The sequence below is a fragment of the Miscanthus floridulus genome, chromosome 19 (genome assembly GCF_019320115.1).
Source record: "Miscanthus floridulus cultivar M001 chromosome 19, ASM1932011v1, whole genome shotgun sequence".
Lineage (NCBI taxonomy): Eukaryota > Viridiplantae > Streptophyta > Magnoliopsida > Poales > Poaceae > Miscanthus > Miscanthus floridulus.
In genome coordinates, this window is record NC_089598.1 from 26,950,571 (window position 1) to 27,022,659 (window position 72,089).

The window sequence follows — 72,089 nt, forward strand, 5'->3', positions numbered from 1 at the left end:
CAGGCACGTGAATATCTATTTTCCAAGCACTCCTATCTAAGGCTAAGTCTTTGGGTATATTTCATCATTTTCAAGTCTTCTTTTATTGCTTCTACCTAAGTCAACTTCGGTCTTCCTCTGCCTCTCTTCACGTTACTATCCTGACTTAAGATTCCACTACGCACCGGTGTCTCTAGAGGTCTCCGTTGGACATGTCCAAACCATCTCAACCGGTGTTGGATAAGCTTTTCTTCAATTAGTGCTACCCCTCACTACATAGAAAAACATTTCCAGGGGCGGCTGGTAAACATCTGTAGGGACGGTTTTGCCAGCCGCCCTATGAAAGGGTGGCTACAAATCGATTTGTAGGGGCAGTTGGTACTGTAGCCGCCCCTACAAATCGATTTATAGGGGCGATCTGGGAACACCAGCCGTCCCTACAAATCGATTTGTAGGGGTGGCTATAGTACCAACCGCCCCTACAAATTATTTTTCTGGCAAAAAAAATTTAAATTTACAATTCAAATTCGATCAGAACATATATTTCTCATACACAACTCCATCATGACTTGTCTGTGTTTGAACTACATGTAGGATGGGCGTTGGTCAGGCTTGATAAGCAAATCTGAGACAAGTTTTTAGATGCTTTGCGAAGACTAAAAATGAATGTAGTCAAGTACTTAACTAGATCTAATAGCTACACATCAGGAAAAAATAATACTATGAGCTCTTATTCTTCTCCAGACACACCTGCTACCCGACCACAGACAGCTCTATCGACATTATAGATTTGAAACGCCTTGGAAACTTCCTTCTCATTCTCAATCGCATCAGCTATCTGCAAATTAGATAATATAAATAATGGTGCTCCAAGCAGATAAAACTTGGGTTCCTAGCAACCGCACTTCATTTTAGATAGGTTAGGACTATGCATGGACCATAAATACAGTTCTAGTTTCATGAACATGGAATGATGAGTTGCTTTGATTGATGATACTGGAAAATCAGGTTTAGTGGACAGCCATAAGTACACATAAAACTCTAATTCACCCAATACAGCAGACCATCATGACATGCAGTTTTTTTACTTGCAAGGCTGTAACTCGAATGGGCACAATGCAATACATCAACCACTGAATGGATGGACGTGCTCCAACTAATGTTTCAGCTACTTGTTGTACTAGCACAAGATTAATGATATCTCTATTTTGCTATCCAGGAATAAATTTAGTAGAAAAATAAGAATAGAAAAAAAAACTATAAAGAAATGTTAAATTGAAACAGGTGAGATCGCAAGCATAAACATGCTAATTGTTCCAAATCCATGCAGTACACATACCCTGACTGGATTGATGTTGCTGCATGTTGGGCACCCGACTGTTGTCGCTCCCGGTGGGTATGCCAGAGTTGTCCGGCATTGCCCGCATGACAGGTGCCCCATTTGGTTTCCTGCTTCAGTTTAGGATCAGGAAACTTGTGTTAGCTGGAGGATGAAACTTGCAGGAGAATGCAGTTGTAGCCTGTTTGTTGCAGGCAGACTAAAGGGAATTGGACACGAGGTTTCACCTGATCTTGTGGAGTTGAGCCTTCTACAGTGCGGGCAGCGTATGTTGGTGGCGCTGCGGGAGTGCACCAGCATGGTGAAGCAGCCGCCACATACGAGTTCAGACATCTCTGGTCCTGCAAGAAAGCAGAGATTTAGCTGAAAAAACCGAACAGGCAATTGCATCTTTAGACTGTAGCATCATGTCAACTCTGTTTGCGAATAACAATAAGCTGTTTCAGACAAGGAAAAAGGCTTTGTGCTTTATGCATATATGTATGTACCTGATGGGTTAGCGACGGTGAAAGTGTTGCAGGTTGGGCAGCAGACACCGGTGGCTCCCCTGCGGTACTGAAGAAGGCGCTTGCAGCCGCTGCAGACCAACTGGCTATGCATGCCTGCAATTGGAAATTGGTGCGGTTAGAATTCCAAATCGTAGTTCAGCTGCAAGAGGATGCAACACTTTGATCTGACAGTTTTTTTTCGCGAACTTGGCTTTGCACGTATTTCATTAAGAGGGAATTGATCTGACAGTTACAAAACAGGCTACGTGTCTGCGTGTATCATCATCCCTTTCTCTATGGACTCAAGAAAAAAGAAAAGGGGGATGGACTACAGCGTGTATATATATGCAGCTGTCAGCAGAGAGTGAGCACGCCAATGCAACGGTGAGCTATCTGCTACATTCTACTGCATTTGCGACCAATGCAGGAATAATTTCAGTATGTATAAAGAAGAACCTCCTGTTATAGAGTCAGGAATGGTTTAATAATTCTTGCAACCTGCAGGATTTAGTAGAAGTATAATTAAAACAACTAGCATAAGAAAATCAACCATCACAGGATTTAGTAGACATAAATATTTCTAAGTCTGCAGTTTGTCTCAAGAATCCATGAAAGTATGTTTATAATGAAAGTATGTTTATAATGAGAGGAGCTGGAGAAGAAAGAAAAAAAGGAGCCCCTGCAACCGGATCTGGTCGGATCCGCACATGGATGCGCCCGTCAGTGGAGCCCCTGTAGCCGGATCTCGCCAGATTGCACGGAGGAGGCCACCGAGGCGACAGCCATGATTCACCGCCGCTACCTCTGCGGAAGAAGCCCCACCAGGATCGATCTGTGAGGGAGAGGGAGAGGGAGAGTTAGGAAGAGGGAGACAGGGTCCGCCAGCCACTCACCTAGGAGATGAAGCTCCACCTTCAGAGCTGCGGCTATGGGCAGATTTGGGCCGTCGTCGAGCAAGGGGAGGAGATCCGGAGGCCAGAGATCCAGAGCGCTGTCTCCGGCGGCGGGGTCGGCGTCTGAGGCCACGACGTCGGAGAACGAGGTGGCATCTGGGGAGCGGGAGCGGGAGCGGGAGCGGGAGCGTGGCCTGGGGCTCCTGGGCTTGCGCGAGGGCGACGATGCTGCCGCCGCCTTCTGGGACACGGGGCGGTGGTCCGCGTCAGAGTCGTAGGCGGCCTCGGAGTCAGATCCGGCTGCGGTGGAGTCCTCCGCCACCGAGGTGGGGCCAGCGGCGGCGGACTTAGGGTTAGGGTTGGGCGGCGGCGTCTTGGACGGGGACGGGGAGGACGGCTGGTGGTGGCCCGCGTCCACCTCCGCGTCAGATGTCTCGGATGCCGACCTCGAGGCCGCCGCCACCGGGCGCTTCGGTGACATGGGGGCGGCGGGGGAAGCAAGCGCGCCTAGGGCCTCGGCGCCGGGTGGTTCGGCGGCTGCAGCTGAGAAACTCGTTGCGCTGGTGGTGAATTGCGATGCTCTCTGTGCTCGAGCGAGCGACTCGTGGGTTTGGTTGGGTCCTACCTATACTGGCCAATTTTTTAGGGCGGGTGGAGCAGATATTTGTTGTACGTAGGGCATTTGTAGGGGCGGCTCAATCGCCAGCCGCCCCCTACAAATAACAATACCAGGGGCGGTTGGTGAGTGAGCCACCCCTACAAATCTGACCCATTTGTAGGGGCGGCTCATATCACCAGCCGCCCCTACTGTTTCATTTGTAGGGGCGGCTGGTCTCGTGGGTCTCCAGCACTCCACTGTAGGGGCGGCTCCATCATCAGCCGCCTCTACAAAAAATTTGTGTCGTTGCTGCAAACCGTTTTTCACATAGTGCCTAATCTATCACGTATATCATTGTTCCGAACTCGATCACTTCTTGTATGACCTCAAATCCAACACAACATATGTATTTTCGTGACACTTATCTGTTGAACATGTCGTCTTTTCGTAGGCCAACATTCTGCATCATACAATATAGCAGGTCTAATCGTCATCCTATAAAACTTGTATTTTAGCTTTTGTGGTACCCTTTTGTCACATAGGACACCAGATGCTTGGCGCCACTTCATCCACCCTGCTTTGATTCTATGGCAAACATCTTCATCAATATCCTCGTCTCTCTGTAGCATTGATCCTAAATATTAAAAGATATCCTTCCTAGACACTACTTGACCTTCCAAACTAATATCTTCCTCCTCCCGAGTAGTAGTGTCGAAGTCATATCTCATATACTCAGTTTTAGTTCTACTGGGTCTAAAACCTTTGGACTCCAAAGTCTCCCGCCATAACTCCAGTTTCTGACTCACTCCTGTCCGATTTTCATCAACTAGCACTACATCGTCCGCGAAAAGCATACACCAAAGGGATGTCCCCTTGTATGTCCCTTGTGACCTCATCCATCACTAAGGCAAATAGATAAGGGCTCAAAGCTGATCCTTGATGTAGTCATATCCTAATCGGAAAGTCATCCGTGTATCCATCACTTGTTCGAACACTAGTCACAACATTGTTGTACATGTCCTTAATGAGCCCAACGTACTTCGTTGTGACTTTATGTTTGTCCAAAGCCCACCACATAATATTTCTTGGTATTTTATCATAAGCCTTCTTCAAGTCAATAAAAACCATGTGTAGGTCCTTCTTCTCCCTAAACCGCTCCATAACTTGTCTTATTAAGGAAATGGCTTCCATGGTTGACCTTCCAGGCATGAAACCAAATTGGTTCATAGAGACCCGCGTTATTTCTCTCAAGCGATGCTCGATAACTCTTTCCCATAGCTTCATAGTATGACTCATCAACTTAATTCCCTGGTAATTAGTACTACTTTGAATATCCCCTTTTATTCTTGTAGATCGGTACCAATATACTTCTCCTCCACTCGTCAGGCATCTTGTTCAATCGAAAAAATATGGTTAAACAGCTTGGTTAGCCATACTATAGCTATGTCCCCAAGCCATCTCCACAACTTGATTGAGATACCATTCAGTCCCATCGCCTTACCTCCTTTCATCCTTTTCAACGCCTCTCTGACCTCAGATTCTTGGATTCTCCGCACAAAGCGCCTATTGATGTTATCAAAAGAGTCATCCAACTAAAAGGTTGTGTCCGTATTCTCACCATTGAACAATTTGTCAAAATACTCTTGCCATCGATGTCAGATCTCACCCTCCTTTACCAAGAGATGTTCCCTTTTATCCTTAATGCACTTAACTTGGTTGAAGTCCCTTGTCTTTCTCTCATGAACTCTAGCCATCCTATAAATGTCCTTATCTCCTTTCTTCGTATACAAATGTTGGTAAAGATCCTCCTATGCTCTACTCTTTGCCATACTTACAGCTCACTTTGTAGTCTTCTTTGCCACCTTGTACTTCTCTATGTTGTCCACACTCCGGTCATGGTACAAGCGTCTATAGCATTCTTTCTTCTCCTTAATAGCCCTTTGGACTTTCTCGTTCCACCACCAAGTATCTTTAGCCTCGTCTCCACTTCCTTTGGTTACTCCACACACCTCTGAGGCCACCTTCTGAATGTTGGTTGCCATCTTCTCCCACATATTGTTTATGTCCTCTTCTTCCTTCCAAGAGCCCTCTTTGATAATCATTTCCCTGAATACCTCTAACGTCTCCTATTTCAGTTTCCACCACTTTGTTCTTTCAATCTTAGCTTGTTTATCCCTACGGGCACACACCTAAAAACGAAAGTCTGCCATCAAAAGCTTATGTTGAGAAACAACACACTCCCCTAGTATCACCTTGCAACCCAAGCATGCTCGTTTGTACCTTCTTCTTGCGGGGACAAAGTTAATTTGGCTAGAGTGTTGTCCGCTACTGAAGGTCACTAGATGAGATTCTCTCTTTCTAAATAAAGTGTTGGCTATCATCAGGTCAAAAGCTATCGCGAAGTCCAGAACTTCCTCCCTCTCCTGATTCCTACTACCATACCAAAAACCTCCATGAATTACCTCAAAACCTACGCTTTGTAGCACATACGTGCCCATTAAGATCTTCTATAAAAGATTCTCACTACTAGGTATAGTTATAATCAGGCCATCTAAGTCTTTCCAAAACTATGTCTTAGCACTCTTGTCAAGGCCTACTTGGGGGGCATACGCACTAATTACGTTCAAGACCATATCACCAATGACAAGCTTGACTAAGATAATCCTATCTCCTTGCCTTCTCACTCCCACCACACTATTCTTGAGGCTCTTATCAATCAAAACTCCTACTCCATTTCTATTCGTGACTGTCCCTGTGTACCAAAGCTTGAAACCTGTATTATCCACCTTCTTCGCCTTCTGACCCTTCTATTTAGTCTCTTGAACGCATAATATATTTACACGTCTCATAGTCGTGGTATCAACTAATTCTCATAACTCATCTGTAAGCGACCCTACATTCCAACTACATAAATGGATCATAGTTGGTTCGACTAGCTTCCTTACTCTTCACACCCGTCGACTCAGATGCGAAGACCCTTACTTATTTTTCACTACACCCGGGTGCTGATGTAGCGCGCCACTAAGGATGTGACGACCCGATCCTTGCTCACTTGACACCGTGCCCAGATAGCGGCACGTCGCGTCACGGGGGTGACGACCCGGCCCTTGCTCATTTAACACCATACCTCGGTTCCGATATGGCGCGTCGCTAAGAGGGTTACGCTCCAACGGTTTTCTTTCGGGTTTCATCTCCATTAGAATGGCTAAATTTAACGTTGGCTTAGCACGCCTATCACAAACCCTCCTCCTTTACCAAGGGCTTGGGACTTGCTATGTTGAGACAACATAGGCGGAGTTATATTATTATTTTTTAAATCCAGTACAAACATGCACGTCCACCGGCGGAGCTAGAAAAAATATAGGTGGGGCGAATTCTAACAATAGACTGAACCAAAAATCATATGGACAAAATCACACGGCATTCATCGACAATTCTGATAGAAAAAGCTACAATGGCTCCGTTCGGCTTGCCCAGAAACTGGCTTGTTCGGCTTGGTTTTTTCAGCCGAAACAGTATTTTCAACCAGTTTCAGCAAGCGAAGGGGGCCAATTTAATGAAATATGGCAAAAAAAAAAAGGATAAGTAGCACAAGATGTCCTCCTCCTCTCCTCCGTCCATCGCCGCTCTACCGCTAGGATTTGCTGCCTCGCTACCCGGCACCCGTGGCCCGCAGCTCCTGCCCCTGGCCGGCTACTGGAGGGCCGCTCCTGCCTCATGCTCACGTAGTCACGTGGCCGGCTATCCGGCCGCGGCCGCTGCTATTCCTGCCAGCTGCCGCTGCGGACCTGCGGTTGCTCCTCGCTCTAGGCCGCTCGAGGCTCCGGCAGGTGGCGGCAGTGGGCCTTCGTAGTTGGCACAGCTCCGGGCGCTAGCAAGGGTTGGAGACGGGAAGCTGCAGATGGAGTTTGGGGATTTTAGCGGCCATCATTTGGACAATTGCAGTGTGGGTGAGGGGACGGACGGACGGACGGACGGACGGTTGGGCCTTCACGTGGGTTCTTGGCCTGCTGCTGAGCTAGTGGTTTGGACCAAGAAACTGCCAAACAGGCCAGCCGCTCGCTCGTCGAGTTGTTGCGGTCTCGCCGAGGGTCGCAGACGCTCGGCAGCCTGAGGTGGGAGGCCGAAGAAGTGGGGGTCTGGAGATAAGGAAGAAGTGGGGTCCGGAGGTCAGGCGGGCCGCCGCTAGGGTGGCTCCGTCCCTGACGTCACTAAAAAAAACTAGTCCTTCCGGTATACTCTCTCTATTCCAAAATAAATTGTTTATAGCATTTGAATTTTGTCACGAAATAAATACATTTGTAGTGACAGTACACTTAGATAAGTGCACTCCGCACCTCACTCTAGGGTTAGCTAATGAGTGATGACCTCACTCCTGAGGTGGTACGGTGATGCATATGCATGGACTCAGCGAGCGACCTTTCTGCACGATGGGAACCAAAACTCTGACCGCACTACCGTGAGCAGCAGGCCGGCCGCCGGCGACCATTAATTCCGGTCCTGAGAGAACGAACCTACACGCACCACGTCAGGGGAAAGATCGTCCCATGACGCTGACATCACAACGGCCATCTATCTTTGAACGGAGATGGAGCTTCCTTTCCTCTGTCCTGTCCACAAAAGAAAATAATTCTTGAATTTCGAGGAGTCAAACAACCTAAATTTTGATTAAATTTATATAAAAATATACAAACATTCAAGGTACAAAATAAGTGTAATTAGATTAGTTATAGAATGTATTTTCACAACAAATTTATTTAGAGACATAAATGCTAATACTATTTGCTATAAACTTGTTTAAACTTGAACTCGATTGACCGGCATGGATACCATAATTGCATTTTTTTTGGTGGGCGGAGGAAGTACCACACGTGCGTACGCGAAATATCCACGTCGAACGGGGCCGTTTGGTAGCGCTCCCGGATCGGCTCCGGGAGCTATTTTACGACTCCTGCTGCCAAACGGGTGTGAGGACATCAGCTCCATAGGAGAAGCCCTGGAAATTGCGCTGAGACAGAGCGAAGATGGGAGATGGAGCCGAAAAATCGAGCTTCCCTCAACTCCCTGTCAGATGCGTGGGCCGTGGGCGAGTTTGCCCTTGACGTGCACGGGGAAGACAGGGCATTGTCGCCGGTGCAGCCACCGGCCATCGAGAAGGATCCGCCGGGCCGGGCTGCGCGTAGATAGTGGGGACTGGTCAGATTTGTATCCCAACAACTTTTTTGACGTTCGCTCCGATCCGGAAGCTGCTGGGAAATATTCTACGTTTTCGCGTCATGAAAAAATTGACTTATGACAACTCTAGAAATCTATTTATTCAGGGACGGAGAGAGTGCTGGTGAGCAAGCGTGGCTGTGTGGGTGCATTGTTTTTTATTTCATGACGCGAGAAGCTGGCAGCCTGAAGTCATGCATGCTTGCTCCGGGTAGAATCGTTTTGGAGCTACCAAGCATCACGCCAGAGCAAGCAGACAAAAGAGCAGCAAAGATATATGCCGGTTGCTTGCTGATTGACTGCTGTCTCCTTGCATTTCGCGTATGCATACACGCAGCTCAGCGATTGGGTGACTTGTTTCCATCCATCCATCTAATCGGACGGAGATCGCATTTGATTAGACTAGTTTGGTCTCGTGCAAATGAGTGTGTATCCATGAAAAAAAAATATGGTACTATCCCGGTGCATAGCAGCTGCCAGTCATAGATGTCAATCAAGATTAGTTGCACGCGCCTACGTACCGTCTACCGACGGGGATGGCATCTACTATTTCTAAACTAGACTAGGGGCGCGTTTAGATGCAAAAATTTTTAGATTTTGGCTATTGTAGCATTTTCGTTTGTATTTGGCAATTAGTGTCTAATTAGGTTCGAAAGTTTCGTCTCGCGATTTCTCACCCAACTGTGCAATTAGTTTTTTTTTCGTCTACATTTAGTACTCCATATATGTGTCGCAAGATTCGATGTGACGGATACTACGTAAAAAATTTTGGAAACTAAACAGGCCCTAGATAGAATAGAAGCATTAGTAATTGTTCTGCAACATCAACTGTCCTGGTAGTGATGGTGCTCTGCTCTGCTTTGTGTTGTGTCGTTTGTGGCTGTTGTGATTGTGACCGTGCTGATGTTGGAATTAGTATCATTAATTCCACTAGGTTGAAAGTGGTTTTTTAGTGGTGGGGTTTCGTGGTTCACGTTGTCATGGATTTATCACATGGTTGTCAAAAGTTACGGAAAAAAGGAACAGCAGGTAATGCATTGGAATCTTCGTAGAGATAATTTGTAGTAAATTCAGTGATGATATTTAGGTAGGGTCTCTTTGGATCCTCGTAACTTCTTGTAACAAAACTGCAGTAGCTGTGGTAAACAAGTTTATAACTTCTTATAAACTGGGTGGTTGGATACCTCAATCAAAATATACTATAAGCTGGACGTGTGGCAAGGGAGCGATCTTGGTTGTTTTCGCCAGCTAGAGATCTTTTTACCAGCTTTCTATAAACTCTAGTTGATTCAAACAAGGCCTTACTTGTACATGGCGAGAATTCATAAGCTTTTGAGTACAATAATAGACTGTACAAGAACTATATATACTTTTCTTAACTAGGTGATGATAATGATTTACTTTGCATAGGAGGGAGTAAAATTTTCCATGCGTGATGTAGTTTGATGCTGCTCTGCTTTTGTTTTGCCTGTGGCTGTCATGATGGTGGTGATGGTGAAATCAGCATTATCCACCTCGCTTGCATTTGCAAGTGCTGTCGTTCTAAAGTAGTCTAGACTTTGTATTATTATTAGTGCGTAGTGGTGGTGCACGTGTGGTTTTGTCTGGCTTTGTAATAATAGAGGAAAATGGGGGAAATTAATAACTCCCTAGCAAAATGGCGCCAAGAGACGACTCAGGTGAGCTTTTGTTTGGTCGATCGGGATATGCAACTGCACAAGCACGCACGGTGGTTTCTACACAGGTTCTAGTTGGCAAGTGCCCTGGACGTCTGCTGGGTGGCTGAGGACGCGTACATCTGTCCATCTATCCATTAGCTACCAAACGAACAATGAGCCAAAAGGCAGCACCACAGAAATACAGGTGATTGCTCCCTGCCTTGGCGTGTCTGTGCTATCATTTTTCTCCTAATTAAATTACTACTCTTTCCACGTTCTAATTTATAAATTATTCTACATTTTCTAGATACATAACTTTTAGTATGTATTCTAACATCATGTATATATCTCTAGGCTATGCACCTAAAAAAATCAGAACTGACTTACGGTATGAAACAGAGGGAGTACATGGTTATATAGAAGTTCTGAAAAGGTAGTAATACAGTAATGCACTAGAACCCTGCAAAGCGAATTCAGGCGCTTTTGTGTATACTACTAGACGACCAGATGTTTGGAATGCTGACGTGTCTAGGGAGGGCTTTCTATCTACAAATCAGTCAATCACTATTGGGTGGATAGTAGTCAATCTGGACTAGATACAAGTAATCAGCTGTGTTTGTATCTGATCGATGCGTGATGTTGATTCCATCCGATGTCTTTTTGTTTGCGGCGGCTGTGGTGATAAAATGATGGGATGGCGAAAATAAGCATTATCTTCTGTCATATTTGACAAAAGCTGTTCTTGTACACTTTTTTCTCAGCTTCCCAATGATTTGCTGCTAATAAGTTACTGAAAGGAGTGACTTGACAGGGTTGATCAACGCGCGTTCCGCTGCAAATTAACAAACAGATACGTGCGTTACATTGCATGCTTTGATTCATGCCAAATTAAAACGTGATGATGTGACATGATCGAGCTTATGATAATGACTCTATCTCCAACAACCGACGACCGACAAGTCACCTGAGGTAATAGAGACAACGGTGGTACGGTAGGTATCTGCTGGTCCGGCTGGTGTGTACTATCACCTGAGGTAATAGACACACCAGCACATACACCAGTACGTAGTACGACGCATGCACACGGTTACGTTGGCGAAGGCGTGCTATCTTCTTCATCGTCATCATCATATCGTGTGGAGACGAGCCACCTCCTCTGCGAACACCTTCCTGAACTCGGGCATGCTCTCGGGCTCCAGCGACAGCGCGAGCGCGACGGCGCCCTCCTTCCCGGGCGCCTGCATCACGTACACGAAGCCGCTGTAGTACATGAGGGCGGGGCCCATGAACACGGGCGCGCCCCACCCGAAGTCGGAGTCGTGCAGCGACATCCCCATCCAGCTGATGGCGCGGAGGTGCGCGCGCGAGATGCCGCTCCGGGGCAGGTTCATGGCGTCCACGCCCTCCAGGTAGTCCACCAGCGACCGCGCGTAGTCGTCGCCCTGGCTCGTTGCCGCCAGCGCGCGCCGCGCCGCGTACCCCACGGGGTTGCCCACCACCTCCCCGACCGTGGCCAGCGCCGACGTGCGGATCACCGCGTTGCCGAAGTACCCCGGGGGCAGAGGCGGCGCCAGGCGCGCGCGCATGTCCACCATGGAGAAGAGCCGCGTCTCGGCGTTGGCGGGGAGCGACCGCGCGCGGCACGCGCACTGCCACACCAGCGCCACCACGGCGCGGAACGTGGAAGCGCCCGTGCACCGCGCCTTGAGCGCCGATACCTGGGATTCGCTCAGCGTGATGATGGCGCTCACGTAGGTGGAACCCGCGGCCACCGCGTGCTCCGGCGCCGGCTCGAGCTTGTACTCCGGGTGGTCGTACAACACCGCGCGCGTCGCCGAGGGACGCGCGCTCAGCAGCCTGTGGTCGAAGCACGGCGGCAGGGGCGCGTCGCCGCCACCGCCGCGGGCGATGCTCGCCCACGTCTCCACGAAGTGCGCGGCGCTCCTGGCGTCCACGACCGAGTGGTGCACGGCGAGGCCGAGCACGACGCCGCCGCAGCGCAGGCGGGTGACCTGCGCGAACAGCAGCGGGCACGGCGGGTTGGGCGCGGGTGTGGCGGGTACCAGAAGGTTCCGCATCTCGTCGCACGGCACGAACTCGTTCAGCAGCTCGTCCAGCGCGTACTCCGACCGCGCCGTCACGAACACCGCGCCCTCGCCCGTGCAGTCGATCTGGACGCGCCCGGTGGCGGCGTCGAGCCCGAGGCGGCCGGCCAGCGGGTAGAACGCCACCAGCGCCCGGGCGAGGCTGTCCTTGACGGCGTCGGCCTCGAAGAACTCCGGCTGGTTGTTCGTGCGGTAGAAGTAGACCGTGGGCGTGTACCCGCGGCGCGCCGCCAGGTCGAGGTTGGACAGCCAGACGGCGCCCGCCGGCGTCTCCTCGGCCGGGACGACCAGCTCCGTCGTCAACAGCTCCACCATTGCCATTTCTCGGCTAATACCCCGCGGCTCTTGCCTGACGACGGCGGTGGATTGTATTGTTTGCCCTAGCTAGAGCTAGCTAGCTATTGCTGCGGTGCGTGAGTGCTTCCTGGCGCTTCTGCGTTTCTCTTGTTCCGCTGCTCTGCAGTGATGGGGGTTGGGATGGTGGCTTCTGCGAGGGTTTATATATAGGAAGGGCTGAAGAAGCCGTCTACGGCCGCGGGGGTCGGGGGACGATGGACTGGATACGCTTGGGTTGGTGGCTGGGCGGCTGGCCGGGTATGTTACTTGTAGAAGTGCGCGCCAATTTCGCATGTGTAAAAAGTATGGGATTCTTGACTCGGTTGACTGCATCTGCATGCATGCTCCAAAGCGAATGGAGAACCAAGACCTGAAAGTGGTATATATGCTGGCACATATTTTCTTGTCTGGGGTCTGGGATGATGAGATGCTGTGAATTGTGAGGCACGCCAAGCAAAAAGACATATACTTCTCCTCAGTTCAAAATTATAGTTCACTTTGCTACCTTTCACTAAGGGAATCAGGAGGGGCACTCGGCAAAGCCTAAAAAACCCTCGGTAAAGGGTTTGTCGAGTGTCGACACTCGGCAAACGACACTCGGCGAATTTTAGTCGGCAAATAGACTTTGCCGAGTGTTTTTTGTCGGGCACTCGGCAAAGACTTCGCCGAGTGCCAAAAAAACACCCGGCAAAATAAAAATGCGAAAAACCCAAAAATAATAGCAAAAAAACCCAATTTTTTTTTCGGGGGAGGCCACCACCGGCCAGCGCGCGCCCGCCTCCATTGAAGTCGCTGCATTTTTGCGCAAAATCCACGGCTAACGCGGCCAGCGGGATTCAAACTCACGACCTCTCCCTAACGTCTCTGCTGCTCTACCACTGCACTACACTATCACTTATGTCTTGATTCCGTTATCTATCCTCATATATTATACTAAACCGAGAGTAAATTGCTTGTTTAAGGCCCTAAACGAATTCAAATCAAAAAGTGGTCAACTATAAAGTTTCATAACTTTTCGAGATCTACAATTTTCATTTAGGAAGTTTTTCCATCCGAGGTCGTTTGAAAAATTCGAATTTCAAATTTGAGAGATTCAAACGTAGTTTTGCATGATAAGATGATTTCAAATCAAAAAGTTGTCAACTACATAGTTTCATAACTTTTGGAGATCTACAATTTTCATTTAGGAAGTTTTTCCATCCGAGGTCTTTTGAAAAATTCAAATTTTAAAATTTTCAAATTCAAACGTTGTTTTTGCATGACAAAATGATTTCAAATCAAAATGTTGCCAACTATAAAATTTCATAACTTCTCAAGATCTACAAAGTTTATTTTGGTCATTTGTTCATCCGACATAGTAGTAGTAACATTGTTCACAAATCTTATATATCTCTCTTCTACTTTGATGAAACTAATATGAGAGATGTAGATTTTATGAACAACGTTATTGTCGCTTTATCAAATGAAGAAATGACCAAAATAAACTTTGTAGATCTTGAGAAGTTATACAACTTTGTAGATGAAACTGAGAGCATTTTGCCATGTAACGAAAAAAACACTCGGCAAAATACATCTTTACCGAGTGCCAGAAAAAAGGCACTCGGCAAAGACGAATTTTGTCGAGTGTATTTTATTTGGCACTCGGCAAAGACCGTCTTTGCCGAGTGTAGTCTTTGCCGAGTGCCCGACAAAATACACTCGGCAAAGCCTCCGGCACTCGGCAAAGTGCCGGTTTCCGGTAGTGTTTGTTTGAAGTCACACATCTCTAACCTTGATTGAGTTTATAGTAAAATGCACAACATCATATATTAGTTTTATTAAAATCTTCATATTAGATATGTCTTGCTAGTGCATTCAGTTGAACTTGTGGACGCTTAAATCTTCATGGACAGGCAGTAAAACATTGATTCCTTTTCGTTGATCATATACACTTGTGTGGAGATTGTTGTACATGGGGTGAGAAAATATAAGGGCCTGTTTGGTTTGTTCTCCACCGCTGCGCTTCCAAGCGTCCGATTTTGCACGTCTGGGCCAGGATCAGATGCCTGGTACGGTGGTAGGGCACGAACCAAACAGGCCTAAAGTTTCGATAAGAAACGGAGAGAACCTTTGTATCATGCTACATTCGTATATGTATGATTGCATAGATTAGTGTCTGAACTAGATTATATGTTCGGTGATTGAGGTTCAATTCTTGACAAGGTTTTGTTCGTCCGCATGACTCATTTAGTTGTTTTCTATGATATTTTGATGTTATGTGATTTTTTGTCTAATTTGAGCAAAATAATGTTGCTAGTTAGTATATATATTTGAGACTTCACTTATTTTTTGCTAGAGTTCAAATCTTTGTGTTCTATTGCACAGTTTAGTTAAAGACATCAGGAATGCGATGGGTAGTGTTAGAGGGATCTCGCACTAGGACAGGTAGGGCTCGAGCTCCTCTATGATCATTTAAATAGTGGAGACCCTCTTAATTCCTACAAATTTGCAACCATTGAAGATTGAAAGGATGAGAGAAGACGATGAGAGAAAACCTCTCTAGTAGTCGTTCCTCGATCCACTCCTGAGTAGTGTAGTTATAAGGTCTAATCTACAATAAGGAAAGCTTGCACGGTTTCCCTGTGGTTTGAGTTGCCAGTTCATTGAGTTGAACTTGTGTGGACGTTAAAATCTTCATGAACATGCAGTAAAATATTGATTCTTTTTCGTGGATCATATACACTTGTGTGAAGACTGTTGTACACCGGATGACAAGAAAAGGGCATGTTTGGTTTCCTCCCCCCGAGCTGCCTGGCCCACGCCTCTGATTTTGAGCGCCTAGGCCAGGATCAGATGCCCGGTGGCAATGCGCGAGCCAAACGAGCCCAAAGTTTCCATAAGAAACTGAGAGGGCCTTTGTATCGTGCTGCATTCATATGTATGGTTACATCTAGATTAGTGTCTGAACTAGATTATACATTTGGCGATTGAGGTTTTGTTCTGCCTCATGGCTCATTTAGTCACACTACTACACAAAAGATTATGCGCAGCGTTGCATTTTTGCACTCGGTGGCGGTCACCTATTTTCGCCCGCTGCGGTAAATGCCACGATTTACCGCGGCGGGCATTTTTTATTTACCGTGGCGGGCACTTTTGCCCGTCACGGTAAATCGATTTGCCGTAGCGGGCGTCTTAAGATGCCCGCCATGGAAAATATGTATTTTCCGTGGCGGGCATCCTATAATGCCCGCCACGGTAAATGGCCGAGGCCCAACAGGCCCAGGGCGAGGCCCAATAACTGGTCTCCATATAAAATGAGCACGTTAGGAGTTTAGGGTTTCAGTTCACTCACTCCTCTCCACCGATAGCGCCGCAGTCACTCCTCTCCTGTCGCGAGCCTCTCTCCTCCCGTCTCCTCCCGTCACCATCTCCTTCCACTGCATATCCACCAGCACGGCGCTCTCCCTCCCTCTCTTCTCTCCCACCGATCCCTCCCTCTCCCTCCTCTCTCTCTCTTCCGATCCTCTAGCACAGGGCGCGGGGCGTTGAGCGTGGTGGCTCGTGGGACGGCAACGATGAGCCCGTCCTGAGGCGGATCTGGCCGGTGACGGCGCGCAGTGACCGGATCCGGCCGGTGACGACGTCCCGAGGCGGATCCGGTCAGTGGTGGTGCGCGGTGGCCGGATCCGCCGGGCGAGGACGGTTCTGCGCGGCGGCCTCCCTCCACCACGGCCACGACGCCGGGATCCACCACAGCCACGACGTAGGGACCTCCACCACGGCGGGCGAGGACGCGTCGGCGCGACGGCCTCCCTCCACCACGGCAGGATCTCCACCACAGCCACGACGCCGGGATCCACCACGGCCACGACGCTGGGACCTCCACCACCGCGGGCGAGGACGCGTCGGCGCGGCGGCCTCCCTCCACCACGGCGCGGCGGGATCCGCAAGGAGGCGTCGGCGTGGTCCCCTGCGAGCGACTGGCGAGGTGGTGGCGGCCCTGCAGTGGCGTCGGCGTGTCCAGCCGGCTTCTCCAGAGACGCTGGGGCCTGGCCGGCTACTCCTCTTCTCCCTCCCCGAGCGGAACAGATCTGCAGCCGTGGGAAGCCCGGATCTGTCGCCGGTGGGCTCGCCAGTGGGCTCGAGAACGGGCTCGCCGGCGGGCTCCTGGTTTTTTTTGTTTTTTTAAATGATTAACCGCAGCGGGCATCCTAACGTGCCCGCCGTGGTAAAAGTATATTTACCGCGGCGGGCACGTTACACCGCCCGCCGCGGTAAATCGGTTAACCGTGGCGGGCAAGGCCGCCCGCCGCGGTTAAGCCACGATTTTACCGTGGCCTCTAGGCCGCGGTGGACGGCTTTGCCCGCCGCGGAAAACCGAAAACGTCCGCCTCCAGTAAAGTTTGTGTAGTAGTGTCATTTTCTATGATATTTTGATGTTATGTGTGATTTTTTATGACAAGCTTGGAAGAGTTCAACCGGTGAGCTGGAACAGCGTGGGGAGGAGATAAAGGAAGGGATGGGAATAGTGAGTGGGTCCTACACATACAATAAAATGGTATTCAAAATAGAAAAAGAGACTAGATTACTGTATGGTTTGCCTATTATACTAATATGTTGCTATACTTGGCTTGACTGATAGCCAAGCTTATTAAATTTGCTCTAACTAGTGTGGTGGTGGAGTTGCGAAGAAGTGAGTGTGTGGTTCCAACAACCAGGATTAGTGCACGGATTTCGAAATAGATAAATAACCTTGTGCATGCATCCTTGGGTTGGTGCAGGAAATAAATATAATACCTACTTATTAAAAAGGAGATACCCTGGCAAATACTCAAGTTCACTGCCCGCGTTTTTATCGTCTGGAAGTCTAAAAAAGGTATATATGCCTGCTGGGCTACGAGTAAATGTCATGGCTGCATATAGCTTTACGATGACCATTCATTTTCCAAAGGAAACGACATCGCATTTACCACGGGGTTCTTCTCTAGTCTACTAGTCAAAAAGATGGGCCACAGAGTTAGCACTTCATCGTAAAAAAAGAAAACAAAAGAAGCGTATCCTGCAACAGGCGATGATCACCGGTCAATATTGGTCCAAAGATGGTTGGTGGCAGGGCTCCACAAAATACTAGCATCGCTCGACTCGTGTCCGGCTCGACTCGGTTCAACTCGGCTCGTTTTAACTTTTTCACGAGCTGAGCTGAAAGTCTAGTTCATTGTTTTAACGAGCCAGCTCGAGTCAGCTCAAACGAGCTGAGGCCTATCAGCCTACGATCATGAATCCAGAAGATGATGATGCTGACCTAGAAGTATACACCTATTCCATTGATATATAATCCTTATTTTCAGGTGTTTCATATGAATTTTGATTTTATAATTGTTGTGGTACTTAAATGTTGATTTATGGATTGTTTTCTAGAAAGAAGATGATGATGCTGACATTGAATTTGTGGACTTTCCTAAATCTGTGGTGGCAAGCAACTAGTAAGTATACTAGAATTGCATGGATCATGAATGGACCAGCTATGTTGCATGGTTGATACTTTTGTTGAACCTGATATGTATTAATCATGTATGGTTGCATAATGGTGGACATCATCTTCTGAAATTATTATGACATGAACATTATAAACATGTGTGTCATATTTTTTTAGTAGCCCATGAGCTAAACGAGCTAGCTCGAGCTCGCTAACAAGCCAAGCTAAGCTATCTCTCTAGCTAGTAATATTAACGAGCCGAGCCGAGCGGGCTCGTTAGCTTAACAAAGCAGCTCGAGCTAGACCAAGGCGAGCCAAGCCGGCTTGATATCTAGCCCTAGTTGGTGGATAGACGAACCAATACCAGTGAGAAAGTGCCGAGCGGCTTGCAAGCAGGCCAAAAAATGACTCAGTCCTGCTCCTTATTTCTCCGACCCGGCCGAATCCAACTTTGCAAGGTAAAGAATGCATCAAACGGTTTTGACACGGTTCTTATAATTTTTTTTTGCGAGATCCATTTACAGACGCAGACGCTTACATATACAAACACCCACCCACCCATGTAAACACACATATGCACACTATTTGTCTATGAGCATCTCCGAAAAACTGAGTTAGATCAACAAATCTCGAGATCGACGAAGTCATCGTGCACAAATTTCTTGCATCACGAAGAAGCCCTAATTGGACACAGAAACACACGACACGTAATACACGGATTGTTTTTGTCGTCATGGCAAATGAAATGTCCACTAAGCCTCGAGATCGATCTACAGGTAGTATAATAGTACGTGTGATGGAGCAAGTGGTACGACCGTTGAGCGCTGGACGACATTTAGTAATTAGGACACTACAGAGCGCTGGACTACTATACGGGAATACGGGATCGTTGTACCTACCCCCGGAGCTCCGGCTACCCGACGCAAGCAAGGTACACGTAGAGAAGTGGTCGCAATTTTTTTTACTGGAAACGTTACAAATTTTATTTCGCTTGCCGACCGATGCAAGGAACGTAGAATTAAGAACAAGATCACCTGGTTGGTGGCCGGTAGCAATGGGGAAGGTTACACACACACACACACACACACTACGCGTCGATCAATTGCATGCTGCACGCTAAACTACTGTTCCTACCGCTCCTGTGCACAAATTTGTGAACCGACAGTTGATGATTAGCTAGGTTATTACTCCTTGTGGTGTAACTTACCTAACTGTCATCAGTATGGATATATAAAGGGGTGAATAGGAAGACCATTTCTCTCTGGCCAAGGGCAAAGCTATATTGAGCAAAGTAGGTGCGGCCGCATGCATCCACACAAAGATAAAAAAAAATAGTGATACGAGGTAAATTTTTCATCATATTTGTTCCTTGCATTGCTACCATTTTATAGAACTTTGCACTGATAAGACAAGTGCATATCCTCGTATATTTGCTCTGACTCCGTCCCTGTCTCTACCCATATGAACTTTCCAAGTTAAATCATGCACATCAAGCTGTTTAAATACTAAATGGACAGTAAGACACAACACCCGATATGCGCGTATCATATCGGGTTTGTGAAGGCATGCATGTAAAATGCCACCCCGAATCCTCGACATCCATAGTATATCATATAGGAGTAGATTAGATTTAACAAGTGGTACTGCTGAGCGCTTGACATTTAGGACCAGGAGAGGAGTCAAATAGAATTGTGCCTACCCTACGCAAGGTACACGCAGAAGGTGCTTGCTATTCTTTACTGAAATTTTATTTTGCTTTGCCAGGTGATGCAAGGAACGTAAAAGAATATATAAGATCACCTGGCTGGTAGCAATCACTACGTACAAAAACGTTTTTCGGGGCGGCTGGTAATCGTTTGTAGGGGCGGTTTTGCCAGCCGCCCCTATGAAAGGGTGGCTACAAATCATGCATTTGTAGGGGCGGTTCCTAGACTGTCCCTACAAATCAATTTATAGGGGTGATTGGTACTGTAGCCGCCCCTACAAATCAATTTATAGGGACGGTCTGGGAACACCAGCCGCCCCTACAAATCGATTTGTAGGGGCGGCTACAGTACCAACCGCCCCTACAAATTATTTTTCTATAAAAAAATTTTACAATTCAAATTCGACAGAAGGGCTGCTTAGCATACAGTTATTCATCTTAGCACTTTCACAAAGACATGAAAGACATGAAAATGATACTGAGATACATGGATGATTTTTCCTTTTTGATATCATAGTGCTTAGCATACAGTTGGTATGATATTCCAGGAAGTATCACAATATAAACTTTGGTGATATTCATGGATTACAGAACAAGTGAACACACAATAAATTTACAGAACAAGTGAACACACAATATAAACTTTGATGTTATAATTAAGACTTCGCAGGGACATATGTAATCCCTGGCTCCTATACTTACTGTTGTTGTTGCTGCTGTGGTGGTGGAGCTTGAAACCTTTGTGGTTGCCGCTCAAACTCTTGCTGTTGAAGTGCTATAGCTAGCTCCAGATCAGAGCTGCAAGCATAGGAGGGCCAATGTGGTAGCGTTAGAATTTAGATAACACATCCAAAGTGACTCAGGAGTGCACATCTATGATGATTCAGCACGTTGAGCACATTCAAAATCACAGTAAGGCATATATTGGTCATTCAAGTACATGCTAAGCCGATAGTCCAATACACAATGACAGAAAAACCATCAAATAGTCGAAGTTCAAGAAAGTTATTGCGCTTGGTTAAGAGCAACAATCAACAGATCAGAAAAGAAACTATAGCTTCAACTAGCATATCATTTATAGCCCTACTGACGGACATTTTCTGCATAGTACCATTCATACAAGATTCACATGGTTGCTGAAATCCAAACTAGGAATGTTGTATACACACACAACAATAAAGCACATTGAGAAAAACAGGTAGGAAGAGCATGCTTTCTAGAAGTGTTGTCAAATTGAGCAAGATAATCCTGTGAACAAAGATAAATTTGAACTAGTTAACATTAATGTACCTAATAACAACTACAACAGTTTATTGATGTTATACATACAACAGTACTCATCATAGCTTGCTGTTCATTCCATGAATCATTTCTTGGAGTTTCAGCCTTAAAGGGTGTGAAGTTGCTGGTAAGAAAAACCCCATCTCCATTCACCTAATGATTGTCAGTTGAGAATGAAAAAGATCAGTAAATATTTTGATCTCAAGCGAGAATTAAAATAATCACAGGAGTTAACATACCTCATCCAACCTTTGCCATACCAAATCAGCTCCCCTGAAAATAAATCAATTTAAGTGTGAAGCGAAATATAGTAATTCTTGCATTGTACAAAGAGATTCATGCATGTACAAAAGTCAATAACAAAAAAAAAATCTCACATTGATGTTCTGTGGCCTTGTCATCCACGGAAGGGCTGCTTTCCCCAGTCTTGTCAGTCTGCTCAGCAAGAACCACCTCCCCCTCATACTAATCTACTATAGTCCAACACTCCAACTCCAATCCGATACAACCAAGCAAATCAAAACGTAAATAAAATGAATGTTAAATTTACATGTAAAAAAGGAATGTCACTTTTTAAAAATCATAAAAGGGGTTTTTTACGACCCTATAAACAATTGGATCCCTCCCAATATTAGGACCGATTTTGTTTCCTAACCCTGAGAGCAAGCCAAAGAAGCATTCCTCAACTGCCAATGTTAACATGTTCCTCAACAATTTAATATTTTGGCAAATAAATTGGCAAGAATCCATTGACAAAAAGAATTCACATAACAAAATCAGTAGTTTCTTTATCTAAGCAGGCAATACGTCCTCAGAAACTAGAAGCGTGTGTGCCTAGTATATATAGTTCCAGCAATGATAGTATTCTAACTAGCATATTGCTACAAGAGTGTGAAGCTCTGCATACTTACCAAGTGGCACTTTAAGCCCCTCTGAAACAGCATCCCTTATAGGGCTAGGAAGTTGTTGTAGAGCTCCTCTATGATCATTTAAATAGTGGAGACCCTCTTAATTCCTACAAATTTGCAACCATTGAGGATTGAAAGGATGAGAGAAGACGACGAGAGAAAGCCTCTCTAGTAGCCGTTCCTCGATCCACTCCTGAGTAGTGTAGTTATAAGGTCTACAATAAGGAAAGCTTAAGAAAAGCTATTGGAAACCAAAAGAGCTTGGTGGCTGTGACCAAAACTTGCACGGAAAATTTTGTTTCCTCGATGTTAGATGTTTTTTTTTTGGGTTGCTACTTGATAGGGATATCCACCATAAGAGCAAGTATAATAATACACCTCAGCAAATGTCTAGGTTCAGGAGAAAGAAGCTACTTGTTGTGAATTCCAGTGCCGAGAGCTTGCACGGTTCCCTGTGGTTTGAGTTGCCAGTGCATTGAGTTGAACTTGTGGACGTTAAAATCTTCATGAACATGCAGTAAAATATTGATTCTTTTTCGTGGATCATATACACTTGTGTGAAGACTGTTATACACCGGATGAGAAGAAAAGGGCAGGGATGGGAAGAGTGAGTGGGTCCTACACATATAATAAAATGGTATTCAGAACAGGAAAAGAGACTAGATTACTGTATGGTTTGTCTATTATACTAATATGCTGCTATACTTGGCTTGACTGATAGCTGCGGGCTGGCCTGAATATACTATGTATGAACAACTTATCACTGCAACTTCTTATCATAACTTTTTACGTGACAACTTGTCATACAACTTCTTATCACTGCAACTTCTTATCATAACTTCTTAGAAAGTTACACAATTATACTCATCACTTTTTACGTGACAACTTATCACTGCAACTTCTTATCATAACTTTTTTGAACTTTTTCAAAAAATTATTTCCGCAATTTTCTAAATTTAAAAAGTTACAAAGTTATACTCACGGAACTTTTATGCATAACTTTTCACGGAACAAATTATCACAACAACTTCTCATCATAACTTTTTTTACTTTCCTTTTTTAGGAAAAAATTATTTCCACAACTTTATTTTTTTAGGAAGTTACATAGTTATATTCATAACTTATGTGCATAACTTTTTACGAGACAACTTGTCATACAACTTCTCAGTCTAAAGACAAGAAAATGGTTAGATTAATATGAAAACACAAGAAACAAAGAAAAAGAAAAACAAGAAAAGAAAACAAGCAATGAGAAAAGGAAAGAAGGAATAAAATGAAACAAGACAAAAAGTGAGAAAACCACTGGCGGATGAAACTTCGCTAAATCAAATTTATAATAGAAAGTATAGAGGACGTTGAGAGAACATGTCAGATGTTCCGTCCACTTGCCTAGTACGACCCACCATGTGATTAGTGACTAACGTCGTCGTCCCGCGTATAGAAAGTGTTCACTCGTTTGAAACCGAGCGAATGACCGTGGAAATGGAATTGGGCATTTATTAGGACTAAGAGTCAAAAAAGTAACCGTATAAGAAAACAAGATGGCCTGCATGGTAGCAATGCTAGGTCAACAAAAAAAAATTACACATGCTTATTATATGTGTTTCATGTTCGTCTGAATTATTCAAACGCATGAGTAGTACTAGTGGTGAGTGAAATGTTCTTTAATCTCTTTCTTTCTTTCACTGAATCTTGGCTGGAAGCTGCGGGCTGGCCTGAATATACTATGTATGAACATGTCGTTTGGCGTCGATGGGAGCGTTATTAAAACAAGAGGGGTTTAACATGTGTGGTTTCGGTTCCACTGACCTGCATAAAAAAAATTGTGTGCGATGTGCTTCCGAGAAATGGTGGGACAATGTTTGGTGTGGGAACGAAGACAACAGCGGCAAAAGCAAGAGTTTTTTAGATGGACGATGATACTCTGTTGTACATGTACCATACCTCCGACCCATCCAAAAAAAAAAAATTCTAACTTTATCCTTAGTTAAACTATTCTAAATTTAACCAAATAACATATATAACTCCAAATAGGAATATTATCATAAATATTTGTAGTTTTTTTATATATAATTTTTTTTCAATTTGAGATTAGTTGACCTATGATTATATGCTAGAGTTTAGATTCTTTTCGAACAGAGATACAGTAGTATTTAGTATATATATGGTGTTCGGATGATTTTTCAGTTGCCTAGAAAATAGTAACCCCATTTTTTTCCAGCAAGGTGCTAACTATTGCGACAGTGAAATAATGTAGAAATTTTACTATCCCACGGGTGATGCAACAATACGAATTGTGAAAAGCATATATATATATGCTCGACTCTACATAGGATTGGAACCGAAAGCAACACATTGGGTAACTTACTAACTACTCACATGTGCCTCTTTTTTAATTAGGTAGACAGAACTTCCAGAGCGGTTTTTAGAGTGAACCTAGGGAAGAGCTCTATCAAATAATTTTTTTTGACTCGTCAAATAATTTTTTTAATAACGAAGTGATTATATGATAGTTTTGTGAATTGATTATATACCATGAACTAGAGACACAGCTTAACATATTATATTTAGATACACATGGCTAGTTACTAGTTGGATTAAAAATTAGACTAAATTAGTTATCATTGGCAAGCTAGTTGGTAGTTGAAGGCTTGTCCAAAAAAAAATTGGCTTACCTATACTATTAGCTCTCCTATTTGGATGTAATAGAACTAATTTAGACTAGTTTTTAACTAGCTACTAATCAGGCATTGGATCCAAACAGGACCTAACTTCTCATATGATTCATCGCCCTATATTTAATTAATTCTAATCATGAAATTAAAAAGTTCCAAACTTGACTAACAGTAGCTCCAACATGTAGCTTATGAAATTACGAAGCTAACGCAATTTGAATGGATCAATTCGGAGTTAAAACGACAATTCTATAAGCGAAACAGTTCGAATGACATTTCTGTAAATACTGAAAGCGTACTGTAGACTAAACCAGTGAACTATACGCTTTCAAAACGAGAATGCGTACTCGAGGAAATACGCTAAGGATGGCGGGTTCTATTACGCGAAAACAGGAGGGCTCTTTAGCAATTTGACCCACGAAGGGGTATCGGCCAACGATGGCCGTCGGATTAGAAATGGACGGTCAGCAACGGATCTGGGGGAAGAGAAGAAATCCGGCCAAGCACAGTAACTCCGGCGGCGGCGCTCCATTGCCGGCGACAAGAAACACATCGGCGAGCTCGGTTCGGTGGCTACGGGCCACGGTTCGAAGAACCGAGGGCACCGGGAGTTAGCTGGGGAGAAGGGGTACTCGCCCAGGCCATCACGACGGCCGGAGGAGTGAGCCAAGGCGGCGGACGCCATGGCCGGCGGCCAAAGCTCGCGGACGCTTGCGAATAGGGCCCCAAACGGCAACGAAATACCAAATTGAAAGCACAGGGGAAGGAGGGAAGCATGGCGGAGCTCACCGCGACTTCAAACGGGGACGAGCGCGACTCGGGGACGGCGTTCCGCGGACGGCGAGGACGGTGGTCGGCGGGGCTCTTTCGTGCGGCGGTTGCGGCCTTCCTCGGTGCTTGGCAAGCGCGAAAACGAGAACGGGGGGCAGCAGGGGGCGCGCGGGGGCTCGACTGCTTTTAGTAGAGGCAGGGGAGCGGGGGCGCTCCCACGACGCGAGGATCGTGCGCGGAACGGTTGCGGCATGGACTCGGGCGCAGGCGCGGGACGCGTGGAGGTGGGGGAAGGCTCTGACGGCCGGGGCCAAGCGATCAGCGGCTGGGCGCGGGGCGAAGGCGCGCGGCGACGGCAGTTGCCCGAGCTGGGCTGGCGGGGCTGACGCGGCAGTTGCTGGGCCGCGCGTAGCTGGGCCGGCGCGGAGCGCGCGGCTGGGCTGGCGCGTAGCTGGGCCGAGCGGAAAAAGGGGAGGCGAGCTGGGCTGGGGCTGGTGCTGGGCCGCGGAAAGAAAGGCCTGCGGGCCGAAACTGAGGAAGGGAGGGAATGGAAGGAAATTTCCTTTTTCTTTTTATAAATAAAATTTTCAAACTCATTTTCAAAAGGTTTTTAAAATCTTTTAGCATTTGAACAAAACCACCCGTCACAGAAATAAATATGCAATAGCATGAATGCATCAACATGTTTCTATTCTTGTATTTTCTTTTAATTTCATAAAAGAAATATTATTTCCTAATTTGAATTGCACGTATAATTGCATATTTAAATCAAATTTACTATTTTAAAAAGAATTCAAATTTTAGGGTGTTACACGCCACTAGCTCCAATAAACTTCATCGAGCCAACTTAGTCAAAGCAACCCAACTAGCACTTAAAACCCAGAAAGTACTAGGTTGAGAAACCCATAAAGTAGTAGGTTGAGGGGAGAAGAAGTGTGGGTAAGTGGGGCTTCTTCAAAGGGTGCGTACTGATTCTTCAAAGGTGCGTACTGATAGAGTTGAGCAAAGGCAGTACTGATAGAGTAGAGACGAGAAAAGTCAATCGAGAAATCATAGGACTGGCTAGAGAGAGGGAATCCAGACAACAGGGCTAGGGTTTGGGGGAGAGTAGAAAGAAGTCATAGGCAAGTCACAGATGGGCTTGAATACTAAATAAAGAACGAGTATACATTCATTTCACCATAGTGGAAATATAACTCACTACTTACTAAACAAAAAACTGCTTAAATTCATTCTAAACCTTTCGTTCACCGAAGAAACTCTTCAATTAAGCTTTAGTTCGCTGTTGTACGAGAAAGCCTCTCTTCGCTTGCCGCCTGCTGCTATTTCAACTACTTCGGGCTTTCTACCCTCCTTTCTACTCTGCCTTTTTAGGCTAGGACAGTGCGTATGCTATCCGGACATTTCTACCTACTCAGCTCTTTAAGAAGCCTCGTCGCTTATAGTAAACTTTCTTCAAAAAACCCTTGTTTACCTGCTTTACAAGGAGTTCGGGTTTGATATCTTTGATTTTATTATTCCATTCTCTCAATTCTTTCTCCTCTAGGGTTTGAGGGGCTATAATCTTAAAGCAGAGATCAAGAAATGTCTCGTTTATACCTTCAGGCTTATAGTTCTTTTCCCAAACTCTAGGATGCGTGTAGAGCTCCTTAATCTGTAATAAATATTGCATCTGCTCTGGAGTGAATTTATCTGATCCTAACTCTAAAGCGTGTGCGATGATATTATCATAAACGAATTTGTTAATAAAGACCAGCGGATGGCCCATTTCTAAGAGAGCCTGCCTATAAAAATATGGCGTAAATTTAGAAAATTTTGGTGTAGTGATAAAATTATCATGCACGGTGTATATAGGAATATTCACGGTGTATATAGGAATATTTACGTCAGGATGTTCTCCCTCTTTCATGTTCTCATATTTAGGACCCGGATATTTAGGACCCAGACACTTAATAGCATCATCTCTCTCTTTTCATGAGTGTTAAGCCAATATTCAAAACGGAGAAGGATATCAACAAAATTGATGACGGTTAGTGAGTCCTTTTGATGGACGAAGTTAGCAAAGGTTGCTCTATTGCTCTTCCTATAATCCTTTTTATTCGTGGAAAGTGATAATGATACCTTAGCGACTTTTTCGTCTTTCTGCAGAAGTGGAACCCGGAGGCTTTCTTTCAGCAGATAATCTTGCTTTGTGGTCCAGTATTGAGTGGAATATATAACATTCTTGTTTATTATAGCCGCAACCCAGCTAATATCACAAATCAAACCCATAAGTTTTTTCATATTTGTATAGTTGACATCCCAGTAATGGTAACATAGTCTCGTAATATGTTTACAACCCTTCTCATCTATATGTTTACATTTCTTTTGCACATCCTTCTGTGCGCTAGTTGTTGTCTTACCGTAGACAAGTGGCATATATAATCGTTTAACTATATCACGATCGAAAGTCTCGTGAATTGTCCACATTGGTTTTAATTCTTCTGGACGCTTATATTATCCATCTATTATCTTTTCAAGAGGCAGTTGTTTTAAGAACATCAGCACCTTATCTCGTGAAACCTGCATTATTTTAGCTATATTCTCAGAATAGAGAGGCGTATAAACAAATGCTTTTAAACCATCGAGCATATGTTGATAAATATCACTTATTGAACCCTCTTCATTGGGAATTAGATTCGTTTGTTTTGCCATAGATGGATTCATCAAAAAGTAACTCATTAGTTGATAAGCACTTGCTGACGCATCTTGATTAATAGGTGTATTTAACATGACACCTTGATCATCATTGACGTTAGTTATAATACCAGCTAAGAACTGAAAGGGTTTTCTTGCAGAAGAAATACCTTTTCTATATAATTCCTCGGAGAAATTCTCTTGTGAATTATCTGAATCATTCCATTTCAAATGAGAGATCTCGGCGTTCCAATGAGAAAATGCATCGTTGTAGTTTTTGTATTTTTTATAATGAAAAGCAGTTGATACAGCGAAAGTCTTATATTCTTCACTAGTACGATCTATTTTCCCACTACATTCCATATCATCATATTCAGCAAAGAGGATGAGTGATCTCACTAAATCGCGTTCGTGGAAAGTTAAGGGGCTAAATCGGTAATTCCGTCCCCTCCAGTCTAGAAAAGCTGGCAAATAGAATTTATAACCCACAAAAGCTTCAGCTAGTTCTATTAACTGTTGTTGGTAGTGGGATTCCTGAATGTTTTTTACTAAAATCGATTTCAACTCTATTGTATCGTAATACTCTGCAATGTACCGAGCATGATCGTTGATAAAATCCGCTAGTTTACTTGTTGCATCTTTTCGATTTAGATTACCCAGATACTTAGGCAAGAGCCGGGTATACTTTTGTAAGGGCTAAGTACCAAAAGCAGGCAGCTATTGAGTAACTTGGTCGAGAAGACTCAACTAGCACCATAACATGGTCGTAACGACCCAACTTTTTTTCGCGAACAAGCTTAGATCATGCGTAAAAAGACCCAACTAACAACCCAAAATATGTTAACAACTGCCTAACAACTAAAGCCACAAGGGCACCACTCGACAAGCTATCGAACACCACTCACATAGCTGCCTGTAGAACTCGATGCACCACCATGGTCGAGCAAGAGCTGGATGGCAGAGCTAGAGAAGCCTACCGCATTCTTCCGAAAGGGAGATGACGCCAAAGGCGCCGCGACAACGCTAGCACAATAATATGGGGAATGTTTTCACCCGCAAACACAGCAAGACAAAAGGAGAGTGAAATGATCCCGATTTTCCACGAAGGGAAAATCCATAGACACGAATTATAATGTGATAGTCCAGGAGATCGAGCCATCACATTATCAAATAACAGTTGGTACCATAGTTCATACATGGCGGAAGTACAAGTTTACAAGGTATTACACCACTTGGTTACACAACTAAATACATCGTTATACTAGCGAAAACGCACACATGGCTTCATCAGAGTAGACGTGGCGCGTCGGTGGGTGAAGGCCCCTCCTTCACGGACTATAATCAGAGTCGACGTGGAGCGTCGACAGGTGAAGGCACCTCCTTCACGAGCAATCATCAGAGTAGGCGTAGAACAACAGCGGATGTAGACTTTATCGTCATCTCCTCAACCAAACTTGAGCGCAGGCACGAGACCATCTAATCCTTCTAATCTCTGTTGTCGTCATCGTCGATGACATCCAAAACCTGCAAGGGTAGAGCACCAATGCCTATGCTTTGTGGTAAGTGGAATGCAAGGGTAGAGCAAAAGGCCTATATATGGCTGTAGGTTTCCTATGCAAGTTCATCCATATTTTATAATAGTTCATCAAGTTTTAACCCATCTCATCCACACGTTCACCCATCCCATCACACACATCTTACCACACTCTCACTCTCTAGGCGGCAAGGATGACTCCCACTCGTACCTTGCCTCAACGGCCTAAGTCGAAAACCAACACCAAACCCAGTGGGGAGAAGAAGAAAGGACACCTCTCACTAATCAAGGGAAGCGTAGGTCATAGGAATGTCCATATCTGAGGACGCGGCTATATGTATAGATCGATCAACTCTACAGAGCGTGTACACCTAGAACCACAAGATCACCATCATCGATGGTGGCCACCGTCTAGGCTGATACCGGGCTACCTTCCAACCGGTGCAATGCCACCCTACCACTTAGCCCTAGGCCACCTCAGAGTCCACCGAAACATTGAGACTATGAGACGTAGTACCAGTCCCCCAGAGGTCACTACGCTGTCTTAGGAGGGTGTGGGTCCCATGCCCGTGCATCCCTACACTATCCGCTAACAACATAGTAGTAGTGGCACCGTCCTAGCTAGTCTGCATCTGTCCCCCACCCATTCAGGAACGAGTGACATGCACGTTGGGTCCTATGATCTGGTTCTCTCGACATACCAGTCCTTAGAGGGACCAGACATGATATCTTCTCAAAGAGGATAACCAACACCCCGTGCCTCGACGACACCTCCATCCTAGGGCTTCATCCCACAAAGACACTCCACCCCGAGACCTCCTCATCTCACATGTACCCGCCACAGGTACCTCTCGTAGGGAATGCTCTGGTCGCATCCTCCTGGCAAGACTTGTCCAAAGACTCGTCGTAGAATCATGTCCAATCGACTCAATCCTCACCACATACCCAAGACGCACGCCAAGATCTCCCCAAGTTGTTACCAGTTTTAGCGGCACCATGTGCCTTAGCCACTCACAAACAATCGTCCACCAAGCATCACATCACAGATATAATGCATAGTAGAAGCAAGTAGTAAGTAGTATGTGAGCGTCTATCCTAACAGTGGGCGTGCATGGGTAAAGGTTGTGTCAAGGTAAAGGCTTTCAAGCAATTCTACCATGCAACCTATCACGGATTATTAGCATGAAAGTAAAGCACTAGCAGCTACATTATTACATGTCTAATAGGATTCTATGAGGTTGGGTGGGACATGGTACCTATGGATTGGTCATATCTGAGATATTTAGTGTACTCGCAGTTGATCTCCCCAAAGTCCTGTTGCCATCCGCATTTCCTTCCTCCAACGGGTTCCAATCTGATCAACGCTATCCTCGGTGTAACTACCCTGATAGAGCGACAAGCAAGATAGAAAGCAATCAATACCCTAAAAAGGCAATAGGACACGGAAGGACAACTACACCAAAAGAACACCAATGGGAAAATGACTTAGCCCTCTCAGCGGATGTCCGATCCCTGGCCAAAAGAAACAGAAGTGGTTGTTTGCTAAGCACAAGCTTAAGTCTTCGCCTAGCCAGTACTTCCTGGGTTGATCGTGTCAACCTGTACGGCTTCAAAAAAAAAAATGGCATAGACCCTAGCTCGTCTTAGGCAAACACCACAGCTCACGGTCTTCCAATCCAGGGTCATGGAGATTGACGGGAATCGAAAAGAGCGGCTAAGGAAAGAAGGAATTAATAAAATGAAACAAGACAAAAAGTGAGAAAACCATTGGCGGATGAAACTTCGCTAAATCAAATTTATAATAGAAAGTATAGAGGACGTTGAGAGAACATGACAGATGTTCCGTCCACTTGCCTAGTTCGACCCACCATGTGATTAGTGACTAACGTCGTCCCGCGTATAGAAAGTGTTCACTCGTTTGAAACCGAGCGAATGACCGTGGAAATGGAATTCGGCATATTTAGGACTAAGAGTCAAAAAAAGTAACCGTATAAGAAAACAAGATGGCCTGCATGGTAGCAATGCGAGGTCAACAAAAAAATTACACATGCTTATTATATGTGTTTCATGTTCGTCAGAATTATTCAAACGCATGAGTAGTACTAGTGGTGAGTGAAATGTTCTTTAATCTCTTTCTTTCTTTTACTGAATCTTGGCCGGAAGCTGCGGGCTGGCCTGAATATACTATGTATGAACATGTCGTTTGGCGTCGATGGGAGCGTTATTAAAACAAGAGGGGTTAAAAAAAATTATGTGCGATGTGCTTCCGAGAAATGGTGGGACAATGTTTGGTGTGGGAACGAAGACAACAGCGGCAAAAGCAAGAGTTTTTTAGATGGACGATGATACTCTGTTGTACATGTACCATACCTCCGACCCATCCAAAAAAATATATATAATTCTAACTTTATCCTTAGTTAAACACTTAAACTATTCTAAATTTAACCAAATAACATATATATATAACTCCAAATAGGAATATTATCATAAATATTTGTAGTTTTTTATATACAATTTTTTTCAATTTGAGATTAGTTGACCTAGGATTATATGCTAGAGTTTAGATTCTTTTCGAACAGAGATATAGTAGTATTTAGTATATATATGGTGTTCGGATGATTTTTCAGTTGCCTAGAAAATAGTAACCCCATTTTTTTTCCAGCAAGGTGCTAACTATTGCGACAGTGAAATAATGTAGAAATTTTACTATCCCACGGGTGATGCAACAATAGGAATTGTGAAAGCATATATATATGCTCGACTCTACATAGGATTGGAACGGAAAGCAACACATTGGGTAACTTACTAAGTACTCTCATGTGCCTCTTTTTTAATTAGGTAGACAGAACTTCCAGAGCGGTTTTTAGAGTGAACCTAGGGAAGAGCTCTATCAAAAAAAAAATTGACTCGTCAAATAATTTTTTTAATAATGAAGTGATTATATGATAATTTTGTGAATTGATTATATACCATGTACTTGAGACATAGCTTAACATACTATATTTAGATACACATGGCTAGTTACTAGTTGGATTAAAAATTAGACTAAATTAGTTATCATTGGCAAGCTAGTTGGCTAACAACTAGTTGAAGACTTATTCAAAAAAAAATTGGCTTACCTATACTATTAGTTCTCCTATTTGGATGTACTAGAACTAATTTAGACTAGTTTTTAACTGGCTACTAATCAGGCATTGGATCCAAACAGGACGTAACTTCTCGTATGATTCGCTTTCTATGTAGTATAAGAATTATTCGCTACCAAATCACTTGTATACAAGAATCATCACTTTTTTTTCTGAAACGAACCGGGCAGTAAATTAAGAATCTGGAGAAGCAAGAGCTAGCTCAACCGAGTGCTAAAGTGCACCAAATTACTAAGAATCATAGTGCATTATTACCCCGCGATCCTGCGTCCGCAGTGAGTACTAAAGTGAAACGACGAATGCAGAGAATCAGAACCACATCACTCAAAGTGACCCACAGAATTTTTATATTTGTCAGAAAAGGAATCAGAACGTGTACTATACTGTAAGATGAAAAAAAAAGGCGATTAAAATTTGACAATCTAGTCTATAGTCATGTGCAGAACTTAAGGTCTGTTTGGCAGGGCTCCGGCTCATCGGAAAATGGCTCTGGCTCTGGCTCCGCTGAAGGAGCAGCTTCTCTGGAGGAGCTGAAGCCGTTTTGGAAAACGTTTGGCAAAACGGCTCCTTCGCACTAGACGACGTGAATCCACAGGAAGGAGCCGCGTAAAGCTCGTTTTTGAGGCTTCTCCTGCGCAGGTAAAAAATGGCTCCGGCTCTTGACCGGCTCTCCATACGGAGCTCTTTCCAAAATAGGTGTTTGACACAGCTCCTACAGGAGCCGGAGCTGAAACCCCTGCAGGAGCCCTGCCAAAGAGGCTCTTACAGTCTGTTCGGTTGGCTGGTTCGTATCGTTGCTGATTCATTTATATGAGAAAAAAGTACTACTAACTGGTTGATTGGAACAATGTCTATGTGAGGGGCTGGCCAGCCCAGCCAGCCAGCCCGCCCCAGCCGAATTCTAGCTTTGTCTCTCTTCGGCGTCATGGTTAGGTCGGTGTCTTGTTGTGACCGTGTCAGTCAGTCAATAGGCAACTTAATGCTAAAACTGTGTGCTGTCTCTACCTGGGCATCGTGTGGTCTACATCGCATTGGTTCTACCTGTTTCCCACGATCGCACACGTTACGTATTACGCGCCACGCCTAAAACTTTACACATTAGATTTAAATAAGACCTGAATTTTTTTATATTTGTCGGAAATGAAAAAAAACGATTAAAATTTGACCATCTAGTCTATAGTCATGTGCAGAACTAGCTAGTGCAGCGGGTCGTATTCTAGCTTTGTCTCTCTTCGGCATCATGGTTTTGGTTGGTGTCTTGTTGTGACCGTGTGAGTCGGTCAATATGCTAATTGTGTGCTGTCTCTACCTGGGCATCGTGTCGTGTGGTCTACATCGCATTGGCTCTACCTGTTTCCCACCATCACACACGTAATACGCGCCAAGCCGCACTGACCAGGCCAGCAGCCGGGCCGGCCCCGACCTGCCCGCACCAAACCGCATGGACTTGAGAGACGCAGTCACGCAGACGGCAGACCTTGGAATTTCGGTACACACGCGTAGACATAGCCTTTGTCTTGTTACAATTACAGCTCTCAGTGCATTCCAAAAATTTTAAGATAAGGAAATCCTCAAATGACGTAGGTACCCACAGGTTAATACCAATTAAGGTATTTTTTCTCAAATTATGGTTTTCTTTTCAATAAACTTTGCCAAATCTAGACATTGACAAGCCATAATATACTATATTTCAGGACGGAGGGAGTAGGTCTCTACCTCTATTGGGCTAGGCATCTAAGCTAAGGCTAGTGCCACAGCACTGATGCCGTCATCTCACTATTTTTTAAAAGGACGATAAAAATTTTGCTGTGATTTTTATTAGGTGAAGAAAAAAAATAAGTGTTGGTCTAATTTTTTTAGTAGAAACCGGTTCCCAAAAACTACTTAACTAAGGAGAATACGGCCGCGGGGGTTGGTGGATGGCCGGCTGGGTATGTTAGTAGAAGGGCACGCCAGTTTTGCATGTGTAAGTATGAAATTCTTGACGCGGTTGGCTGCATGCATGCACCAAAGCTAGTGGAGAAATTCGAAGAAATTTCCTTTGAGAAAGGTTCAGAGGATGCACCAGGGGGTCATTGCCTTGCTTGGTCAATTGGAGGAGAACCTGTCGCTCAAAAGTTTTAGGAGGCCTTAGAATCAAGGATCTTCAAAAATTCGATAGAGCATTGCACCTACGGTGGCTATGGCTAAAGTGGCGGGATCTTGACGGGCCTTGGGCAGGATTCAACATCAACACAACTCCTACAGAAACAGAACTATTTATCCTTGAAAAATTTTGGCATGGCTGGAAGTGCACCAAAGCAAATTGCACCTCTATGTTTCAAATTGCCTAGGTGGAAAAGTTTAGCTGTGGCGCAAGCATTGAGAGGAAATTTACAGATGTGTGGTCTGCGACGTATGTCCGCTGATCAAGAGTTAAGGAAGTATGTGACACTTTGGGAGGTTTTGCAGCCAGTCCAACTAGATGATCGAGAGTTATTGTATGACTTGTCTATTAGCCTAGTCTCAATGGAGTTTCATAGATATTAAATAAGTTGAGATGACATAGTATAGATAAAGAGAGAGCCATGATAAAAGTTTAATGTGATGAAATAAGTTTTACGGGGATATATAAAACTTGTCCACACTGTTTCTAATACATTAGATTCTTAGAAACTGAGACATGAAGCTCTGAGACCGACCTTATGCTAATCTATTGTTGATTTGGCTTAGCTGATAGCTACAATCATATTAAACTTGCTCTAACTGGTGTGGTGGTGGTCGTGGAGGAGGTGCGAGTCACTGAGTGTGGTTCCAACAACCCGGACTAGTGCATAAAAATGGATAAATAACCATGTTCACGTATCCTTGTTAGTGCAGGGAATAAATATAATTCAGCTTGTTCGTTTAAATTTATCAGCCATAGAACAGTGTTTTTCTCTACCAACATCATATAGCTTTATGATGAGGAAACATCTCGAAAGAAATATATGTCCGCTGGGCTCAAGTTCACTGCCCACGTTTTTATCGTGTGGAACTCTTGAAAGAAATATATGCCCGCTAGGCTACAAGTAAATGTCATGTCTGCATATAGCTTTATGACGAGGAAACATCTCAACATCATTTACCAGGGGGTCTACTCTCTAGTTTAGTCAAAAAGATGGTCCACAAAGTTAGCACACTTCATAAGAAAAGAAAACAAAAGAAGCGTATCGTGCAACAGGCGATGATCACGGGTCAAATGGTCAATATTGGTCCAAAGATGTTGGTGGAGAGACGAACCAATCAGAACTTTAGAAGGCCGAGCGGCTTGCAAGCAGGCCAAAAGATGACCCAGTCCTGCTCCTTATATTTCTCCAACCCGGCCGAATCCAACTTAATTTGCAAGGTAAAGAATGCATCAAACCACTGTTCAACACGGTTCTTATAAATTTCTTGCGTCACGGAGAGGCCCTTAATGGACAGAAACACACGACACGATAACACGTAATATACGGATTGTGTTTGTCATCACGGCAGATAGAGATGTCACTAAGCCTCGAGATATATACAATATACGTTTGACGGAGCAAGTGGTACGACCGTTGAGCACTGGACGACATTTAGGATTACTTAAGTTACTCGTTTCATATTGCTTAGTACTATTTTATAGCAGCCTGTTTGGTTTGCCGAATTAATTGGATTCCACGCCTGCGCTCGTGAAATCCAACCTGCGACCTAACTAGACAGTCCCCAGCCTCATGAAAATTAAATAAAAGATTGCAACGCCAAGGTATTATACACTCTTGTGGTCTCGTACAGTGTGGAGGAGGTAGAGGCCTCCGTCCGCCAGGCGCTGCCCTCAGGCGGAGGCACGGGAAACAGGCACGACAAGTGGACGTGTAGTAAAATGGCACGTAAAACTAGAGTTTCATTAATTCATTTTCCAACCTCCCATACTGTTACAAGTGTTCCATATTTATAGGGTTCAACTATCACTTTTACAGAGTTTACAATAGTACCCTTCAACTGCTACACTACATTCTCGGAACATTCCACTACTCGCCTTTCCTCTCGGGGGTAATCTTGTCTTGCCGCCCTCAGGTACTGGGCCTGTGCGATCAGCCGGCCCATCAGGCCTCAGGATTCGGCGATGGGCCTTTGGGCCTTCGCCGTCGGTCTCCGCCCCATCAGGCCCCAGGATTCGGCGAAGGGCCTTTAGGCCTCCGCCCTCGGTCTCCGCCCCTAGGATGCCGAGGCCGCAGACCCCCGACGCCCAGTATTGCCGTCCTCCTGCTTGGGTCTCTGCCCGTACGAGCGGAGGCCGAACCGGCGCACCCGCGCCGTCCACGAACGCCTTCCTCTGGTTACCTGCACACACACGTAGGTAACGTTGGTACTTGATTAGCCTTGTAGCGGGGCGGCCTCCGCCCCCTCTGCCCGGAGACGCCTACGAGCTAACCGGGCGGAGGCTGCGCCAGGGTTACCGGCAGCGTCCTGCAAGCAGTCTGAGAAACCATCATATTTTCTGGGTCCGGAGGTGTGGTAGCTGGGCCTTTGCTTAGGTAGTTGGTCAGAGACGTCTCTGCGAACTGCTGACCACGTAGGTCTCCGCCACTCTCGAAGGCCGTGTTACAACATACACAAGGCCTCAACTTCATTGCAGAGGCACCCCACAAATCAAACTACGCCATTTTCTTTGTGCCACTGGTACCAAAATAAAATCAATGTGCGTCACAAATTAAAACGGTCGCAGACTCGCAGCAGACCGTGCCAAAGCTTGCTAGCTACTTATTATTTATTCCTTCTGTATCCGATCCATTGGTTCATGCAGGTTCTTTGATGGATTCCGTGAATCTGAAAGCCGGGGCCGATTGCTCTTCAGTGTTATTGTTTATATATATATATATATATATATATATGGACTATGACATCAAGATTTCAACACCTGCTCCAGTCAAATTGTCTGACTTTACTACTCGCTCTGTCGTTCGAAAAAGAATACAGTTAGCACAGTAGTAAATCAAACCGTCTAGAGTTTGACTAAGTTGAGGCCTTACCAGGTCTAGTTCATTTTCACAGAAAAATTCCAGCATTTGAAAGGAGAGCCTTATAATTAAATTTATCTATTTTACAATATTAAATAAGTATGGTTAGATTCGTCAAAAAATATAATTATATTTATCTGATATCATAATATCACTCTCTTTTTTATATACTTAGCTTGACGACCAAAAACTAAACTATACGTAGTTTGACTAAAGACAACTAAAGTTGCATCTTTTTTAGGATGGACAACAATAGATGTAAGTGATGAATGTGCTCACGCAAACATATAACTAAAAAATGTGTCAAACTCACCCTGCCTACCCTGTCTTGGATTCGATCTACTTTTTGCATGCTCCTAAGTTCATTTTAAATCTCCGTGATACAATGATAATGTTGTCAATAATACTAGTGATCCATGATAGTTAGTAGACCCTTATAACTTGTTAGCAGGAGTTGTTGAACCACAACCAATGTTAGATCAGCACTAGTTAAACTGGAGACTGGAGCAGTACAGTATGTTTGGAATGACGTACTACGCGCCACGCCGCACTGACCAGGCCAGCAGCCGGGCCGGCCCCAACCTGTCCGCACCAAACCCCGTGGACTTGAGAGACGCAGTCACGCAGACGGCAGACCTTGGAATTTCGGTACACACGCGTAGACATAGCCTTTGTCTTGTTACGATCACAGCTCTCAGTGCATTCCAAAAATTTTAAGACAACCGAAGGGAATCCTCAAATGATGCAGGTATCCACAGATTAATACAAATTAAGGTATTTACTCTCAAATTATGGTTTCCTTTTTAATAAACTTTGCCAAATCTAGGCATTGACAAGCCACAATACACTATATTTCATGACGGAGGGAGTAGATCTCTACTCTCTACTGGGCTAGGCGCCTAGGCTAAGGCTAGTGCCACAGCACTGATGCCGTCATCTCATTATTTTTTTTAGAAAGGATGATAAAATTTTGCTGCGATTTTTATTAGATGAAGAAAAAAAATCAACTGTTGGTCTAATTTTTTTTTAGTAGAAACCGGTTCCCAAAAACCAAATAATTGAGGAGAATACGTCACTAATCCATACGACTTAGTACACAAATCAGACGATTGGCAACTTCACGCCACTAGCTCCAATGAACTTTATCGAGCCAACTTAGTCCAAGCAACCCAACTAGCACTTCAACTTGGTCGAGAAGACTCAACTAGCACCATAACATGGTCGTAACGACCCAACTTTTTTTCGCGAACAAGCTTAGATCATGCATAAAAGACCCAACTAACAACCCAAAATATGTTAACAACTGCCTAACAACTAAAGCCACAAGGGCACCACTCGACAAGCTATCGAACACCACTCACATAGCTGCATGTAGAACTCGGTGCACCACCATGGTCGAGCAAGAGCTGGACGGCAGAGCTAGAGAAGCCTACTGCATTCTTCCGAAAGGGAGATGACGCCAAAGGCGCCGCGACAACGCTAGCACAATAATATGGGGAACGTTTTCACCCGCAAACACAGCAAGACAGAAGGAGATTGAAACGATCCCGATTTTCCACGAAGGGAAAATCCACAGATACGAATTATAATGTGATAGTCCAGGAGATCGAGCCATCACATTATCAAATAACAGTTGGTACCACAGTTCATAAATGGCGAAAGTACAAGTTTATAAGGTATTACACCACTTGGTTACACAACTAAATACATCGTTATACTAGCGAAAACGCACACAGGGCTTCATCAGAGTAGACGTGGCGCGTCGGTGGGTGGAGGCCCCTCCTTCACGGACTATCATCAGAGTCGACGTGGAGCGTTGACAGGTGAAGGCACCTCCTTCATGAGCAATCATCAGAGTAGGCATAGAACAACACCGGACGTAGACTTTATCTTCATCTCCTCAACCAAACTTGAGCACAGGCACGAGACCATCTAATCTTTCTAATCTCTGTTGTCGTCATCGTCGATGACATCCAAAACCTACCAAATATCTTTTAGTACGATTTATACTGGCCACTGGCTCCCACCCTATGCTTTATGTATGCTTTGTGGTAAGTGGAATGCAAGGGTAGAGCAAAAGGCCTATATATGGTTGTAGGTTTCCTATGCAAGTTCATCCATATTTTATAATAGTTCATCAAGTTTTAACCCATCTCATCCACACGTTCACCCATCCCATCACACACATCTTACCACACTCTCACTCTCTAGGCGACAAGGATGACTCCCACTCGTACCTTGCCTCAACGGCCCAAGCCAAAAACCAACACCAAACCTAGGGGGAGAAGAAGAAAGGACACATCTCACTAATCAAGGGAAGCGTAGGTCATAGGAATGTCCATATCTAAGGACGCGGCTATACGTATAGATCGATCAACTTTGCAGAGCGTGTACACCTAGAACCACAAGATCACCATCATCGATGGTGGCCACCGTCTAGGCTGATACCGGGCTACCTTCCAACTGGTGCAATGCCACCCTACCACTTAGCCCTAGGCCACCTCAGAGTCCACCGAAACATTGAGACTATGAGACATAGTACCAGTCCCCCAGATGTCACTACGCTGTCTTAGGAGGGTGTGGGTCCTATGCCCGTACCTCCCTACACTATCCGCTAACAACCTAGTAGTAGTGGTACCGTCCTAGCTAGTCAGCATCTGTCCCCCACCCATTCAGGAACGAGTGACATGCACGTAAGGTCCTATGATCCGGTTCTCTCAACATACCAGTCCTTAGGGGGACCAGACATGATATCTTCTCAAAGGGGATAACCAACACCCCGTGCCTCGATGACACCTCCATCCTAGGGCTTCATCCCACAAAGACACTCCACCCCGAGACCTCCTCATCTCACATGTACCCGCCACAGGTATCTCTCATAGGGAATGCCCATGTCGCATCCTCCTAGCAAGACTTGTCCAAAGACTTGTCATAGAATCATGTCTAGTCGACTCAATCCTCACCACATACCCAAGACGCACGCCAAGATCTCCCCAAGTTGTTACTAGTTTTAGCGGCACCAAGTGCCTTAGCCACTCACAAACAATCATCCACCAAGCATCACATCACAAATATAATGCATAGTAGAAGCAAGTAGTAAGTAGTATGCGAGCGTCTATCCTAACAGCGGGCGTGCATGGGTAAAGGTTGTGTCAAGGTAATGGCTTTCAAGCAATTCTACCATGCAACCTATCACAAATCATTAGCATGAAAGTAAAGCACTAGCAGTTATATTATTGCATGTCTAATAGGATTCTACGAGGTTGGGTGGGACATGGCACCTGTTGATTGGTCATCTCTGAGATCTTTAGTGTACTTGCAGTTGATCTCCCCAAAGTCCTGCCGCCATCCGCATTTCCTTCCTCCAACGGGTTCCAATCTGATCAATGCTATCCTCGGTGTAACTACCCTGATAGAGCGACAAGCAAGATAGAAAGCAATCAATACCCTAAAAAGGTAACAAGACACATAAGAACAACTACACCGAAAGAACACCAAAGGGAAAATGACTTAGCCCTCTCAACGGATGTTTGATCCTGTTGATGCAAAAGTGGATCTGCAAACACAAAGGGCTAATACCCGAATCGGTATCCAAGGCGTGCCAGCCGATTTGACCTGTTAATCGACAAGGATGAAGATACGAGCACTTTGGTCCTGACAACAGCGATACGCCCGGAAGTCATGGCCAAGAGGTACTCACGCGGAACTCGAGGATCGCCGAAGGTCGCACTGAAGCGATGCAGCTCGCCGAATCGATGAGAACTCGTAAAGAGAAAATAATGCAAATTGACGAAGTCGCCGAAAAGTAAGTAGATGCAAATAGGAGTAAAAATTGGTTTTGATATTGATTGATATATGTATTTACATTGCCCCTCACTCCATATTTATACCCTGATCTAAAGAGACACAACCAAACACAACTAGGACACCAAGCCCATATCTAGGGAAACACGTGACTCTTACATGAATCATACTCTAACAAATATAGAAAAGGAAATCAACTCCTATCTATTTCCCTGTCCGCCTTAATTACGATGGAAATCTCACTGTCCTTCTTCCCATCGGCATACCCCCTGTTTCATCGGCAATAGTCTTCAAGTCTTCCCTCATCAGCATACTCCTTGTTTCATCGGCAGTAGTCCTCAAATCTCCCTTCATCGGCATACTCCCTGTTTCATCGGCAGTAGTCTTCAAGCCTCCCTTCATCGGCATCACCAGCTATCGGCAACCATCTTTACAAGCTGGCTTTCATCGGCTATCAAAGTTATACAGTAACTTTCCTCTTGCCGATTAGTCCACTCCGAACATTTTAACACGTGCAAAAAACGGTGTCAACACATGCCCCCCAATTTCGGAGTATAAAACCATTAATGCTCTGAAATTTACTCCAGATTACCGTAACTCATTCTCCAAGCCAAAACCTGATCTGTTATCAAATCCAATTAAATCTAATCCTGATTCACGCACTTCAGTAAATATCGCACAATCGCCAACCACTCTTGCCTTGATTATGGTTAAGATACCGAAACAATAACCCATCGGCAAGATCTTAACATGATAATGCTGTCATTTTCAGAATTAAAATATCCTGTACCGATATCTCTTCCAAGTCACGATTACTTGCCATCAACCCATCTGTACAATCCCCTGATCATCGTGCAAACAGTTACCATATCCATCTGAACCACTTCGACCTACATGCGTGCGGCATAGAGATAAGTCCAAAATACCCCTACTCCAAGCGGCTTATAAATAGATTGCTCCGGAACACTTGTTTTCTACCCTTAGACTCCAATCTTTGACATTTTCTCTTTCCGGCGGCGACTCCGACGAACCACTGTATGACCTCAACCAACAAGAACCCTTCTCCAGTGTTACCTCAAGTCTTCGGCTCGTGCCTTCAAGATAATGGCAGTCAACTTCGACGTCCCCGCGGTTTGCTCTTCTTCCATTACCTTTACTTTGATTCCCCTAGTTTTTGCAAATCCATACAGTTGGTGATTTTTCCTTTCTTTTATTCTCCGGATCCTTCAAACTTAGGAACTGCGCAACAAATTAGTTATTCCAACCGACCAGCCGCATGTCCAATGCCTAGGACCAATGGGCAACCTAGATCCAACCGATCTGATTAATGCAGAGGTTAACAGAATCCCCTTTAGAGCCCAAAATTTCTCTCTGAATTTATGGAAAGACACATTCCAATCCTGGCCTAAAACCACCAAAGGGTGGAAAGATTGGTACTTGAGGGTTAATAGATCGATGCAAGTATACTGGGCAGAACAGAAATTAGACCAATGCATTAGGCTATCTATTGCCGATATGCAGAAGAATGAATCAATGATGATTGCAGCTGCTTACTTCTGGTCAGACACAACAAACACTTTTATGTTTGGACATGGCCCAGCTACTCCTACACTTGCCGATGTCCACATGCTCACTGGCTTGGATATTTCAACTGCCGATGAAGGCTCCATTTATGGTAGAAAATCTGAATATAGGGTGAATACCCGCAACATCGGCGGTTGGACGGGATACATTCAAGAATACCAGAAGACTGGGACACTTAACCAGAGGGAACATGCCACATTCTTGAATATGTGGTTAGAAAAATTTATTTTCTATGGTCGATCAATAGGACCAACCAACGCCTTCCTCCCTGCAGCTGAACTTTTGGCTAATGGCATAAGGTTTCCTCTTGGCCGATACCTTCTGAGCTCCACTTATCATCTTCTTCATCAAGTGTCTCAGAAACTTCTGCTTAGCGAACCCATCGGCAACCTAGGAGGCCCGTGGTGGTTTATCAACATGTGGCTGAATGCCCATATGCACAAACGCTTGCAATGGGACTTTTTTGCCCAACAATTCCCACGAGAAATTACTGAAGACTATGTGCTTGGGGATGATGAATCGGCAACACACTCACCCCTTAATTTTGGTGAAGCCATAATTGTCCTTCCCGGAACAGAGGCCAATGAAGACCAGATCGGCAGATTCTTCCAAAACTTCTACAATGGTCTTTCTCGTGATCATAGGGCCTGGGTACCTTATATTGACGAGGACAACAGATTTCCCCTTCTTTTCAACTTTGCCGATGACACCCTGAATCAGGATAAGGAACTCATGATGGCCATCATTACTCCCAGGGCAATTCCAGTGAATACATTTGGTAGCGGGAAAAACACCAACATTTCATATGAATTTTACAACCCATCGGCAGTATCCCGTCAATTGGCTTTTGGGCAACTGCCAATCAAACTTTGCTTTGCCGATGTGATCAAACCCAGGGAAATAATCACCTATGGAACAGATTGGAACAAGGTAGTACAACTCTCCCCCAATGTCGATATCACAGATGTTGATATATCCACCTAGACACCAGTATCCTTCATCATCGAGTCATACAAGCAATGGTGGCGAGAGTGGAAGGAACAACTGTTTGCAACTTCTGCTCACACATATCGGCACATGATCGACCCTGAATATGCCATCCCTGACGACGCAGTAAGTTTCTTTTAACTCCTTTTTGCTTTTTCCCTACATATATCAGTAACTGACTCTCTCATGACAGGTTAACAACCCAGCACCATCGGTGAGCAAAAGTGAGAAACCCTTCGATCTTCAGCCTATTTCCCCGATATCACCGATCGGCTACAACGCCCCCACCTTAACTGCTTTGACCCACCAGAAGATCCGTACCAAGACCATCACCTCTAAGTCCAGATTGGCTACAGCTAGGGCCACTCCATCGGCTGCTGCTACAACCTTGGTCAAGGCATTCAAGGTAACAACCTTGTTTATTTCTACTTATACCGATTACAAACTATATTAACATTAATCACCAGGGGGTAAGAGCTGCCACTGGATCGTCATCGGCAATTCCTCCGATATCAAGCACCACTTCTTTTGACAAACCTTCAGAGGTATTCTCTTGACTTCTCATTTTATCCGTTAAATATCATACCTTACACTTGTTTTGCAGCAACAATTGGGTACATCGGCAAGCGTACCAGACGTCCAAGCTTCACAACCAACAAGTGCCGATGCCCCCCAGCCAATCGTTGCCGATGCCCAAGCAAAGCGCAAAGCTTTAACAGATGCCGAGGCACAGCCAAAACGACAAAGGTCCATGCCGATCCCTACATCTGCCCCAATGTCATCGGTCATCATACCTCAAGAGCCAACCACTGATGAAGTCACAGAGGACATCCCATCGGCAAGCTCAGCCGACCCCTCACACGACACACTCCAGGTTGTTTCTTCTAGCCAAGCACAGGAAATTGCCTTGAAACAGGTAAACCGATTAACCTAGCTGATTTACAATATTCATACTTATCCTTAACCGACCTCCTTTTCTTTTTCTCAGGAACAAGACTCCCCAAACAGCCTATTCTCCTTCGCTATTGACATCTCTGACGATGATGGAGAGGAAACAAGTTCTTCCCTTATACTGGGAACAATATCGGCAGAAACTAAGTCCAGGTTGGAAGCTCTCCTGAACTTGCTACAGCAGGATACCGCCCAACTTGTAGATGATTTGGACCCCGCAAAGGCAATTTTCAAAACAATCCATGGCCAGGTCCCTGCCGATGTTGAAGAAGTACTCTTCCCAGCAGCCCATTTAGAGAGTCGCCAACTACAATATCAACGAGCTGCCCAACGTATTGCCGATAGAGCAGCTCAGGCTCAACTCAAGGAAGAGATGCTACAACTAAAACAAATTGCCGATGAGAAGCACAAGGGCATCGGCAACTTGTAGACTTCGGGTGCTGAACTCAAGCAGAAAATCTTGGATTTATCAGCAAGGAAGATGGCTCTATTGGCTGAATTGAAAGAAATCGAGGCAGCTTTAACTCATGCTCAACAAGAAGAAAGCCAGCTACCCAATGCCATCAAAACCCTTCAACAAGAAAGAGATATCTAGGCTCGCAAAGCTTTGGCCATGAAGAAAAAACTCAAGCCTGTGGAGGGTACTGCCGATGACGATATCAAAGAAATAGAGGAAGCCGAGCAGATTCGCCTGCGTGTGATATTAGCTATCCAATCCTTGTTGAACTTGTAATCTTGTTTATTGTATCGACACTTTATGAGACATTGACATCCTTGCATAATTCTAGCCGATAGGACTGTTATCGGCACTTATACTTTTATGCATCCATCCAGATACTAGGGTAATATTTCTTTAAATATTTTCCATTTAATGCTCTAGGAAACACAACCCCTTCGAGGGTTTCTAGAATATATGCGTTACCAGGAACAAACTGATTTATCCGATATGGACCTTCCCAATTAGGAGACCACTTTCCAAACTTTAAACTTTTAGTCCCAATCGGTAAAACCAGTTTCCAGACCAGATCTCCATCGGCAAACTCCTTTATCTTCACCTTCTTGTCATACCATCTGGCTACTCTTTTCTTATTTTCTTCGATGCTAACTAAAGCCCTTAACCGATGACCCGCCACATCTTCCAACTCATCCTTCATAAGAGTATCATAATCATCGGCTGTCAGCTGATCTTGAGAATGTATTCGCCTAGAGCCAACTTTAATTTCCCAAGGCAATACTGCATCGTGTCCATATACTAACTGATAAGGCGTTACTTTGGTTGCACCATGATATGACATCCGATATGACCACAAGGCTTCATTTAATACTGTATGCCACCTCCTAGGATTTTCTTCAATTTTGCGCTTAATGAGTTTGATGATCCCTTTGTTAGAAGCCTCAGCTTGACCATTAGCTTGAGCATAATATGGAGAAGAATTTAAAACTTTAATTCCCATACCTACAGCAAACTCATCAAATTCTCCTGATGTAAACATAGTACCCTGATCGGTAGTGATAGTCTGAGGAATACCAAATCGGTAAACAATATGCTCTTTCATAAAATCAATCATATTAACCGATGTCACCTTTTTCAAAGGAATTGCCTCAACCCATTTTGTGAAATAATCAGTAGCAACCAGAATAAATTTATGTCCCTTACTCGATAGCGGATAAATCTGACCAATGAGATCAATAGCCCATCCCCGGAACGGCCACGGTTTGATTATAGGGTTCATAGCCGATGCAGGCACTCTTTGAATATTACCAAACTTTTGACATCCCTGACATCCTTTAAAATATTTAAAACAATCTTCAAGAATAGTTGGCCAATAGTATCCATTCCTTCTGATCATCCACTTCATCTTGAAAGCCGATTGATGTGCACCACACACTCCTTCATGAATTTCACCCATCAAAGTTTTCGATTCATCACTGCCAACACATCTGAGTAAAACTCCATCTATAGTTCGATAATATAATTCATCATCGAGGAGCACATACTTAGTAGCTTGGAACCTTATATGTCTCTCAACCTTTCTATGTGGATCCTTTAAATAATCGACAACCTCCTTTCTCCAGTCATCGGTATCAACTGCCGACGTTAGCACTTCCTGAATAGGCTGATATCCTGAAGCATGATGAGCTAGTCGATTAGCTTCCTCATTATGCAACCGAGAGATATGTTCAAGATGAAAATCTCTAAATCCTTTCAACAACTGCAAACATCTTTCATAATACGAAATCAAAGCTTCACTTCGGCATTCATAAATTCCAGCCAATTGATTTATAACTAGCATAGAATCACCAAAGATTTCAACAGCATCGGCACGTATCTCCTTCAGTAATTCTAACCCTTTGATCAAGGCTTGGTATTCAGCCTGATTGTTTGTCGATGTAGCAACAATCGGCAATGAAAACTCATATTTCCTTCCTTGAGGTGAAATCAACACAATGCCGATACCTGCTCCTTCACCGCATGTGGAACCATCGAAGAAAAGTGTCCAAGGGGTAATCTCCAGAGAGTCCACTGTATTACAATGCTGAGTAACGAAATCAACCATAACTTGCCCCTTAACTGCATTGGTTGATTCGTAACGTAGTTCAAATTCTGATAATGCTAAAATCCACTTGCCGATTCTACCACTTAATATTGGCATTGACAGCATGTACTTGACTACGTCGTCTTTGCATATAACCGTACATTCGGTAGATAATAAATAATGTCTCAATTTGACACAAGAAAAGTATAAACATAGACATAATTTTTCGACGGCCGAATACCTTGTCTCAGCATCCACTAACCTTCTGCTCAGATAATAAATAACATGTTCTTTCCCTTCGAATTCTTGAATAAGAGCTGAACCAATAACAATATCATCAGCTAACAAATACAACCTGAAAGGCTTCCCGTGTTGAGGTGGAACTAGCACTGGAGGATTTGTTAAATATTTCTTAATTTCACCGAGGGCTAACTGCTGCTCAGCTCCCCATACAAATTCCTGATCGGCTTTCAATTTAAGTAATGGACTGAAAGCCTTGATCTTACCCGACAGATTAGATATGAATCTTCTAATGAAATTAATCTTACCGATCAAAGATTGCAATTCAGTCTTATTGGCAGGAGCAACCACCTTGTTAATTGCATCAATAGACTTCCTACTGATTTCGATGCCCCGCTGATGCACCATAAAACCCAAGAATTGACCTGCCGATACGCCAAATGCACATTTATTAGGATTCATCTTCAATCCATGCTTCCTTATACACTCCAGTATCTTTCGCAGATCGGCTAGATGTTTTGTGATATCTCCAGACTTAATCACCACATCATCAATGTAGATCTCCACTAATGTGCCGATATATTCATAAAAAATAAAGTTCATAGCTCTCTGATAAGTAGCACCGGCATTTTTCAAGCCAAACGTCATGACTACCCACTCAAACAACCCCACATGACCTGGACATCTGAAAGCAGTCTTGGGAATATCTTCTTCAGCCATGAATATTTGATTGTAGCCTGCATTACCATCCATAAAGCTGATAATCTGATGTCCGGCTGCAGCATCAATCAATAAATCAGCAATCGGCATTGGATAGCCATCCATCGGTGTGGCTTTGTTGAGATTCCTGAAATCAATACAAACACGAAGTTTTCCATTTTTCTTATAAACAGGAACCACATTAGAGATCCACTCTGCATATCGACACTGCCGAATAAACTTTGCCTCAATTAATTTAGTTATTTCGACCTTAATATCAGGAAGTATATTAGGGTTGCATTGGCGCGCTAGCTGCTGATGTGGCCGAAATCCAGATTTGATAGGTAACCGATGTTCAACTACCGATCGGTCTAATCTAGGCATCTCAGTATAATCCCAAGCAAAACAATCTTTATACTCCTTTAACACATCAATTATTTGCTGCTTACACTTGGAATCTAACTTAGCACTAATAAAAGTAGGTCTTGGCCTATCGCCATCACCGATATCTACTTCTACTAAATCATCTGCCGATGTGAACCCTTGACCTAATTTTCCATCATCGGCAAACCTATCCATTAAAATTCTTCTTCAGAACCGACTGCTTGGATCGGTGGAATTTCATAATCAGCAACTCTAAAGAACTCTTTTTCCCAAACTTCTCCTGATATGCATTTAGTTCGCTCATAAGTATCTGATTCTGCCGATGCGATGATATAAGAAGAATCACCAGGGACAACCTCAATCTTATCCCCAATCCACTGTACGAGGCATTGATGCATTGTAGAAGGAACACAACAATTAGCATGAATCCAATCCCTCCCTAGAAGCAGATTATATGCACCCTTGCCGTTAATAACAAAGAACGTCGTCGGTAAGGTTTTGCTGCCGATGGTCAATTCAACGCATACTGCCCCTTTAGCCGGCGACACATTGCCTTCAAAATCTTTCAGCATTATATCGGTTTTGGTCAAGTCTTGATCTCCCTTACCAAGTTTCCGATACATCACATAAGGCATAATATTAATCGCAGCCCCTCCATCAATAAGTACCTTAGACACAGGCTGTCCATCAACTCTGCCCTTCACAAACAAAGCCTTAAGATACTGTCTCTCGTCATCGGTAGGTTTCTCAAAAACAGCCATCATTGGATCTAGTGTCAACTGAGCTACTTGATCAGAGAGAACAACTTCTTCCTCATTATCAGATAGTGCCAAAAAAATTCCATCGGCAACATGAATACCATATTAACATCTGCCGATGGACCCTTATTTTTGTGTTTTACCTGCCACTGCTGATGACCGGACTTCTCATTGGAGGAATTTTCCTCTTGGTATAAATCTTCCTGACGCTCACGTTGCATCCTCCTTCTCTGTGTCTTTGTTAGACCCTCCAGGCACCATCGAGGAAACTTGGTATTCCAAACCGGCTGATAACAGGTCCTAGTCGATTCCACACGGCGTGTATTAGGGTCCCTGTAGAATATTTCCTCATCGGGAACTCTTGCATTTGCCATTTCCTCAAGCTCCTCTTGATTCCTCGGAAAACATCTAGCGCGTTTACCAAGCCTTTCATGTACACTAAGTCTGCCCCCCAGCCGATCATGTACTGATGCTCTGCTTCTAATTGGCTCATTGATAAATAAACCCCGATTGCCAGGTTGAAATCTTCTTTCTGACCGATTGACCCCATAATAACCATTGCACTCAGGGCAATTTTCAACAGTTGGCAATTTAATACCTTCTTCCCAGCAATGGATAAAAAACGGGCACCTCCAATGATCTTTATGCCGATGCCATTCTTCCCGACGTTTTTCTTCTTGCTGTTGTCGATATCGATCATTATGCTGACGCCAACCCTCCTGCTGCCTTCGATGAGTAATCACAATGCCAGGTCAAGGAGGTTTTTTGGAACTACTGCTTTCTCCCAGCAATCCGTTACTTCTTGCATCATCGGTAGTTATCCGATGTTGGGGATCCACTGATGCGTTTTTCTCAGCAGCCTCGGACGTCAATACCTTGGTCTTCCCTTTGGCCTCCAACGTATTTGCTGGAAAGGGGTGTTGATCAATTTTCATCGGCCTTTGGGCATTAGAAGTACCAAACTTAATTCTCCCAGATTCAATAGCCGATTGTAACTGTTGCCTGAACACCTTGCACTCATTTGTACTGTGTGAAGTTGCATTGTGCCATTTGCAGTACAAGATCTTCTTCAACTCTTCTGCTGATGGGATCACGTGATTAGGTGACAGCTTAATTTGGCCCTCTTGAAGCAGAAGATCAAATATTTTGTCAGCCTTGGTGATATCAAAGGTAAACTTTTCTGGCTCTTTTTGACCAAAGGGACAAGATATCGGCTTTTTATTCTTAACCCACTCAGCTAAGCCGATAACTGGTTCTTCATCAGAATCAGAATCTCCTACTTCTTCAACAAATGATACCTTTTTACTCTAATTCTTTTTAGGCTCAAAAACCCTAGTATCTTGATCGGAGATCCTTTGCACATGATGACTGAGGCTTTCAAATTCCTGAGAAGCATATCTGTCTTTAAGATGTGGCAATAACCCTTGGAAAGCCAGATCGGCAAGCTGCCGATCATCCAGCACCAGACTGTAGCACTTATTTTTTACATCTCATAATCTTTGCACAAAGCTCTCTACCGATTCATCATTGTGCTGTCTCAATCTTACTAAATCGGTAAGCTTCTTCTCATGGATTCCAGCAAAGAAATACTTATGAAATTGTTTTTCTAGATCAGCCCAGGTAATAATAGAATTTGGTGGTAATGAAATGAACCACGTAAACGCCGATCCAGACAAAGATGATGAAAATAATCGAACTCTTAATTCATCTCTGCTAGCTGCCTCTCCACATTGAATAATGAAGCGATTGACATGTTCCATTGTTGATGTATCATCCTGCCCGGAGAATTTAGTGAAATCTGGTACCTTGAACCGATTTGGGAGAGGAATTAAATCATATGCAGGAGGATATGGAGTCCGATAAGAATAAGTATTGACCTTGGGCTTTATCCCAAACTGATCCTTCATAATTTCTGCTATCCTATCGGCCCAAAAAGCATCAGCTTCCTACTAACGAACTGGCTGAATTTCTATAGGAGGTACCTGCTGATATCCTTCCACATATCTTTGTGGCCCACGATCTCCAGCAATCGGCATATTAGCCGTTACTTGTGGTCCGTTAACCTATTGGAAAGGATTCATCGGCTGAGCTGCCGATGCTTGATTCTGGACACCAGCTTGCATATAACCTTGTTGAATCCCTGCAATCTGTTGATTTTGCTGAACTGTATGTTGAACAGGTAACTGTCCTGACCAACCATTATTAGAACTCACCAGTACAAAACTTACCGATGGCTGGTAATTTGCTGACATTGTTGGATAATTATAACCAGCTTGAGGCATAAACTGAACCTCGGTTTGACTCATAACAGGGCCTTTCTGCTGCATCGGCAGTAAGCTTGCCGATGGATTTGAACTGGGCGTTTGAACCAAAGGCATCTGGAAAGCCCCTGGAGTTGGTTGCACAGTAGTTGTTGTGGCATATTGAGGTACTTGGGCCATCGGTGAAATAGCCGATGGTATAGGAGTTTTACCTACTGCTTCAAACACTTGAGGTAATCCAGGATTGAAAGCAGATGACTCCGGAGGCATACCATATCCCCACCAATTAGTAGGAATCTGGCTATTCTGAGACACAGGGCCTGACATAGCTGATGCCGATAGATCCGTACTAAGCTGAATTCGTCCTCCTGGTAGTACCGGATTTGATCGTATCGGTGTAGATTGAATATTAGGTAAGCCTGCCGATACTGGAGAAGAAGTAACTTCTGTACCCACAACGGCCGAGGAAGCCGATGGAGTATTGACAGATGCCAGCTCTGGTTGGTGATAGGCAGGCCCAACATAATGCGGTGACGCTTGTCCTTCTTTGAGAGTTCGAACCACAGCATTATGAACAGTATTGGACAACACATTGGAATGATTAATCAAAGCATGATTTACTACAGAATTAACCATCTCTTGAAGTTTACCAGGATTGGAGTCAAAGGTAACCTGCCGAGGCAACGGCAAATCTTGCTTCTGGATGACTTGTCCACTCTTGTTCAGGCTAAATGATTTCAGACAAAGCTGCCTGTATTCTTCTACGGCCTTTTCCATAGCCTGCCTCTGTTCTTCCTTAAGATCTTCTTCTGATACCGCGATAATATTCCCCGCATCGATCTCGGAATTGAACATATTGATCGGATTGATTTGTCCCACTGGGCGTGCCAAAAGATGTGTTGATGCAAAAGTGGATCTGCAAACACAAAGGGCTAATACCCGAATCGGTATCCAAGGCGTGCCAGCCGATTTGACCTGTTAATCGATAAGGATGAAGATACGAGCACTTTGGTCCTGACAACAGCGATACGCCTAGAAGTCACGGCCAAGAGGTACTCACGCGGAACTCGAGGATCGCCGAAGGTCGCACTGAAGCGATGCAGCTCGCCGAATCGATGAGAACTCGTAAAGAGAAAATAATGCAAATTGACGAAGTCGCCGAAAAGTAAGTAGATGCAAATAGGAGTAAAAATTGGTTTTGATATTGATTGATATATGTATTTACATTGCCCCTCACTCCATATTTATACCCTGATCTAAAGAGACACAACCAAACACAACTAGGACACCAAGCCCATATCTAGGGAAACACGTGACTCTTACATGAATCATACTCTAACAAATATAGAAAAGGAAATCAACTCCTATCTATTTCCCTGTCCGCCTTAATTACGATGGAAATCTCACTGTCCTTCTTCCCATCGGCATACCCCCTGTTTCATCGGCAATAGTCTTCAAGTCTTCCCTCATCAGTATACTCCTTGTTTCATCGGCAGTAGTCCTCAAATCTCCCTTCATCGGCATACTCCCTGTTTCATCGGCAGTAGTCTTCAAGCCTCCCTTCATCGGCATCACCAGCTATCGGCAACCATCTTTACAAGCTGGCTTTCATCGGCTATCAAAGTTATACGGTAACTTTCCCCTTGCCGATTAGTCTACTCCGAACATTTTAACACATGCAAAAAACGGTGTCAATAGATCCCTGGCCAAAAGAAACAGAAGTGATTGTTTGCTAAGCACAAGCTTAAGTCTTCGCCTAGCCAATACTTCCTGGGTTGATCGTGTCGGCCTGTACATCTTCAAAAAATGGCATGGACCCTAGCTCGTCTTAGGCGAACACCACGGCTCACGGTCTTCCAATCCAGGGTCATGGAGATTGACGGGAATCAAAAAGAGCGGCTAAGGGGGAAAAGAAGCAGTTCTAGTCTCTCTCAATCCATCCGCCATTATAATGGACGGAAACCAAGAGAGGGTGGAACGGGGGAGTGAAGAGAAGGGAGGTGGTCTACTTCTTACAATCCACACGCCATGGCAAGAGACGGGGCATCGAAAGGAGTGACACACAAGAGAACTCGAGTGCCCAACTACTTGTACGGTACCATGACCTAGGTGCACTAAATGAACTAAGACATCTGTAGGGTTCTTAGCGGTGCGGTTGTCACCTTGAGAACCAAAGAAATGCTACAGTCTAAATAGGTACAAGCATACAAGGGCTTAAGCACGATAGAACCAAAAGAGAGGGACACGAGATTCAGCTTCCTTTGATCCACTCGCCATAGCAAACGATGGGAATCAAAGGAATGGAATCAAGAGAGCAATAAACACCAAACAATGAAGGGCTCAATCCACATCTTACTAGATCGATGAGGATTGAGAACAAGAGAGGAGAGAAGAATGGAATCCACACTCTTTTGACCAACTCGTCATGGAACAGATGAAGGTTGGAAGAAAGGGGACACAATCCCACGATCCAAACCCACTCGTAGGGTACCACGGTCGTACAACTAAATCAGCACAAGGCTATCCCTAAGGTACGCAGCGATGCGGTTGTCACCGCTAGATTCGAAGGAACACTATGGTCAATGTGGTACAAGCATACGAGGTGGTTAGGATAAACAAGCGAGCAAAAGAGGTAAAGCCCGATGGTCATGGCAAGGCAACTTGTGGCCATGAGCTTTACCTAAATGAGTTGGCTTCTGTAAGTCCCACGATGGTTGTCCCCTAGTTGTCCCACTAGGCTAGGTCACCAATGGTTCGCCAAGTGTGGGTGGAAGCGCACCAACGTCAAATCCATGTGGCCTCGTCCAAGGGCCAAATAGGGTCGCTAACTATCATAGATCGATAGAGACAACTAAAACACGAGAGAGGGGATATGCTCGGTGTCGCGGTCATGGTGAGATGAACTCATGATCATAACGCTCAAGCTTATCGCTCTCTCAACCGGCTCGATGGCATGACATAGGCAACAACACAGACACACGAAGAACCGACAACACAAACAAGCGATGGAGTAGCACTTATCCATAGCAATAAGAGATTAGACCGACGGTGAAGGCATGACATAAGCATAGATAAAGATATCATGTATGAAGTATGAATGATGATATATAGATGTATTAGTAAGTATGAATGATGATAAAAAGGAGGTTTTGTTGACGTCGGGGATGGCATCGATGGAGTTCAAAAGTTCAACCTTGATGGTGAAGGGCTGCTGTGGCTCGCTCCAGCAGGCTATGGTTCGCTTGCTATCGGCCAGTTATGGCTTGCCACGGCTTGCTGCAGCTTGGCCACGGCTTGCTGCAGGTGGCCGAGGTTGGCTGTTGTCCCCTAGAAAGGGGTAGCAGGTGGCTAGGAGGCGACGAAGCTCTGATGTCATGGAATAGGGCAGCCAAGCCGAGGAAGGAGCAAGGTGTAGCCTCCCTGCATGGTGAAAGACAGTGGCATGAAGGCCGATCTCAGCATGATAGCGATGGAAAGAGGGAAGGAGAGGAACTTGGACCTTGGGAGCTAACCAGCGGTAGAGGAGATCGTGCTCTAGTGCGGCGGCACTGCTATTCTCCGGTGAGGTGGTCGGCGCTGCGGTCAGCAGCTCTGGTTCCCGGCTCCTGGTGGTGGCGAGCAAGGGTGGTTTATCGGTGGGTCATCAGTGAGGTAGTGGTGTTGGCCACGGACGGAATGGAGGAGGGCAAGGTGGTGTTGATCATGGTGGTTGGAGGCCATGGCAAGCAGTAGGAGGATGTGCTCCTAGGCATTGGTGCTCGGCTCCCTAGCGTGGCTCGGTGGGGTGCTGGCGGAGAGGACAACTTGACAAGGAGGGGAGTCGATGAAATCTGGTCAGCAGTCTACCAAGGGGTATACTCACGGTAGTAGATGATCGGTGGAGGTGCGCATAATAGGAATTGGATGGTGACACAAGGCACAGGGACAGCGATTTAGACCGGCTCGGGTTGTCTGATTGACGTAATACCCTATGTTCGTTGTCTTTGTTGGATTGTATTGAATATGAGATGAATTCGAGGGGGTCCCTACCCACCTTATATAGTCTGGGGAGCAGAGTTACAATTCAGTTAGATCTAGATCTATTTGGGTATATGGTAAGTATTTACAAGGAATACGATATCTATCATATCCGAATAAATCCTTCTCTATCTTCAAGATTCCTTCCTAAAACCATGTGATGCATACCGATCAGTGTCTTACATCACACGCATTCTTCTTTTGGGCTGGACCTCTCCTGGTGGTGCGGCCCATGTCCATTGTCATAGGTACCTGGGGTTATACCCCCCACAGCTAGTCCCCGAGCGCCTTGTATCCGCTGAGCAACGTCATCTTGAGCAGGTCCGAGCAGTTTAACTTAGAGTTAGACAGTTAATCTGGCAATCCAACCAGTCTAACTGGTAATCCAATCAACAAAATGAAGTGCTGACCATTTTGACTAGTGATCCGAGCGGTGGAAGTCGAAGCCGACCAGTTTAACTGGTACGCAGGTCTCAGACTTAGCCAAGTAAGGCTTTCTAGATGGATATAAGGGGCTCAAGTTTAAAATTTAAAAATTCTCCACCTTAGGTGAAGTGTACACACTTAGGCTTCATTGGCAAAGTCAAATGATCAATATCCATGACTTAGTCAAAGATGCTCTTAATATTGATACATGCGCCGCAAGGCACAATGTATACATTGTAGTCCCTGAGCCTAACAATAGGTGAAGAATTACCTGGTGTCAGGATCAAAGAATTACAACAAACACTAAATTAGGATAATCAACTCCCAGCGTAACCGAGCACATAGCTAGCCCCCTAGCTTAGCTGAAAACCAATAAGAACGAATAACAGTACATTCACCACAGGGTGAAGTGTACACACTTAGTCCTTGAGCCTGCTGTAAGATAGAGAAACATCTTATAGCAGGATCAAAGAATTAAGTGTGAAGGACGAAGTCCCCGTGCTTAGCACTGGGTAGCTATGATAGATGTACTTATCAAGGCTCCTGACGTGCTGCCCAAGATCAGCACCCTGATCTGGACAGCATGGAGCACCTTGATAGCACATATGACATGCAACGTCGGCAAAATTAAGTGAGCCAAAAGGCGAATCGACAGTCGAGACGTAGCAAAATCCGATTGCTTGGGGAGTCTCTAGCTTAGCTGGCGACGTTTGCATGAAGAATCCAAACACCAAAAAGTCCCCAGCCTAGTAGGCGGGCCCCCAGCATCACTAATGATGAAAGAATGGACAATCTGACCAGTTGGTTGGCGAAGAATCCAGCTCCGAGCAGCCCAAACAACTGGCCGGTGGCGAAGTGACGTCGAGTAGATGTGAACGCCAAATAGTTTGACCAACTAGTCGGTGATGAAGGCATGAACCTACGTTCTGACCAGTTGATCGACGGAGAAATACGAAGGCTAGGTGGTGCGACCATCTACGCAGTAATCCTACAATACAAATATGTAGGATGGATAACAGAATATATGAATGTAGTGATGAAGAAAGCATAGCAGAGTTTATCAGGAATGATATATCGATGAATTTTATATCTTGTAGAGCAGTTTATGTTTATTTGGAGTTTGTTCATATTTGCAAAAAGAATGAAATCCCCGTGCATAGCACTAGACATTAGAGTAAAATTTGGAGAGTGATTAGCACTATACTATGGTGAACATTGGAGAACATTGGAGAACAATGGCAAAATATGGAGACCATGGTGAAATATGGAGACCGTGGTGAAATTTGGAGACCGTGGCGAAATTTGGAGACCGTGGCGAAATTTGGAGACCGTGGCGAAATTTGGAGACCGTGGAGAGATTTGGAGATCATGGCGAAATATGGAGACCGTGGCGAAATTTGGACACCGTGGTGAAATATGGAGACTGTAGCAAAATATGGAGACCCTGGCGAAATATGGAGACCGTGGTGAAATTTGGAGACCGTGGCAAATTTTGGAGACTATGGAGAGTGCTAAGCACTGTAACGACAAGACGTGGGGGGCTGTCGGTGCGGGACCCACGGGATACCCCACAAGGAAGGGAGAAGATCTAGTCTAACTAGGATTCTTCCCATATGATCTTAGTAGTAGTAGTATTCTATAATCCTACTAGGAACTCTTATTGTAAACCGACTAGGATTCTGACCTCCTGACTATATAAAGGAGGGCAGGGTTCCTAGAGAGATGACTTTTACAACAGAACACTTCACAATCAATCCAATGCAAAGGCTAACGCCGACTGGACGTAGGGCTATTACTCGATCAAAGATCGAGGGCCTAAACCAGGATAAATCGACTGTCTCTTGTGTTTACCATTGAGTTCTGCATATGCTGAAGCCCGAACAAACTACTCCGGGCACCCCCGTGGTAGGCTATCAGTGGTGAAACATCGACAGCTGGTGAGCTATCCAAACGTGCCTTGGTGATCAGATTAGCGAAAACGTAGAGGCATATGTGGATGACGTAGTAGTAAAGACAAAGAACCTAGATACACTAATTGAAGACTTAAAGCAAACCTGAAAAGATGGAGGTGGAAATTGAACCCAAACAAGTGTGTATTCGGAGTTTCTTCGGGACAACTACTCGGATTCTTGGTCAGTCATCATGGAATCGAAGCCAGCACCAAGCAAATTCAAGCCATCTCAGAGATGGGCCCTCCTCAAAATGTCAAAGATGTGCAGAAACTAATAGGCTGCATGGTGGCCCTCAATCATTTCATATCAAGACTGGGTGAAAAAAGTTTACCTTTCTTTAAACTGCTAAAGAAGATAGACAAGTTCGAGTGGACAGAAGAAGCCAACAAAGCTTTCAAGAAGCTCAAGGCAAACCTCACCTCCTCGCCCGTTCTCACACCTCCAAAGAAATACGAAGATATGATGCTGTACATTGTGGCAACTTCTACTATGATCAGCACAGCGATTGTCGTAGAAAGAGAAAAAGAAGGGCGTGTATATAAAGTACAACGCCCCGTATACTACATTAGCGAAGTACTGTCAGAATCAAAAATCTGGTACCCGCATGTGCAAAAACTACTCTACGCTCTCCTGATCACTTCACGCAAGCTTCACCACTATTTTGAAAGCCACAAGATCACCGTGGTGATAGACTTCCCACTTGGAGACATCCTACACAACAGAGATGCAATAGGGCGCATATCTAAGTGGGCAGTTGAACTTGGTGCTCTCAATATCGATTTCACTCTATGGAAGGCAATTAAATCTCAAGCCCTAGCCGATTTTGTTGCTGAGTGGACAGAAATTCAACAACCTATGTCAAATACCATCTTTGATCATTGGAAGATGTACTTTGATGGATCACTCAAGCTAGGCGGAGCCGGTGCATGCGTTCTCCTCATTTCTCCTAATGGAAAACAACTCAAGTACGTCCTTCAGATATTATGGCGAGCTACAGACAATGAAGCAGAATACGAAGCCCTCATCCATGGGCTACGAGTGGCAATTACCCTCAGAATCAAGCGTTTACTCGTATACGGTGATTCGGCAGTAGTCATCAATCAAGTCAACAAAGATTGGGACAGCACCAAAGAAAACATGGGCGCTTACTGTGCAGAAATACGAAACTCAAAAAACATTTTCAAGGATTAGAAATTCTACATGTCCTACGCGATTCTAATATTGCAGCAGACATCCTTGCCAAACTTGGATCGGACAGGGCAATGGTCCCACCCGGTGTATTCATAGAGGAGTTATCAGCTCCCTCTATTAAACAACCCGGTGAAATAACCCTTGAAATCTCAGCTAAAGGCACCCAGATTTTGGTAATCACCACCTCATGGACCCAAGTTTTTATTGATTATATCAAAGAGAATAAGTCACCAACAGATAAAGAGGAAGCTACCCGAGTTGTTCGCAGAAGCAAGAACTATGTCCTAGTAGAGGACAAGCTCTACAGAAGAGCCGCGTCATTTGGAGTACTCCTAAAATGTGTCTCATTTGAAGAGGGCAAAGAGATCCTAGATGAAATACACTCAGGTTGCTGTGGAAATCATGCCGCCTCAAGAACACTAGTCAGCAAGGCATTCCACACCAGGTTCTACTGGCCAACCGCTTTGAAAGACATAGAAGAACTTGTTAGAAAATGCAAAGGTTGTCAAATGTTCACAAGACAAGCTCATGTGCCAGCACACAATCTCATCTGCATCCCACCTGCTTGGCCCTTCTCCTGCTGGGGGCTGGATCAAGTAGGACCTCTCAAGAAAGCAAAAGGCGGTTTCGAGTACATCTTCATAGCAATTGACAAGTTCACCAAGTGGATTGAATACAAACCACTTGCAAAATATAGCGCAGCCAAAGCAGTCGAGTTCATCTAAGACATTATACACCGCTTCGGCATGCTCAATCGAATCATCACAGATTTGGGTTCTCCCTTTATAGCCACAGAATTCCAAAGTTGGGCACAGGACTGCGGCTTCAGCATAGATTACGCATCAGTCGCACATCCAGAGGCCAACGGACAGGTAGAAAGGGCTAATGAACTCATACTAGCTAAATTAAAACCAAGATTGTATGAAGAACTAGTGGACTATGGATCAAAATGGATTGAAGAATTACCCAAGGTCGTATGGGGGCTATGAACTCAAATAAGCAGAGCCACCGGATACTCACCTTTCTTCCTAGTTTATGGATTAGAAGTCGTATTACCTGCCGACTTGATTTGGACGTCACCAAAGATAGAACAATATGACGAAGGAGAAGCAGAACACACCCAAAGATTAGAACTCGATAGTATAGAAGAAGTCAGAGTAAACGCTACCCTTCAATCAGCAAGATACCTCCAAGGATTAAGACGCCGCTACAACAAGAATACCCAGCCTCGATCACTACAAGTCAGAGACCTAGTGCTAGAAGAATACAAAAAACTGACGGACGCCATAAACTACTCAGTCCATGGGAAGGTCCTTTTATCGTCACAAAAGTCACCAGACCAGGCACATACAAGTTGATAACTGAAGACGGAAAAGAAGTCAACAATACATGGCACATCAGCTAGCTAAGAAGATTCTACGCATGAAAAGAACTCAAGGAAGAATATATATACAAGCCACAAGAGATCAATGTTCATGATCAATAAAGATGGTGCTCCTCGACAACATATGTACTATTATGACTTATCAATGTTCATGATCAATAAAGATGGTTCTTTCTCAACAACATACGTCTTATTATGGCTTTCCCCGAGTTGTTTCCAATGAGCATACCATCCGAGAGCAAAAGAGCTGAAAAGATGCTTGAGCCCATCGATGAGGGTAGCTAACAAGCTAACACCCGAACCAAAAAGCAAAATGGCTGAAAATACACCTGAGCATACTGGCCGAGAGCAAAAGAGTTGAAAAGATGCTTGAGCCCACCGATGAGGGTAGCTAACAAGCTAACACCCAAACCAAAAAGCAAAATGGCTAAAAATACGCCTGAGCATACCGGTCGAGAGCAAAAGAGCTAAAAAGATGCTTGAGCCCGCCGGTGAGGGTAGCTAACAAGCTAACACCCGAACCAAAAAGCAAAATGGCTGAAAATACGCCTGAGCATACCGGCCGAGAGCAAAACAGCTAAAAAGATGCTTGAGCCCGCCGATGAGGGTAGCTAACAAGCTAACACCCAAACCAAAAAGCAAAATGGCTGAAAATACGCATGAGCATACCGGCCGAGAGCAAAAGAGTTGAAAAGATGCTTGAGCCCACCGATGAGGGTAGCTAACAAGCTAACACCCGAACCAAAAAGCAAAATTGCTGAAAATGCACCTGAGCATACCGGCTGAGAGCAAAAGAGCTGAAAAGATGCTTGAGCCCACCAATGAGGGTAGCTAACAAGCTAACACCCGAACCAAAAGCAAAATGGCTAAAAAACGCCTGAGCATACCGGCCGAGAGCAAAAGAGCTAAAAAGATGATTGAACCCGCCAATGAGGGTAGCTGACAAGCTAACACCCAAACCAAAAAGCAAAAAGGCTGAAATACGCCTGAGCATACCGGCCGAGAGCAAAAGAGCTAAAAGATGCTTGAGCCCGCCGATGAGGGTAGCTAACAAGCTAACACCCGAACCAAAAAGCAAAATGGCTGAAAATACGCCTGAGCATACCGGCCGAGAGCAAAAGAGCTGAAAAGATGCTTGAGCCCGCCGATGAGGGTAGCTAATAAGCTAACACCCGAACCAAAAAGCAAAATGGATGAAAATACGCCTGAGCATATTGGCCGAGAGCAAAAGAGCTGAAAAGATGCTTGAGCCCGCCGATGAGGGTAGCTAACAAGCTAACACTCGAACCAAAAAGCAAAATGGCTGAAAATACGCCTGAGCATACCGGCCGAGAGCAAAAGAGCTGAAAAGATGCTTGAGCCCACCGATGAGGGTAGCTAACAAGCTAACACCCAAACCAAAAAGCAAAATGGCTAAAAATACGCCTGAGCATACCGACCGAGAGCAAAAGAGCTAAAAAGATGTTTGAGCCCGCCGATGAGGGTAGCTAATAAGCTAACACCCGAACCAAAAAGCAAAATGGCTAAAACTAAGCCTAAGCATAAATCAGAGCAATTTCAAGACAAGACCCTCTAGCTCCTTATTCCAAATAGCAAGAGGCTCGGGGGCTACACTCAAAAGATCCCAAGAAGCGCTACATGGTTTTGCTCAGGAAAGCACTCAGACGACGCTTGTACCTACTCGGCAGGACCTGAAGGAACAAGACGAGGCTTCCAGAACTCAACCATGAAGTGCTCGGGGGCTTGTCAATCCTAGGATGTTTTTGCAACCAGGGAAAGGGCCAGATGCTGACCACATCCCAAGTTAAGCCGAAAAGAAGAAGATGAAGATACTTGAGATCGCCGGTCCTAAGTCTTTTTAGTACTAACAAGAATAGATTGTCTATCAAAACAACGATCTACATATACCGAGTTGTTTACATGGCACAAATGAAAGCCAGAAAAGCACTCGACAGATCAAGAAAGTTTATCAAGACAATGATCTACCTAAACCGGGTTGTTTACAAGACAAAGAAATACAGACAAAGTTGCTTACAAGTCACAGATGAAAGCCAGACAAGCACTCGTCAAATCAAGAAAGTCTATCAAAACAACGATCTACATATACCGAGTTGTTTACACGGCACAAACGAAAACTAGGAAAGCACTCGACAGATCAAGAAAGTTTGTCAAAACAACGATCTACCTAAACCAGGTTGTTTACAAGACGAAGAAATACAGGCAAAGAAGACATCAACAAAAAATAAAGAATCTTCATTCAATCTTCATTCAAAAAGAAGTTTAGTGTTCTATTACAGAAGCTGGAGTACAAAGGTCAATTACATGAAGCATTGTCATCAGGAGAAGAAATATCAATGTTAAGATTATCAACAATCCTCCTTGCTAAATCTTCGACCTCAGGCTCCACCTTCTCAACAGCATCCAAATATTCTTGACTCTTGGCTTCATCAGCAACCTTGGACAAAGGAAACTCCGGAGAAAGAACCTAGACCTGGGCAAGAACATTTCTAGTACATAGTTGGGTGCACCTCTTCACAAACTCCTAGAAATGGGTCGGCACTTGGGGAATAAACTGAGCCCAAGATTGACCATCATCCGCTGAAGTCCGGAGAAGACCGGCTACTGACCGAAAGGATTTCCACAAAGCATTCCAGTTCTCAGTAGCCATCGCCAACTTGCCAGTCAAGACTTCGACAGTTTTTTGGGCCTGCACAAGATCCCTGTCAGCTCCACGCCTAATCAACTTAGCAAGCGCAAGTTCTTCTTTAGCTCAAGTAATTACCTCCTCAGCCTTATTGTGGTTAGTATGAACAAGTGTCTTCATCTCCTCGATACCCTCCGAGAGCTTCTGCTTTTCAACTCGGAGAGCTAGACCAGGTAACAAAAAAAACAAGTCAGCAGAAAAGGCAAATTTGAATACAAAAGGAAACAAAAAAGAACTCGCAATACCAGTACACTCTTTCTTCATGGCCTCCACATTTTTCAAGGCCTCCTGGGCAGCTGCATCCCTCTACTTTTCTACCTCATCCACCTAGGCACGGAGAGCCTTCTCCTCCTTCTGATGCGTCTGACGCTTAGTCTCCAACTTGGCCCGACAGAGGTCAAGCTCTGCCTTTAGGGTACTCACCTCAGAAGATAACTTTTTCTTGGTTTCAGATGAGAAAAAGAAGCCGGTATGATCATGAGAAAAAGACTAAGCAAAAAGAGAGAAAAAAAAACAAGACATAAGGACAGAAGAAAGACGAATATCCAAAGAAAGAACTTCAGAAAAAACTTACCTGAAGCTTTTCCCCAAAAGAAGTCGCAAAGGTCGCCAAGTTTCCCCAGGCAGCGGTCAGCTCTAACAACCGATGAGTAGCATCAAATTGATGCAACACATCATCATCCAAACGCGGAGCACCGATACCAAGAGAGGTAGAAGGAGAAGCCGGCATAGGCAAAGAAGGCAAAACCAGGGCCATATCCTAGGAAGCCTCGGCTACCTCCTCAGATGGATCCACCCCCATGACCACGGTCACCCCCGGAGTTAGTAGATCCGAAGCAGCATGATCACCAGGGGGCCCCGTCTCCCTCACAGCCACCTCACCGACCGTACTTTCCGAGTCCTTTGACTCAGTACGCAGGGGCGCACCAGAGGACTGACAAGAGGGTGGCTGAGGAGTAAGAGAAGGAGAGGGTCTGCAAGATGATAAGAAAACTCAACGATAAGAATATGAGTCAGGAAAAAGAAAACAGAAGCAAAGAAGCATAACAAGGAATCACTCACTCAGCAACCCTCTTCTTCAGAAAACCAACAGAGGACCTAAGAGGGGGAACTATAGCGGCAAAAACATCACCGCCACCCTATGACAGGAGCAGCGTGGCCGGTACTGGAGCCCCAGAAGAACTCGAACCCGATGATCGCTTACTACAAGAGAACAAGACCAAAGTCAAAACAAAAAGATGGGTTCAACAACAGGAAAACAAGAAAACAACTCACCAATGAGTAACAAGGGCCGCATCATCATCCTCTTCTTCCTCACTCTCGACCAAGGCCACCATAGCACCAGCTAAAAAAGGACAAAAGTACTCGGCCAAAGAAAAAACAAACAACAAAAGGATAGAGTGTATTAATATGCTCACCTAAGAGCATGCTAGCTACAACAGAGTACCTCGATGAGTACTCGAATGGCAAGACTTCTTGGCAGCAGATAGAGTAGAAGAACTATCTGCTCGCCCCCTCTTTCTGATAGTACAAGGAGCTCGAGGAACTGGATGTGGAACATACTCTACATATACATCAAGGTTTGAGGAAGAAATGCTAGGAAATATTGTGGTGGTTTGAAACTTACTGGTCAAGGATGCCCCAGCAAGACTACCCCTAGCCTCCACATTTGCAGGGCAATCATCAAGGGGAATCGGATCAGCGAAATTACGCCCCAATTCCTCTAAAAGAGTAAAACAACAAGACAAGGAAGATTAAGCAAAAAGTGGATATAAAAAAAGACTCAAAAGTACCCACATAAGAAAAGAACAACTCACAGTAGGGGGCGGGTTGTTAGCACTGTACTCAAGGACAGCAAGCGGGATGACGCTTACTCCTTTCAGCATCTTCTAAAGACGCTCGAGCACCTCCTCATCAGTCAACTCAAGGGTAGGGACCATATGAGAAGGGTCCTCTGCCCTAGAATACTCAAAACCGTAATTTTCTCGCTCCTTCAGAGGTTGAACTCGGCGGTGAAGAAAACTAGAAATAATCCTAAAGCCGGTCAAGCCTTGCTGTTTTAGAGTACAAATCCTCTCAAGAAATGGCTTGATCGCCTGGACCTTAGCCGTCGTCATAGGATTCTTTTCCCATCGGTCATTAACCAAAGGACCAGATCTAGAATGAACGGAAAGAGGAGGAATCAAATTGGCGACATAAAACCAGTCTGCACGCCAATCCCTCGTAGAATCAACCAGGTCATAGTCAAAGAATTTGCTCTTAAGACCCTAGCAAAACTAAATCCCGTAGCCATCAAGAACATTGGTGTCATCGTGGCGGGGTTGTGGCTTCAGACAAAAGAAGTAACGAAAGAGAGAAAGAGAAGGAGGAATTCCAAGGAAAGTTTCACAAAGATGAATGAAAATAGAAAGATGAAAGACAGCATTGGGAGCAAGATGGTTCAGGCTAATCCCAAAATAGTTGAGAAATCGGTGAAGAAAAGCAGAAACAGGAAGGCAGAGTCCGGCATGGATAAAGGAGACGAAAAGAATAATCTCACTAAGACCTGGAGTAGGAACCCGATGCTCGCCGGGAGCTCTCTAATAAGCAATGTCCTTGCTCTAAATCAGACCATCGCTAACAAGCTCACGAAGCTAATCTTCAGTCGTTGTTGGAGCCGGCCAAATCTTCTGAGTAGCCCTCAAGGCCATAAACTCTTGATTCTCAATCACAGAAAGTGATGCCTCCTCATCTACAAAGGCTACCTGGGACTTGCTCGCTAATTTTTTCCTACCCATATACTAGCGGGAGCAATAAAGAACTAGGAGGCAATGATGATTCGGACAGCGGCACTGAGATGACGGCAACAATGGCGGCGATGGAAGTTTGAAGACTAGGGTTTCAAGGGAAAATCAGGGCAGTAAATAAAAAGAAGAGGAAAGACCCTTAAATAGATTTTACACCAGTAAAAACACGGCCCACCAGGCCCATTTTAACATGGCATGAGGACGCAACGGTCCATTTACTGACACAACTAAAATGACGGACGACACAAATCCACACAATGGTACAGTTCAACGGGTAGATTTCAGACTTATCCATCCAGCACCACGGCGAAGTTATCATATTGCTACAAAAAGAACCTAGGTATACACTCGGGGGATGCAATAGAAAAAGCTTTCAGTCATTTGAACAACTCAAATTCAAGACCCTCCAACTTTTTGTTCCAAATAGTAAGAGGCTCGAGGGCTACACTCAGTGAGTGCACTTTTTCCTTCAAAAAAAGCGCACATCACTCAGAAGACTTCCTCAAGATAGCAGTCTTTCAAATAACATAAGATTCAAGACCCTCCAACTTTTTGTTCCAAATAGCAAGAGGCTCGGGGGCTACACTCAGTGAGTGCACTTTTTCCTTCAAAAAAAAGTGCACATCACTCAGAAGACTTCTTCAAGAAAGACCACTTCAAGGCCACATGACAAAAGAACCCGGACATAGCTATATCCGAGCTCTTTTTGACAAAGAAGCCGGGTATATGCTTAGGAGCCCTTCGACGAAGAATCAGAGTGATTTCAAGAGAAGACCCTCTAGCTCCTTGTGCCAAACAGCAAGAGGCTCGGGGGCTACACCCAAATGGGAGTACTTTTTCTTCAAAAAGGTACACACCACACGAAGATCTCATGAAGCGCTACACAGTTTCACTCAAGAAAGCACTCGGACAACGCTTGTTCCTGCTCGACAAGACCTGAAGGAACAAGACGAGGCTTCTAGAGCTCAACCATGAAGTGCTCGGGGGCTTGTCGGTGCGGGACCCACGGGATACGCCGCAAGGAAGGGAGAAGATCTAGTCTAACTAGGATTCTTCCCATGTGATCTTAGTAGTAGTAGTAGTATTCTATAATCCTACTAGGAACTCTTATTGTAAACTGACTAGGATTTTGACCTCCTAACTATATAAAGGAGGGCAGGGTTCCTAGAGAGACAACTTTTACAACAGAGCACTTCACAATCAATCCAACGCAAAGGCTAACGCCGACAGGATGTAGGGCTATTACTCGATCAAAGATTGAGGGCCCAAACCAGGATAAATTGACTGTCTCTTGCGTTTACCGTCGAGTTCTGCATACACTGAAGCCCGAACAAACTGCCCCGGGTACCCCTGTGGTAGGCTATCGGTGGTGAAACATTGACAGGGGCATTTTGATGAGGACATGACACCCCACGCATATGACCATGTTTGGCACATGGTATGGAGGGGTAGGAGGCAAGCAAGGGTTTCCAAGTCAAGAAGGAGGTCCGAGGCTAATTCGGTTTGAGTCCCCGAGGTGGAGGCCCAAAGCAATTCAAGTTCGAGTCTGTCTCGGGTTTCAGGACCAGTCTGCCTTAAACTGGTCACCCAAGACGCATCCAGACTCCGTTTTCAATGATCCACATATGGATGGAAAGCTAATTGGATAAGAAAGCCAAACCAATTGGTTTCACATCAAAATACATTTGGAATCAACAGAAATCATCGAAACAAGTTAGCATCCAGAATCTGCCAGGGTGCTGTGACACCGTCTTTTGGTCCATTGGACCGTGTATCGTGTTTGGGCCCATTAGGGGACGCATCCAGGGGGGTGATGCCCAAGACTCTATAAATAGCAGCCATCGCTCTTCTTAGGGTTTGGGTTTTGTTTAGTTCTTGATTTCCTCGTGAAACAGACGTCGTTTTGCTGCAACTGTCGCCGCCAAGGCCGTTTGCTGTGAACCGGGGCCCCAGTTCTTGATCTTGTTCGCCTATGGCGATTAGTCCTTTCGAATAAAGACTTGAACTCTTTCTCATTATCATAAGCCTCATATTTATTTGCAATTTTAGATTACGTTTATCTCGTTCTTGCTTGTGTTCTCGATTCGCTTGCAGGAAAGCCTTCTCGGCGAGGTCAATCGCGTTCGCGTGGTTGATAACCAATAGAGCAGTGGTGTAACGGTTGCAGGGGTCCGAATCAATCTTGGTTCGAAGCCTAGATCGTGAATATCGAGTCTCCACCAATCGACGCTATCATACCTTTCGGAAGATCGGGCCTAGTCTACATCAAGTGGTATTAGAGCCCTTGTTGTCCGTTAGGTATAACTTTGTTTTCCCCTTTAGATTGCTACTGTTTTTGTTTTACCTATTGTCCATAAAAGGCCAAAAAAATATACACTATCACATATCTCTAGTCCTATAGCCCCGTTGTGCCTTTGCAATTTTTCTAATTTCAGTTTGCTTTATTGAACTATCGTCCCTCGCCGCGTCTAAGTGTTTGTTGTGTTCTGATCTTGTTCTTGGTCTTGTGTCAAGTCTTGTTTCCAAGTGTGGCTTGCATCAGATTGATCTCCAGTTTTTCTTTGGATCTAAAATAGTCACGGAGTGGGTTGTGTGATTGAGTTTGTTTTGTCTAGCAATTCCTTCTACGGCTTCCTCGGTTAAGTATTTTTCTTCCACGGTGGAAATATCTAAAGTCTAATCTCTTATGTGCGGTACTTTTGTGAGATAAAAAACATAAAACAAAGAAAAAGGCAAAGAGGTGCAAAAACCAAAAGAAGGAAAAAAAAAGCCGCACCTAAAAACAGAGAGAGAAAATAAAGAAGGAAAAAAAAGTTCAGAAGTGCTTGCATCCTTTTGAGTCCTTGTGCTGAGTTGTATTGTATTATTTGCTTGAACTAGGTTCAGGATGAGTTTAGGCTAGCGACATAGACTAGCTTGGGACTACTTTTCAATTTTGCAATTTCTGAATTAAATTATTGCTATTCCTTGCTACTATATTGTGCCTGTCCAAGCTCCACTTTCTTTTAATCAAGTACAGGCCGCCTTGCAACTGTTACACTCAAGCTACAACGGTATCACAGTCACCAACCAATTGCACCGCCTGTTGCTTTGGTAAGAACACTTGTAAGACCATGGTAAGACGCTTGAGAGTTGAGTGCCTTGTTTTTCCTTATCCACATCCTATAGTAGTTCATAGGAAAATACATACTTGTGTATTTTCTTGTTTGATTCTAACAATGACAGGATGTTCATATCAACCAACTTATGATGGTATAGGTGCTGATGAATACATGGAGTGGGAAATTGCCATAGATAATATATTTGCTACTCGCTTTATGTGTCCAAGGAGGAAGGTAAAAAATGCATCTAGTGTTTTGCAACATTCTGCTTTATCTTGGTGGGAGTCTTTAGATCCTTCTGATAAACCTCAAACTTGAAATGATATGAAAGATCTTATGAGAGAAAATTTTGTTAATCCATCTCTTGTAATTAATTCAAATGATGAGGTGCATCAACTAGATCAATCGCTTGTTATTCCTTCTGCTATGCCTAACCTTTTGTAGGACAATGTACAAAAGCGCGAGGATGACATGACAAAAAATGAGGTGCTCACAGTCTTATGTGACAATTCAGAACCATCAACTATTACTCCTGCTGAACATGAGAGCAAAGGTAAAACCCACGATGCTAAACTCATGGAAGGTGAGAGTTCTCTTGATGTTCTGAATTTTTCCACCAATCATGCTATAATAGAGCAAATTTTAGTGGAGCCTTCGCTTGATTTATCTTTGTCCCATGATAATTTACTTGATGTTCCTTGTGATAAAGATGAATTGGTTGATAAGGCTTCAGTTTTACATGTTTTGGAACCAACCACTTGTGCTGAAAATAAACATGTTATTCATATTGCTACTAAAACTGATGAGTTCAAACTGTTGTCTTCTTTACATACTTTGGGTTACATTGAATTTGCTGTTTTATGTAACCTAGATTGTTTGGAGGAGAGCCTATTTGAATATGTTGATTTGTCTTGGTTTTCTAAACATACATATCATGTTATTGGCAAATATAACAACAAGGGACAATATATGATACATCGAGTATACATTCGTAGCAATATGAATTCTCCTTTTGTTGTATAAGATTATGATCGTTTAGAGGTAAGCCATAATAATACAAACATTTTCTCATGTTCCTCAAAGAAACAAGTTCACTTCTAAGAAGGGGAGCATTGTTGGTTGCTACCTATGTCTGCTAGATCATCTATTCCTATATTGTCTTTGGTTAGTTCTAATCTTTTGCAGGATAGTGTTGACATACATCGTGTGCATTCAGATCATGGAGTCTACATGCTTGCTGAAATTTTTATGCGAGATGACATGCTACAAACTTGGAAACATGGTCACGTTCCTTCTCACAATTATTTCAGTTCTCTTTATTTTCACAACCCTGTTCTCCTTTATGTTGTGCAGGATCAGTTTCAAGCACAATCGACGTTGAGGACGGCTTTTCATCAAGAAGGGGAGGATGATGAGAACATGACACCCACGCATATGACCATGTTTGGCACATGGTATGGAGGGGTAGGAGGCCAGCAAGGGTGTCCAAGTCAAGAAGGAGGTCCGAGGCTAATTCGGTTTGAGTCCCCGAGGTGGAGGCTCAAAGCAATTCAAGTTCAAGTCTGTCTCGGGTTTCAGGACCAGTCTGCCTTAAACTGGTCACCTAGGATGCATTCGGACTCCGTTTTCGATGATCCACATATGGATGGAAAGATAATTGGATAAGGAAGCCAACCCAATTAGTTTCACATCAAAATACATTTGGAATCAACGGGAATCATCGAAACAAGTCAGCGTCTAGAATCTACCAGGGTGCTGCGACACCGTCTTTTGGTCCATTGGACCGTGTATCGTGTTTGGGCCCATTAGGGGGCGCGTCCAGGGGGGTGACACCCAAGACTCTATAAATAGCAGCCGTCGCTCTCCTTAGAGTTTGGGTTTTATTTAGTTCTTGATTTCCTCGTGAAACAGACGTCGTTTTGCTGCAACTGTCGCCGCCAAGGCTATTTGCTGTGAACCAGGACCCCAGTTCTTGATCTTGTTCGCCTATGGCGATTAGTCCTTTTGAATAAAGACTTGAACTCTTTCTCATTATCATAAGCCTCATATTTATTTGTAATTTCAGATTACGTTTATCTCATTCTTGCTTGTGTTCTCGATTCGCTTGCAGGAAAGCCTTCTCGGCGAGGTCAATCGCGTTCGCGTGGTTGATAACCAACGGAGCAGTGGTGTAACGGTTGCAGGGGTCTGAATCAGTCTTGGTTTGAAGCCTAGATTGTGAACATCGAGTCTCCACCAATCGACGCTATCATACCTTTCGGAAGATCGGGCCTAGTCTACATCACATTTTATCTCGAGGTGTTTGTGCACGCTTAGGAATGTATGCATCACCGAGGAGGCACTGTCGATCGCCTGTGGTGCAAAGCACTACTGCTAATGCATACTTGGGGATATAGACATCACCAAGGAGCCGCTACTGATTGCCCATGGCACAGAGCGCTATGCTCTTGCATACTTGGGGATATAGGCATCACCAAGGAGCCGCTGCCGATCGCCCATGGTGCGGAGCGCAATGCTCATGCATACTTGGGGATATAGGCATCACTAAGGAGCTGC

At 44.6% G+C, this 72,089-nt stretch overlaps 2 protein-coding genes across 2 annotated transcripts; both read right to left on the minus strand.

Annotated features, from left to right (window-relative positions):
* Window positions 1–10,595: 10,595 nt before the first annotated feature.
* LOC136529197 (hydroxycinnamoyltransferase 4-like) lies at window positions 10,596–12,830 on the minus strand. Its single transcript, XM_066522290.1, has one exon. The coding sequence runs from the start codon at window positions 12,593–12,595 to the stop codon at window positions 11,297–11,299; it is 1,299 nt and encodes a 432-aa protein (XP_066378387.1). The 5' UTR covers window positions 12,596–12,830; the 3' UTR covers window positions 10,596–11,296.
* A 7,432-nt stretch (window positions 12,831–20,262) lies between these two features.
* Window positions 20,263–25,319, minus strand: LOC136525774 (uncharacterized). Its single transcript, XM_066518645.1, has 5 exons — window positions 25,231–25,319; window positions 21,291–21,324; window positions 21,100–21,204; window positions 20,984–21,018; window positions 20,263–20,568 (listed from the first exon to the last, which is right to left on the minus strand). Exons 1-5 carry the CDS (start codon window positions 25,317–25,319, stop codon window positions 20,469–20,471), a joined length of 363 nt encoding a protein of 120 aa, XP_066374742.1. The 3' UTR covers window positions 20,263–20,468.
* Between the last annotated feature and the right edge of the window lie 46,770 nt (window positions 25,320–72,089).

Excerpts from the sequence above, each read along its gene's own strand:
- LOC136529197 (XM_066522290.1), bottom strand. The coding sequence starts at position 12,595 with ATGGCAATGGTGGAGCTGTTGACGACGGAGCTGGTCGTCCCGGCCGAG.
- LOC136525774 (XM_066518645.1), bottom strand. The coding sequence starts at position 25,319 with ATGGCGTCCGCCGCCTTGGCTCACTCCTCCGGCCGTCGTGATGGCCTG. Across the intron at positions 21,325-25,230 it reads GCTAACTCCCGGTGCCCTCG|GGGAGCTGATTTGGTATGGC; the intron begins GTTCTTCGAACC and ends ATTTATTTTCAG. Across the intron at positions 21,019-21,099 it reads AAGCTATGATGAGTACTGTT|GATTATCTTGCTCAATTTGA; the intron begins GTATGTATAACA and ends CTTTGTTCACAG.